This window comes from Cajanus cajan, chromosome 4, assembly GCF_000230855.2.
Source record: "Cajanus cajan strain Asha chromosome 4, NIPB_CcT2T_4, whole genome shotgun sequence".
Taxonomy (NCBI): domain Eukaryota; kingdom Viridiplantae; phylum Streptophyta; class Magnoliopsida; order Fabales; family Fabaceae; genus Cajanus; species Cajanus cajan.
Window position 1 is genome coordinate 15,796,909 of NC_138520.1, and position 72,089 is coordinate 15,868,997.

Genomic DNA, 72,089 nt, shown 5'->3' on the forward strand with positions numbered 1-72,089 from the left:
GTATCGTGACCTTGGTTAACATGTCAAGGGTGAGCACGGCCCTGGAATAGGGATAACGTGACCTTGGCACAGTGTTATATCAGGGGTGAGCACGACTCTGGATTGTTACGTGGGTATCGTGACCTTGGTTAACAAGTCAAGGGTGAGCACGGCCCTGGGATAGGGATAACGTGACCTTGGCACAGTGTTATATCAGGGGTGAGCACGGCCTGAGATTGTTAAATGGGTAGCGTGACCTTGGCATAGTGTGAAGTGCAAGATTTGTGATGATTGGTGTGATTGAGAATTATGACGTGATGACGATGTATGATTGATTGAAATACGATATTTTGAAATATTTATGAATATTTAGTTAAAATGAGATAATATGTTGTGTTTTCTTATGTGCTATATATATAGATGTTTTCTTTTCTCACCGTGCAATTTGTGGATATTTTAGGTGAGGAAGATCCGGCTACGAGTGACATCTAGAATGCTAACGGTTGAGTTGTGGTTATGCTTTGATATTGTGACATCGGGGCAGAGGATTTTCTTTAGGACATAGATTGTTATATGAAATTAGAAAATATTATTTTTGAAAATCATTTGTAAACTCTCACGTTTCATTTTTATCGTTGTGGTTATTGAAGAACAATTTTGAAGATTCTCATGTGAACCCTTTTACCGAAATTGAAAATTGTTTTTGTTAAGTTTTCATTATTACAATATATGTGTTGGGGTAGTAAGGGTGTCACACACACCCCTAATAGAAAGTATTCTCTCAAACCCTAATCATCACGGAAGATAGAGAGAGTAAAAAAAGAGTCAAAAGAAGTGAAATATTGGTTCTCTTCTCAAGAAAATCAAAGTACTCTAAGGATCAAAAGAGATTTCCATTTTGGAGAAAGGCACATACTATTTCTTATTATTACGTGAGTATCATGAATTTCAAAGATCCTTTTAATTTTCTATAATTGATGTATTAGAAAATCATAAAAATATGTAGTATCAGAGCAAGGTTTTTCTAATTGTATGATTCTCCACGAATGATATGTGTTGTGAAATTGTATAATTTTCATGAATATTATATATATATATATATATATATATATATATATATATATATATGTGTGTGTGTGTGTGTGTGTGTGTGTGTGTGTGTAATGATTTTGCAATGATCTAGAAGATATTGTCAAATGAAGAAATTTTAAGCATATTTTTCTCACGAAAGTGGGAAAATAATATGAAAAGTGAAAAAGGAAAAGGATAGATAAAGAAACAAATATACTATAAATATTATCTTTGATCCTTTGATTAAATAAGAGTACCACCAGAAGTGGAATAATTTTATCAAGGTCATTACTGCATTATTAAATAATATTTGGGACAATTATATATATGTATATATATATAGAGAGAGAGAGAGGAGGGATCCTTTTACTCCAGGAGTAAGTCTACCTAGACTTACTCCGTTCAATAACTCAAGTTCTACATCAAATTTCAACGATCCAACCGTTCAATTTAAAGTTTTTAATGCATAGATCAAATCTGCAAATTTTTAGAAAATTTGAAAATCATTTAATACTTCGTTTCATTAATTCAAATTGACGAATAATCATAAAATCATTTTATACATTGATTCGAATTAATGAAATGAAGTATCAAATGATTTTCAAATTTTCTAAAAATTTGCAGATTTGATCTATGCATTAAGAACTTTAAATTGAACGGTTGGATCTTTGAAATTTGATGTAGAACATGAGTTATTGAACGGAGTAAGTCTAGATAGACTTACTCCGGGAGTAAAAGGATCCCTCTTCATATATATATATATATATATATATATATATATATATATATATATATATATATATATATATATATATATATATATATATAAATCGGCTAAAATCCTATTTTGGTCCCTTATATTAATTGTTTGTTTCAATTTAGTCCTAATTTTATTTTTGGTTTCAATTTGGCCCCAAACTAATTAATTGGTTTCAATTTAGTCCCAAATTAATTAATTGGTTTCAATGTGGGACTTCCGTCCAAATTATTTAAACGGAGTTAACTTTTGGCCACGTGGATGCCACGTAGATGCATACGTGAATGCCACGTGGATGACAATTTTTCTGAAAATACCTGGATCCAGAACGGCCCGTTCTGAAACCGGAATGGACCGTTCTAGTTGCACTTTTGGCGCGTTAATTTTGCATCCGGAATGTCCCGTTCCAGGTGCAAAATTAACACACCAAAAGTGCAACTAGAACGGCCCGTTCCGGTTTCAGAACGGGCCGTTCCGGTTTCATCCTTCTTTTTATATATAAAATATTAATAATTTTATAAAATATATATTATTAATTATATTTTAATTATGTTGTTATATCTAATAAAATAAATATATTAATATTCTTTTATATTTTATTTTATTATGTTTATCTTATTAATTTTTATCATTTTATTCCTCTAATTTTAAATATGTTGTAAAAAATTATAAAGTGATACTTAAATATTTCTTCAAACAGAAAGAGAAAAAGAAAAAATTATTACTCTATTTATAAGGCAATTGTATTTTATAAAAATAAGTAATTTTAAAATTTTTACCATAAAAAAATATTTTTCAAAATTATTATATTTTTTAATAAAATTAATAAAGAATATTGGTTTGATTGCATTTTTATCCCTCAAGTATTACGATTGTGCAGTTTTGATCATAATAGTACGATTTTAGTTTCTCCCATTAAAAATTAATAATTTTAATATATATATATATATATATATACAATATTTTAAAATTAAACAATTATTTATCTATTCAAATTAACGTATATTATAATTTTCAATATTATATCAATAATATTATTAATATATTTATAGATAAACTAATAATTTGATAAATATAACTTGTTATATATTAATATACTTTTACAAAAATATAAGTATATTAATTAGAAATATATATCTGATCTTATATATTTACATTTTTGTAAAAGTATATTAATATATATTAAGTTATCTTTATCAAATTATTAGTTTATTTATAAATATAGTAAAAATATTATTGATATTAATTTATCAGTAATATTAAAATACTAATAATATATAAATTTATTTATTTAGTAATAATAAATATATATCATTTGATACATTAAAAAAAATTATAATATACGTTAATTTAAATAAGCAAACAATTATATAGTTTTAAAACATAATATATATATATATTAAAATTTTAAAATTTTAAAATTTTTAATGAGAAAGACTAAAATTGCACAATTATGATATTTGAGAGATTAAAATTGTTCAATTAAAAATTGTGAGACTAAAATTACACAACTGTAATCTTTCAAAGACTGAAATTACTCAATTAAAATCTTAGGGATCAAAATTGCATAATTATAATACTTGAGCGATCAAAAACACAATTAAATCAAGAATATTATATTCTCAGTTTTGGAACGGGCCGTTCTGAATCCAGAACGGCCTGTTCTGAAACCAGAACGGCCCGTTCTGGTTTCAGAACTGCCCGTTCTGCTGCACTGGTGGTGTGTTAATTTTTGCATCTGGAACGGCCCGTTTCAGTTGCAAAATTAACACACTAAAAGTGAAACCAGAACGGTCCGTTCTGGTTTCAGAACGGGCTGTTCTAGGTCCAGGTGTTTTCAAAAAAATTGTCATCCACGTGGCATCCACGTGGCCAAAAGTTAACTCCGTTTAAATAATTTGGACGGAAGTCCCACATTGAAACCAATTAATTAATTTGGGACTAAATTGAAACCAATTAATTAGTTTGGGACCAAATTGAAACCAAAAATAAAAGTAGGACTAAATTGAAACAAACAATTAATATAAGGGAGCAAAATAGGGTTTTTGCCTATATAAATCCCAATTCATATGAACCCTAATTTTATAAATTAGGAATTATGATTTAATATTTCGCTGCATGTTATTTGTCTGGATCATGAATGAAATTCTTAATTTTGAATTATGATCAATATATTAAACCCCACATTATCAAAATGCTAGTGGCATTCGCGTAAGAATTATTTTCTTAAAATTGAGTGCTTGTAAGAAATTTTTTTTTTTTAAATGCCTAAATTTATATTTCAAATTGGAAAGAATTGATTTTTTCCTTTTAATAAAATTTTTGAATTTGTGACTGTGCATTTTACCCTTGTGTATTTCAATGTGGAAGTTTGTATTTCAAATTGGAAAAAAATTGATATTTTTCCTTTTAATTAAATTTTGAAATTTGTGATTATGCACTCTACCTTCATGTATTTCAATGTAGAATTTCAATGTTCTCAATTTCTAAAGCATTAAATTTTATTTTATTTTCTTTTATGAAGTTCATGAATGACTTTAAATTGGTACTAGTAAAGGTTTTTATTTACTTGAAATTAATTGTATGATAAATTTGTTAGTCATCAAAGTGGCCAAATTTTATATTTATTTAATTCCAAATTAATAGTATTTAATTTAGTTACTCATAGAATAATGAGGGCTAAAAAAATAATTGTTTATTTATAGGTATATTGAAATTCATTATTGTAAGACATTTATGTATCGTCCAGAGGTTGATTAATTATTCTCATAATTAATGAATATAATTTTGTGTGACTTATGTGTGCTATTAGATTATTTATATACCCACAAGTATTAGATAATTTTAATTGGTGCATGTTTACTTGCAAAATAATGATTAAATTTGTTAGTCAAGTAGCCTCGTGTAACTTAAGAGGGGGGTGAATTAAGTTATCTAATTTTTCTTCTCTTTATTAGTTTTTCTAACTTTTTTTTTATAAAATCAATATCTTAAAAAATTTGTACGTAATGATGCAAAAACTTCACAACAAAATTAAAAGTATAGGGATAGAGAATTGCAAACTTGATTTTATACTGGTTCGGCCAACCTTGCCTACATCCAGTCCTCAAGTCACCCACTTGAGATTTTTCACTATGCTTGTAACCTTTACAAGACTCAAATTCTCCAACACCTAGGAAATCTCTTTCCTCGTGTTGAGAATCACAGACCACCAAGGAGAACAACAATTTCCCCTTTACAGATCAATAGAAAAGATGAATGAAGTATAACAACTCTCTTTGAAGAGTGTATTTTACACTTGTTGATCTTAGTAGAACTCTTTAGATAATTTGAAAATGATTTTTGGCCAAGTGATTGTAAATATAGTTTTTCACAATTGAGTTCGTAACCTTTGTCTGAAAAATTATTAGTATTTATAGATGATTGTTTCATAGGTCATAACTTTTCATGAAGAGTTGTGACTTTCTAAAATTTTCCAGAAAAATAGGCTCTGGTAATCGATTACAAGACTTGGTAATCGATTACAACGGTTTAGTTTCAAAATGATTGGAACGTTGTAAAGTTTAAATTCAAATTTTGAAATTTTCATCTTCTGGTAATCGATTACATGGAATGGGTAATCGATTACCAGAGCACGTTTTAAAGAGTGACTTTGAACATATGAGATTCATCCTTTGGTAATCGATTACATGTAATGGTAATCGATTACCAGACTCTTAAAAACAATAATTGCCTTATTAAAACTTAAAATATTGAAAACCTTTATTTTCAAAACCTTATTAATATAAATCATATTTGGGTTTTCTTTGAAATACTTTATTTTAAATGGTCAAGAACTTTATGCAATATTTCTAAAGATTTCTTTTTACATATTAAGCTAGGTTGACAAGACTTATCTAAAATATTTTGAGATTTTTGTTTCTTGGTCACCTTGCTTTAACTTGACCTCTTGTTTTCTTTAACTTCTTTGGCATCATCAAAATCCTTTAGATACGTTCTTCCACATTCTCCCCCTTTTTGATGATGACAACATACTGTAGATGGAAAGAAACATAAAATAGTGTATATCGATCACTCCCCCTTAGTCTCCCCCTTAATAAATCATTGTTTGATGTTAATTTTTATATTGTAAAAATTTGACTTTAAATAGACAGTTGTAATGATCAGATTAAATTGTTCAATTCAAAATATCTAATATTTGATCAGGACCCTTCTTTCCTTTTCTCTCCCCCTTTGGCAACATCAAAAGGAATGAGACAATATATAAAAAAAAATTGAATAAGATAAACAAACACCATTTAGAAACAAAAGTAAAATATGTCCTATGAGCAAAATAGTCAGAGTCAAGCGAGCAGAATTAACCTAAAACATACTAATCAAAGATCCAGAAATTGACTAAAAAATAGTCCAAAACATAAGATAAACTAAAATAGCAAATAACAGAATCAGAGTCAACAAGCTACTCGGAAGGGCGTCTAAGAGATTTTACTTCCTTCTCAAGACGAGTCATGCGAGTGTCAAGAGAATTAAAACGTTCACCAACATAGAATTGGAGATCTCTAATTTCATTGAGAACATCCGAGAGAAGTGCTGATGAAGGATCTTGAGGAGGTGGTGACGGAGTTCGATCGTCAGTGTCTACTGCTTGAAAATCCCACTTCTTGACCCAGGTGTTGTCCAGTGTTTTCTTGTACCCAAAGGAAGCAATTACATTTGCCCCAATCTCAAAGACCCTCTTAACTGGAACCCAGGTTTCATCTACCAGAGGAACTTTAAAATGTTCCAAAATAGTAGTTACAAAATGTGGGTATGGAAGAGAAGCATTAACCCGCAAGGCCTTCTTCATTCGACTCCTAATTAGATGAGCCCAGCTAAATTCCCGGCCAGTGATTAGAGCCCATATCAAAATTAAGTCCTCCTCTGAAGCCTGGGCAAGGTTAGTCGTGGGGGAAGCAGTACCCGAACAATTATGTAATGCATGATTCTATAATCAAATTTCATTGAGCCAGCCAATAATCTTCCAGTCATGTCAGCGTTATCTACACAAATCATACTTCGGGCATTGGGATGGGAATATTCTGGTTTCCATGTATCCGAAATGGTTCCCTCAAACAGAGTACCCTGATCTTTTAATTTTGATAAATCTCCAAACAGAGACTGATTTATAACTATTGGAATTTTTTTTAACCTCAGTGTAAAGAACTCCATTCCTGATTTCCAAATTGCTGTAAAAGACCCTGACTAATTCTGGATAAACAGGGTTCTTCATAGACATAAAATCCACCAACCCAGAATTTTTAAAAATAGTATAACACTCAAATGATTCTTCCTCAAAAAAATCAACACTAATATACTTGGGATCAACAATATTTCGCTCAGAAAATAACTGGTAGTACCTATCTCGTTGTTCGTCTGAGGAGAACAGAGCGAGAGCACGTCCAGTATATGGAATTTGATTCGTAGGAGCGTTGTCGGAGGGAGGCTGTTGATGGCGGCCGGCGGTGGTTGAACGTGAAGAACCCTTACGACGTTTTGATGATTCCGCCATTTGAGTGATTATTTTGTAAAATCGAATCGATAGAATTGAAGAGAATTGAAAATGAAGAAGAATGGAACAAACGGGGTTCGATTTGGTTAAGAATTGAGGAAGATATGGGGATTTGAAGAGGTTAGGGCGCGGAGGCTATGGAGGTTATTTCGTGAGGAAGAAGATGAACTGCACTCCTTTAAGTGCAGAGGAGTCGTGTAATCGATTACAAGAATATGGTAATCGATTACACCTTTTTGAGATTCTGTGCATTTTGGCACTGGTAATCGATTACATTCCATGGTAATCGATTACACTTTTACCCAGATAAGTGAAGTTCGCACTGGTAATCGATTACATTACTCTGTAATCGATTACATATACCAGAACAAGCAGACACGCACTGGTAATCGATTACATGACCATGGTAATCGATTACACTGATTAAAAATTTAATCATTTCCTCTGGTAATCGATTACTTAAACCTGTAATCGATTACAAAAATGAAAAATGTGCCTTTTTTGCTATAGAATCAAAAAATAATGTGAGAAAAGTCTAGAATCCCCAATTCTTGTCTAATTGAAAAAAAGTTTTCTTTTGGTAAGGGCTTTGTGAATATATCAACTAATTGATTCTTTGTTTCAACAAATTCTAGAACATAATCTCCTTTTTGAACATGATCCCTAAGAAAATGATGGCGTATCTCAATATGCTTTGTTCTAGAATGAAGAACTGGATTTTTAGAGAGATTGATAGCACTAGTATTATCACACTTAATTGGAATATGATCTAATGATAAACCATAATCAGATAGTTGTTGTTTCATCCATAGTATTTGTGCACAACAACTTCCAGCAGCAATATATTCTGCTTCAACAGTAGATAAAGCAACACTATTTTGCTTTTTACTATGCCATGATACTAAAGCTGATCCAATAAAATGGCATGTTCCACTAGTACTCTTTCTATCAGTTTTACACCCAGCAAAATCAGAATCGGAGTAACTTACTAGATTGAAAGGCATGTTTTTAGGATACCATAGACCTAGATTTTGGGTTCCTAATAGATATCTCATAATTCTTTTAACATCACTCAAATGAGATTCTTTAGGGTTAGATTGGTATCTAGCACATAAACAAACACTGAACATAATATCAGGTTTACTTGCAGATAAGTATAAGAGAGATCCAATCATACCTCTATATTTCTTGACATCTATGGATTTTCCCACTTCATCTTTGTCAAGGCAGCAAGTAGTGCTCATTGGTGTTGCCATTGATTTAGCATTCTCCATTCCAAACCTTTTGAGCAATTCTTTACAATATTTGCTTTGATTAATAAAAATTCCATTTTTGGTTTGCCTTATTTGAAGTCCAAGGAAAAAATTTAGTTCTCCCATCATGGACATTTCAAATTCACTTTGCATATCATTTGAAAATTCCTTGCACAAATAGTCATTAGTAGCTCCAAAAATAATATCATCAACGTAGATTTGCACTAAAAGGATGTCATTAGTTTTTCTTTTGATAAAGAGTGTAGTATCAACTTTTCCCCTTGTAAATTTTTTTTCTAAAAGAAATTTACTAAGTCTTTCATACCATGCTCTAGGAGCTTGTTTTAATCCATAAAGAGCCTTTTTCAATTTAAAGACATGGTTTGGAAATTCTGAGTTCTCAAAACCGGGGGGTTGTTCTACATAAACTTCTTCTTGAATAAAACCATTTAGAAAAGCACTTTTAACATCCATTTGGTATAATTTGAAGTCCATTATTGATGCATAGGCAAGTAACATCCTAATGGCTTCTAGTCTTGCTACTGGTGCATATGTTTCTTCATAATCTATTCCTTCTTCTTGATTATAACCTTTAGCAACTAATTTAGCTTTATTTCTTATGACTAGACCATGTCCATCAAGTTTGTTTCTAAAAATCCATTTTGTTCCTATAATGGGATGATTAGTGGGTCTATTTACCAAATCCCATACTTGATTTCTCTCAAATTGATTTAATTCTTCTTGCATAGCATTAATCCAATGTTCATCATTTAAAGCTTCATCAATATTTTTCACTTCTATTTCAGAAACAAAAGACATATTGTTGCATGCTTCTTTTAGAGAGTTTCTAGTAATTACCCCTTTTGTTATATCTCCAATGATATTTTCAAGAAGATGATTTCTTGAGATTCTCCACTCTCTTTCAGAATTGATGTTTGTTTGACCTTCTTGGATTGTTGAATCCTCTTTTTCTTTATCTTTGTCATTCTTGTGAGTTTGCTCATTAAGATGAGTATCTTCAAAGCTTTCTACAATTTCATCAAAAACATCTCTTCTTGGACAGACAAGGTTAGTTTCATCAAATACAACATGTACTGATTCCTCAATAGTCATAGTTCTTTTGTTGTATATTCTAAATGATTTACTATTTAGAGAGTATCCAAGAAATATCCCCTCATCAGATTTAGCATCAAATTTTCCTAAGTTATCTTTTCCATTATTAAGTACAAAACATTTGCATCCAAAAATGTGAAGATGTGAAATATTAGGTTTTCTTCCATTGAATAACTCATAAGGAGTTTTCTTAAGAATAGGTCTAATCAAGGCTCTATTCATAGTATAGCATGCAGTGTTGACAGTTTCTGCCCAAAAATATTTGGGGAGTTTTGAATCATTAAGCATTGTTCTTGCTAATTCTTCTAATGATCTATTCTTTCTTTCTACTACTCCATTTTGTTGTGGAGTTTTAGGTGCAGAAAAGTTATGTTCAATTCCATTTTCTTCACAAAATAAATCAAAATCTTTATTTTCAAACTCTTTTCCATGATCACTTCTAATGGAAACAATCTTAAGGTTTTTCTTATTTTGAATTAGTTTAGCATATTTTCTAAAGACACCAAATGTATCACTTTTATTAGCAAGAAACAAGGTCCAAGTGTACCTAGAGAAATCATCTACTAAGACTAGACCATAGTAACTTCCTCCAAAGCTCATAGTTCTAGAAGGTCCAAACAAGTCCATATGCAAGAGTTCTAAGGGTCTTGTGGTTGTAACTATATTCTTTGGTTTGAAAGATACTTTCACTTGTTTTCCTTTTTGGCATGCATCACATAATTTATTTTTCTCAAATTTAATTTTTGGTAATCCTATTACTAAATCTTTAGAGATTAATTTATTTAAGTGTTCCATATTTATGTGAGCAATTCTTTTATGCCATAACCAAGATTCATCATTTTTACTCATGAGGCATTGAGAATGTTTAGGATTATTTTCTATTTTAATTTTATATACATTGTTAATTCTAAATCCCACTATCTTGACTTGTTTATCATTTTTGTGTTCTATTAGACATTTTTGTGAATCAAAGGATACTGAAAAATCTTTATCACAAAGTTGGCTAACACTTAATAGACTATGTTTAAGACCATCTACAAGTAAAACATTTTCTATGGAGGTTGAGAAATTTGTACCAATTTTTCCAATGCCAAGTATTTTTCCTCTGTTGTTGTCTCCATAGGTTACATGTCCACTTCTCTTAGGAGTGAAGTCAATAAATTTTGAAGCATCTCCTGTCATGTGCTTGGAACATCCACTATCAATGTACCAAGTTTGGTTGCTAGAATCCTTCAAGACAAAGAAGGAGTTGATTTAGGTACCCAAGTTTTCTTTGGGTCCTTAATGTTAGTATTAACAAAAGAACCTTTTGGAATCCACACCAAATTCTTGAGATTGTTAAAATTCTTTCTAATATAGCAATTTGAAGAATTATGACCTTGCTTCCCACAATAAAAACATGTTATTAAAGGAAAACTAGTAACTTGTGTGGGAACAAAGAAATTTTTGTTCTTCTTTTGTTGTTTTTGAGGATTATATCCTAATCCTGTCTTATCAAACATACATTTTTGCTTTCCTAATATTATATCTAAATTATTTCTTCCATTTGTAAATTTTGCAAGAGTGTTTCTTAAATTACTAATTTCTTCCTTAAATTTATTGCAAGTTAAACATGGACGATTTGCTTTATTAGTATCTAACTTAGTTTTAATTTCATGTTTTTCATTTTTAGAGTGAATCATCTTAATTTCAGTTTTGAGATTATCTAATTCATTATTTAATGTTGAAATCTCATTTTCTAATTTTGAAATTGTTTTCTTATAAGATGATACTAATTTAGCAAGTTTAAATGATTCTTTATGTAAATCATTGAATGCATCTTGAAGTTCATCAAATGAGATTGAGATTTCATTGTTAGAAGATGTTACCTCTTCTTCGCTTTCGTAGTCATTGGCCATAAGTCCCAAATTTACAACTTCATTTTCAGAGTCACTTGTAGAATCTGTGTCGTTTTCTTCCCAAGTGATATAGGCTTTCTTCCCCTTCTTTTCTTCGAAACTTTTCTTATTAGATTTCTCCATCCTTCTTTTATAGATTGGACATTCTAATATCAAATGTCCTGGTTGATTACATTCATAGCATTTTGGGGTTGAAGAAGAGTCTTCTCCTTTTCTTTTATTGTTGAAGTTGATTCTTTTTCGGTTTCCTTTGTTTCTAAGGAATTTGTTGAATCTCTTTATAAAGAGACTGAAATCCTCATCATCCTCTAAACCATCTTCCACAATATTTTCTTCTTTCTCATCTTCTTGTTGAATGGATGATGATGTTTTGAGTGCTATCCCTTTCTTTCTTTTATCACTTTCCTCATTTTGATTCAGTCTCATTAATTCCATTTCATGTTCTTGGAGTTTTCCGAACAATGAGGCAAGAGGCATGGTTGTCAGATCTTTTGATTCAGCAATTGCAATCACTTTCGGTTGTCATTCCCTACTCAAACATCTCAAAACTTTGTTAACAAGATCTTCATTAGGAAACACTTTTCCTAGAGATGCAAGATGATTAATTATATGCGTAAATCTCTTTTGCATGTCTTGTATGATTTCATTTTGATTCATTCTAAATAATTCATATTCATGAGTGAGAGTGTTTATCCTAGATCTTTTCACATCATTAGTGCCTTTATGTGTTACTTCAAGTGTATCCCACATTTCTTTAGCACTCTTACAATTTGAAATTCTAAAATATTCATCAATTCCTAAAGCAGAAGTGATTATATTTTTGGCTTTTAAGTTATATTGAACCTTTCTTCTATCATCTTCACTCCATTGATCTTTGGGCAAATTTTTTATTTCATGACCAACTACAATAGTGGGATTGAAAGGACCAATTTCAATAGCATCCCATATGTTTAAGTCTATGGCTTCTATAAAAATTTGCATCCTAGATTTCCAATAATGATACCCTACCCCATTGAATATAGGAGGTCTATTAATAGAGTTTCCTTCGGGAAATAAAAAATTTGATGAGGCCATTTCAAATCTTGAAGCTTTTAAGCCTTATACAAGAAACCTGCTCTGATACCACTTGTTAGTCAAGTAGCCTCGTGTAACTTAAGAGGGGGGGGTGAATTAAGTTATCTAATTTTTCTTCTCTTTATTAGTTTTTCTAACTTTTTTTTTATAAAATCAATATCTTAAACAATTTGTACGTAATGATGCAAAAACTTCACAACAAAATTAAAAGTATAGGGATAGAGAATTGCAAACTTGATTTTATACTGGTTCGGCCAACCTTGCCTACATCCAGTCCTCAAGTCACCCACTTGAGATTTTTCACTATGCTTGTAACCTTTACAAGACTCAAATTCTCCAACACCTAGGAATTCTCTTTCCTCGTGTTGAGAATCACAGACCACCAAGGAGAACAACAATTTCCCCTTTACAGATCAATAGAAAAGATGAATGAAGTATAACAACTCTCTTTGAAGAGCGGATTTTACACTTGTTGATCTTAGTATAACTCTTTAGATAATTTGCAAATGATTTTTGGCCAAGTGATTGTAAAGATAGTTTTTCACAATTGAGTTCGTAACCTTTGTCTGAAAAATTATTAGTATTTATAGATGATTGTTTCATAGGTCATAACTTTTCATGAAGAGTTGTGACTTTCTAAAATTTTCCAGAAAAATAGGCTCTGGTAATCGATTACAAGACTTGGTAATCGATTACAACGGTTTAGTTTCAAAATGATTGGAACGTTGTAAAGTTTAAATTCAAATTTTGAAATTTTCATCTTCTGGTAATCGATTACATGGAATGGGTAATCGATTACCAGAGCACGTTTTAAAGAGTGACTTTGAACATATGAGATTCATCCTTTGGTAATCGATTACATGTAATGGTAATCGATTACCAGACTCTTAAAAACAATAATTGCCTTATTAAAACTTAAAATATTGAAAACCTTTATTTTCAAAACCTTATTAATATAAATCATATTTGGGTTTTCTTTGAAATTCTTTATTTTAAATGGCCAAGAACTTTATGCAATATTTCTAAAGATTTCTTTTTACATATTAAGCTAGGTTGACAAGACTTATCTAAAATATTTTTGAGATTTTTTTTTCTTGGTCACCTTTCTTTAACTTGACCTCTTGTTTTCTTTAACTTCTTTGGCATCATCAAAATCCTTTAGATACGTTCTTCCACAAAATTTATTAGCATCATTATGTTTGTATGTTGTGTATTGATGTATCACCCAAAAGAAAGCATCAACATACTATTGATTGTTGTTTGAATATATTATATGTGTAACATGTACTTTATGTCTCAAAACACTCATGTGAAATTTTTATTAAAAAGTATATGTTCCCAATTCATTGAATTCTCTTGTAGCGTCTATTCTAATTTTTAATGGGCTTAACTTCTCTGATTGGAATGAGCAAGTCCAATTTCACCTCAGTGTATTGGATCTAGACCTTGCTATATTAGAAGAGAAACCTGCTACTATTATGATTCTAGTAGCGATGAAGAGAAAGCCTATAATAAAGCTTGGGAAAAGTATAACAGACTCTACCTAATGTTCATGAGAATGACTGTTGTTAACAATGATAAGACAACTCTTCTTAAAACTGAAAGTGCTAAAGAATTTATGGGTTTTATGGGAGAGCACTCTCAAACAGCTAATAAGTCTCTTGTTGAGACACTAATGAGTACACTGACCACCATGAAGTTTGATGGTTCACTTACTATGCATGAGCATGTCATTGAGATGAAAAATATTGTCGTAAGACTTAAGTCCTTGAGAATGGTTGTGAATGAGAACTTCCTTGGGAATGTTCTGCTTTCTTGTGGCATAAACATTTAGGTCACATTTCTAGAGAAAGAATGGAAAGATTAATGAAAGGTGAAATTCTTCCAAATCTAGATTTTACGGATCTAAATATTTGTGTGGATTGTATAAAAGAAAAAAAAACAAAATATACAAAGAAAAAAACTACAAGAAGTACTTAGCCTCTTGAAATTGTGCATTCCGATATATGTGGTCCTTTTGATGTCAATTCTTTCATAAAGAAAAAAAAATAATTCATTACCTTTATAAATGACTATTCACGTTATGGTTATGTCTATTTATTGCATGAGAAATCTCAAGAAGTAGATGCCTTGGAAGTTTACTTGAATGAAGTAGAAAGCCAATTAGACAAAAAGGTGAAAGTTGTAAGATCTGATAGAGGTAGTGAGTATTATGGAAGATATGATGAAATTAGGCAACACCTAGGTCCATTTGCTAAACTCCTTTAGAAACATTGTGCTTGTGCTCAATATATAATGCTAGGTACACCACAACAAAATGGTGTATCAGAAAGGCGTAACAGAACATTAACAGATATGATTAGGAGTATGTTAAGAAATTCAACTTTACCCATACATTTGTGGATGTATGACTTGAAAATTGTCATGTATTTGTTAAACAGGGTTCCTAGTAAGGTAGCTTCAAAGACACCTTTTGGACTGTGGATTGGTAGGACACCTAGTTTAAGGCACCTGCATGTTTGGGGTTGCCAAGCATAAATAAGTATTTATAATCCACACAACAAAAGAAATTGGATGCAAGAACAATCAGTGGATATTTCATTGGTTATCTAAAAAAATCAAAGGGGCATATGTTTTATTGTCCTAATCATAGTATGAGAATTGTTGAAACTGGAAATGCAAGGTTCATTGAAAATGGTGAAGTCAATGGGAGTAGAATTCCATAGGAAGTGGAAGTTAAAGAAGTTAAAGTGCAAGTTTCTTTGACTTATGCCTCTGACAATGAAGTAAGTGTTCCTCTAACTGTTGTGTCAAATAACAATAAAGAAGAGCAACACAATAATGAACTCATGATTCAAAATGAACCTATTGTAGAACAACCACAATAAATAGCATTAAGGAGGTCACAAAGAGAAAGGAGACCAATTATTTACAATGGCTATATAGTATATCTACATGAGTTAAAAATTGATTCAAGCATTAATGAAAATGATCCAATTTCATTTTCACAAGCTGTAAGTTGTGATAATTCTGAAAAGTGGTTAAATGCCATGAAAGAATAATTAAAATTCATGGAACAAAATGATGTTTGGAACCTTGTAGAATTGCCAGAAGGTTGCAAGAGAGTTGGTTGTAAGTGGGTCTTTAAGACTAAACGTGACTCTAATGGCAACCTTGAACTATACAAGGCTAGACTTGTTGCTAAGGGTTTTACTCAAAAGGATGACATTGATTACAAAGAGACTTTTCACTCGTCTTATGAAAGGATTCCTTTATAATTATCATGGCATTAGTAGCCTATTATGACTTGGAGCTACATCAAATGGATGTGAAAATTGCCTTTCTAAATGGAAATTTGGAGGAGAATGCTTACATGGACCAACCAATGGGGTTCTCAGTTGAAGGAAAGGAACACAGTGTGCAAATTAAAGAAATCAATATACGGACTTAAGCAAGCTTCCTACCAATGGTATTTAAAGTTTAATGATACCATTATTTCCTTTGGATTTAAATAAAACATTGTTGATCGATGCATATATTTGATAGTTAGTGGGAGTAAAGTTATATTTTTTAATTTTGTATGTTGATGATATCTTGCTTGCAACTAATGATCTTGGTCTTCTTCATGAGACTAAGAAGTTTCTCTCTAGTAACTTTGAAATGAAAGATATGAGTGAGGCAAGTTATGTGATAGGAATAGAAATATTCTGAGATAGATCACAAGAATTGTTAGGCTTGTCTTAGAAAGCATATATCAATAAAGTATCAGAGAGATTTAGGATGGAAAAATACTCAGCATCGCCCATTCCAATTCAAAAAGAAGATAAGTTTAGTTTCACTCAATGTCCTAAAAATGAATTGGAACCAAAACAATTGGAAGCAATTCTATATGCATCAGTTTTTGGGAGTATTATGTATGCTCAGATCTATACTCGACCAAATATAGGCTTTGTAGCTGGAATGTTAGGAAAATACCAAAGGAATTCGGGAATGGAACATTGGAAAGCTGCAAAGAAAATTTTGAGATACTATTAGGGAACAAAGTGTCACATGATTACATATAGGAGGTCTAATCACCTTGAGGTGATTGGATATTCAGACTCTGATTTTGTTGGATGTATGGATTCAAGAAAATCCACTCTTGGCTATGTATTTCTTTTAGCTAGAGGAGCAATATCTTGGAAAAGTGCAAAAATAAACAATTGTTGCTTCATCGACTATGGAAGTTGAATTTGTAGCATGTTTTGAGACAAGTAATCTAAGGGTGCTAAGCATATGGAATTAAAGTACTTTGTCATGAAGGAATAAATTCAAAAACAAAGAGTGTTAATAGAACATATTACCATAAGCCTTATGACAACTGACCCTTTAATAAAGGGATTACTACCCAAAACATTTATTGAGCATGTTAAAAATATGGACATTATTGTTACTAATATTTGTTGAATATCATGTTTATTTTATATTAAGTGATTGACATTTTGAACTCATTAATGATATGTTTCTTTATGCATATTTATGTTAGAGTATTGTAAACAAGTGTTATTTTGAATAAAGATATTATGTTGGACAAATTATGTGCTCCTTATTAATGATCATATTAAGAAGAAGACTTGTTTGTAGTACATGGAAGGGATTGTGTCGATTAAACTGATGTATAACCACTATGACTCAAACTAGTTCATATTTTTAATTATGAAATTATGATGAACCCAATGTACAAAATAATTTAGTCATTTTAATGCGTATTATATTAGTTTAATTTATTTATTTATTTGTCCGTTATTAGAAATGTCACATGAATCAAGTGAGAGAATGTAAGATAATTATGTCTCATGTGAGAAACATGTGATGTATAAAGAGACAAATAAATAAATAATTAGGGACTTAATCATAAATGAACTTAATGGAGTAGTTTTGAGAATAATTGTTATTTGATGGAAATAACGATCTTTAGGGATTATAAATATCCACTAATGTGAAACAAGATTTACAATCCTGATAGAAAGTATTCTCTCAAACCTCAGTCATCACGGAAGATAGAGAAAGTAAAAAAATGAATCAAAGGGAGTGAAATTTTGGTTCTCTTCTCAAGAAGATTAAAGTACTCTAAAGATCAAAGGAGATTTCCATTTTAGAGAAAGACACATACTATTTATTATTATTATTATTATTATTATTATTATTATTATTATTATTATTATTATTATGTGAGTATAATGAATTTCAAAAGATTCTTTTAATTTTTTATAATTAATGTATTAGAAAATCATAAAATTTACAAATAGAACTCATATGTCCCAACCTATTCTAACACAACCTTATTCATCTTACTCTTGTATAAAAAATACATTTGGCTATATATATAAAAGGATAGACTAAATAAATTCAAGATGAATTTTGGTAAAATTATTCCATTCAATAACTCATATAAGTGTTGAATTTTAACAATCTAATCGTTAATTAAAAATTCTTAATATATAATTAACAAAAATTTTAAAAAATTGAAAATAACATATATATAGGCTTACGCTTATAAAATTTGATTGCTATAATTTTTGTAATATTTTATAATATAGATATTAATTAATAGTGTAGTAAAGGAATACGTGCGACAACACAAAAAAAAAAAAAAAAAAAAAAAGGAATACGTGCGTTGCTAGTTTAATATAGATAAGTTACAGACTTACAGCTTGTTTTTTTTACAGTATTACAGACTTAACAGTTTTACTTCTTTTGTTGACAGTATTAGAGACTTACAGCTTATAGCTTCCTAAAAATGAAAAATCTCATTTTGTGATAACTTTGCTATAAATGATTGATCTTCATTATTATTTTGTGAGGCGAACCATTATTTAAGCTGGACTAAAGAAAAGCATTATTCAATTAAAATAAAGCGTTGCCAGTGTCCCACTCCTGCTCAGATGTAGACATCATTATTATTAGCCTTGGCAGCGGAGTCTTGTGGTGCGAGCAATAAGGTATGTGTTTTTATTCCGTACGTCAAATGTAAATCTTTCTTGTACTATCTCAGTTACTATATATAAAAATTTATCTATTTTATATTTCTACGGATATTCATTAATACGTATTTACGAATTTTATAAAAACTAACGGACATTTATAAACATTCATGAATATTTATAAATTTTTAAAAATTAAAAAAATTATTACAAGTAAATTTAAGTTTTTATTTTATTTTAATTTTATTATAATCGAAAATAAATAATTAATATTAATTTTTGAGTTTTTATTTAATATTAATTTTGTTAAAATATTAAAAATAATTTTAATAATATTAGGATAAACATATAAATATTTAGTGTGAATATGGATATTATCTGTTATATATATTGAGATATTTTAAAAGATTAATTTATTTAAAAAATTATTTTAAATTTAAAGTTATTATTTTATTAATTGCATATTTTAAAATTTAATTAATATTAATTTTAATAAAATATAATAACTTGATCGCGGTATTTATAATTATGAAATATTTTTAATTAATTATTTAATTATTTAATTATTATAATTAATTATATCCACAATATCCCTTCTATAAATGTCGAGGTGGATATCTTTTCTATAGATATCGAGTGAATGCTGGCTTCTCTTTCTTTTCCTATGTTCTTTCTTTTTTAATTAAGAATATACTAATTTTGCATCTGCAATTTATTGGGAAGATCTTATTTTGAAACTTGTCTAGATCTTGGGTAGATTCTATTCTTAAGAATTACATAAAATTCTTAAAAATTTATGTATAAATTTTTGTATAATACATTATACATTACACTTTGAGAGTTTAGATGAATTCATATTTTTAATGTTATTGTCGTCGATACGAAATACTATGATACCCACTCCTATTTTATTTGTACATATTTTGGATCCACAATTTAAGTGTTTGTTTGGTACTATATTTGTGATCTATGTTTTTTAATATTTTCACGTCATAACGCACTAAAAATAATTAATAGTTATTTTTTAAAATCACGTCCAAGTTGATAGAGAATGAAAGTAAACACACACTAAATCCTAAATTCGATCATGGCCTTTTAGTTAAGGTAAATGTAATATATTTCTCTAAAATCACTAGGATTCAAATAATTAGAAATATGAAAACTTAAATTTAATCTTTATTACGATTATTTTTATAATTTTTTATTTTTATAAAAAAATACATTCTCTTTCTTTCTTTTTTATTTTATTTTATTTTTTTTTAATTTTAATATTTAAACATTCTTTTAATTTATTTCTTTTTAAATACTTTTTTAAAAAAATTATCTTCTTCGTAATTATCTATTCCTTTCACCATTTTATCTTTTTCTAATTACTCTTTAGGCATTTTTTATTTTATTTCTTGATTTTTTTCATCGGTATTCAAGACATCTAGTGACTTATATTTATTATTTTTTGGACCTTATTTTTTTAATGTATTTTAATTTTTTTACTCTATCTTTAATATTGCATGCATTAAATACAAGTGATTGTAAATTTTAAGAAAGTTTTGTTTCCAAACATATGAGTAGTTGATTTTATGAATGAATTATTAATAAATAACAATATATATATATATATATATATATATATATATATATATATACTTTCAAAAAAATTACTTTTTGCAAGAGAAATTTTTTTTTTCTAAAAAAGTTTATCCATAAGTATATTTTTGAGTACTTTTCAAAAATATATTTTTTATCTTTTAAAAATATTTTCTAAAAAGTATATTTTTTTCTTATTGAAAAGTACTTTTTAAAATAATAATTTTTTTTCCAAAAACAGTACGTTTTAAAACTGTTATTTTTGTCTTTATTTTTTAAATGTAAATTTTTTAATATACTTTTGAAAACATATTTTTTAAAAGTAAAAAATATATTTTCAAAAAATACTTTCTTTAAGAGAAAAAATATACTTTTAAAATATTTTTTTATAGAAAAAATATTCTAGAAAAAAGAGGTATTTAGAGAATAAATAAAAGTAAAAAAGATATATTATTAATTAAAAGGGGTGCATCTAACAAATTTGCTTAGTTAATTGTTTGTTTTGTTTTCTTTTTTATTCTCCTTTCTCAATTTCTTCTCCTTTTCCCAGAGTACGAACGTGATCCTCTATTATTTGTATTATTTATGAGCGTTGTGTTTGGAGTGGTGCTAGTAGACAGGTCAGCATTAAATTGAGATTCGAACCGAATATAAAAAATTTGATAAAAAATATTATTTTTTAGGTAGATTTGAACGGATTTTACGGGTAAATTAAGTTAAAATTTTGATTTTATACGGGTTATATCGGGCGGATTCAGTTTTGAATTTTTAAACCTGCTAAAAACCGTACCCAACTGAAAATGAGATAAATTTAAATTTTTATTACTTTTGTATAACAAAACAACAATGGTTCAAACTTAAAAGTCTTTATTTCAAGTATAATATAGACATCAATTTGTAACTTATTTTTTTTTTCCTTTTTCTCATAACTTAGATATTTATTTTGTCTTCTCCTTTCTCATTCAACTTCTCAACACACTAATCCATTTTTAGAGTTTTCTATTTGCTTCTTTCTTTGTCTTTCTTTTCCATCTTCTTATCTTCATTTTGAGTATAACTTGTACGGCCGTGATTTCTTATGAGTTTTGTAATCTAACTTTAGATTTTTTATGCATGTAACAACTATGGATTTTTTTATCTTTTATTTTTGTTTCTTTAGTTTGTAAATATTTCAGATACGAATCTACTTTCACCATCTATTGTCACCCTCATTCTATTTTTGTACACTATTTTAAAAAAAAAAAAAATTATCATTTTAAGCTTCATCTTCGTTAAGATAACTTGGTCTACAAAAAAATTCAAACCTGATTGTACCTACCCGCTCAAATTCAAATCCGTTTCAACCCAAATCACCTCAAATCAAAAGCTCAATCGGTCGGATATGGGTCACATTTTTCCAAAGTCAATTTACAAAAGATTAGATATTTTTCACCCGAACCCGACCAAACTCACCCGTTACTCACTCCAATCCATAATTTCATATCCTCTAGGCAGGTGATGCCCATTATTAATTTTATTATTGTATCAAGTTGAGTTGGAAAAAGGGAAGCACAGAGAAAAAAAGAAAAAGAAAAAGAAATGATAAATAATGTGAAAGAAAAAGATAAAGATACATATCTGACTTATTAATTTTTTTAATTAAAAATTAAACAAATGTGTACCAAAGTAGTATAGTAAACTTTGCTCAATATTATTCAAACTAGCACGTTTCATTGTTTAGGTGAAAAATTCTCTCTTTTACTCCTGATTTTCCGTCAACCTTTTTATTGCAGCGTTCAGAAATCGGATTTGAGAATCCCAATTTCTCAAGGTGTTTATTTATTTATTTTTAATTCTGAGTTATAATTTGCAATAGTAGAATGTGTTGAATTATAATCATAACACTTTAATAATAAAATAATAATTTTAATAACTAATTATTTATCACAAATTATTTTTGAATTAATTAAATTTAAACATTTGTTTTACATATGAAAGAACATGAATAAATTCTCAATACTGCTGAGTAAGATGCTAATGACATGTTGAGACTATTAGCACAAATTCCCACCTAGAATATTACTGCAAAATTCATATCCAAAAAAAAGATTCACCCACAAATTTTTTTTATCAAATTGTAAACTCGAACACACACTTACAAAGAAAATGAAAGTTTGGTCTGAATCTTCAACCATTTATATCAATTCACATTAGAGTTATAATTTAAAAGTTAACCATACGTTTCTCATGCTTATTAAAACCAATAAGATATGAAAAAAATCATATTTTTTTAAGTGATTAGACATTATCTTTCAATTTTAAACTGTAATAAGAAAATTTTTTTCTTTATATTTTTATATATTTTAAAAATTCGTATGACATTAATTTTAATGTACATAAATTATGTATTGAAATAATATATATATATATATATAATTTTATTCTAATTAAATTTTGATATTAAATTATCAAATTAAAAGTATCAATTAATATAAAAGTGATAAGTTCACTATAATTTGATCTCTTTTCAATAAAAATTATATCTACTATTAATTTAAATTAAATTATTTCATAATTTATTGGGAAATATTCTTTTAAATTAATTAAAAATTAAACAATTAAATAATATATAAATATAAAATAACTATCACTTTACAAACTAGTTTTATAGGATTTTGTTCGACTCAAATCCACTATTCTAAAATAATTTTAATTAATTTTAGCTTAATGACTAATATATTTATCTTTCGTTGTTTTACATTTACCGTCGACAGCAGGGTTCGAACCTGCGCGGGCATATCCCAACAGATTTCAAGTCTGTCTCCTTAACCACTCGGACATATCGACCTGTATGATTTATTATATCTAGATTAGATGCTAACTTTTAGAATTATTATTATATTCAGATTAGGTCTTAACTTCATAGTTATAGTATGAGTTCAAACAACCTTCACAGAATTTGCATAAAAACACGGAAACAATTTTTTTTTTTTTTTTATCATGATATTATATATATATATATATCAATTTAATAAAAAAATTTCTTTTTCAAGAATATTAATTGTATTAAAATTATTTCTTCTAACACTTTTTTTATTTATTAAACTGCACAAAATCTGTACAAAGATGCGAAAGTTACTTGCTAACTAATAAAATAGTTAAATATATTTTCAGTTTTATATATTGATTTTTTACTCTTATAATTTTAAAAAAAAGTTTATTATAATTTTTATATTTAAATTTTGTTAAATAATTTATTAATTTGTCACATAAAATCTATCTAATAATATTCTAATTAATAAAAATATCATATTAAATTTGATTAATATTGTATAATTGATTCAATTTATTATTTTTAGAAAAATTATTAATAATTTAAAAATCAAAATAAAATTTTTAAAAATTATAAAATTAAAAAATAATTTCAAATTTAAGAAATTAAAAATAAATTTATTATAAATTTAAGCTATGTAATCTTTCATTTAAAAAAGATATTTTCATCGCAATGATTAGGACACTCTTGTTATAATTAAAATTTTTATGCATCAAAGCAGCAGCCCACGTGCAACTTTATATATTTTATAAATTTTACTATTAAAAAATTACAAAATCTAAAAAATTATAATTAAAATTAAAAAAAAATTAATTAATAATCAAAAGTTTTAATCAGTTTTGACCGTTATAAAAGTAAAATAAAATATATAAATTATAAATATAAAATTTTAAAAAAAATATTAATTTCCCAAGAAAATATATTAATAAAGACAAAGTTCAGTTTAAATTTTTTTTTTTTATCAATGAACATTTATCAAATAAATAAAAGTTAAAAATTGTAACATTACGGCCGCGTGTGATATAGAAAATAATAAATGAATATATTTTAAAAATTGATTTTATACATTATCCGAATATTAACAGGAAATTATTTTAGATATTACTTTTTAAAAAAAAATATTACAGATTCAACAATGTTATTACAAATGACAATTTAGTATAAAATGATAGTATAAAAACAATTATATTGTGAATATATTCTAATTAAATTTAAAATTATTATAATTAGTCTAATAATAAAGAATTTATGTAGTATGTATAAGATAAAATAAATTATTTTATGGTCACCTATGTGCACCAAAACAAAGTACTTTAATTACATTTATTCATCAATTAACAATATCCAATAAGATAGATACATAATCATGTTTTTTTATGTGATTAAGTGTTCTAGAAAATGTGATTTAGAGTTTAGTTTCCAAGTCCGTGTATGTGGAAGAGCATCTATTAGGAGAAACTTATCACTTAAACAAGTATTCATTTCTTTAAAGATTTTTTTTCCCTTTTAGTCTTATCTATGAATATATTTTTTTTATTGTATTATTAATGAGAAATATATACAATTTTAGTGACAACTAATCTATGTGAAAAGTTGACTTGTAATCTTTAGTAAAATATATTATGGAGGCTCATAATTAAAAAAAAAGTATTATTTTTGGTATATTTGATTTAAAAATTATATTTAGAATATTCTTAACTAATTGATATATTATAATTAAAAAAAATTATATTTAGAATTGTTTTTAATTATAATTTACGTAATAAAATATTAAATAATTTTTAAATTTTGTTAAATCTTGTAAACTTTTTCGATTCAATTAATAAGAACTCTTAATTTAGTAGTTTGTTGAAATTTAATATATATATATCATGGGTTGAGTAGAGTTACTGTAACATTGTATGTTTTATAGTCTTATTCCATGACGATGTGTTATGTTAATTTATGATGTTCTTTGTTGTTATGTTGAGTTTGTGTGTTGTTGTTTGAACTCTAAGTGTTAAGAAATCTTCGAGAATTAAGTTGTTTAAAATTGGTTAAGTTAAGGTCAAAGTTAACCAAGAAACAGGAGAAGATATACAAGATTTTCATAGAATATAGATTTATAAGTTCATTGTAACACTGTGATTTTCACTTTGTTGATTAATTATATGTATTATGTTTATTAATTGTTGATTTGTTGTGTTAATTATAACTGTTAAAGAATTCTAAGGGTCAATGAGTTCTTGAAAGTTAAGTTATTATTGAGATAGTTTTAGCTAAAGTCAAGTTGATCAAGTTAAGAGAAGGGTATATATGGATTTTCTTAAAAAGTGAATCTCATAAGTTTATATCTCCAAAAAGTCTAGAGAAGAGCTAGAAATAGGAATTCTATAGAGAGGAGCTCTAAAGCCATGAGGAATTCTTTCTTCTTTTTTTAATTCCTTATAGCCTCTGACCCTTCCTAGTAGATGAGCTGAGTTGAGAAGTCGAAGATTCAAAGTTTCTTGAGTCAAGAATTTGAGTTGAGAGAAAGTTGTACGGCAACCCCGAAAACTTTGAGTTTTCTTTCATCTTCCTTATTTCTAACCAACTTGAAGTAAGGGAAGTTTGTTGATTAAATATAATTGAATGATTATTGCTAATTCTAGGTGGATTCTTCATAATTGTAGTTGAATTTGGGAGGAATTCATGAGATGAAAATATGAGCTTGAGTATTGTTCATGAAAGTTTTTCTTTGAAGAAGAATGTGATCATCCATGGAATATAGTGATTGCATGTTGTATTTTGTGTTGGATCCTTAAGGTACTGTTGCATGTTGTATCAGTCATCTATCGTAACCGGGATCACGACGGGATGACGCAAAAATTTGTTTTTCAATGGAGCCGCCACCAATATTTTATTTAAGGGAAAAAACATTGGAAAACCCTTTAAAAATAATTTTTAAAATCAAAATTGGATTCAAAAGTCAATTACATGTAGGGAAGGTATTAACACCCTACAACGCCTGTAAAAATAGTATCTTTAATTAATTGCGCAAAATTATATAAATTCATAAATATTTATTTTACTCCTCAGGAATGTACATATATATATATATATATATATATATATATATATATATATATTTAAAATGTTAGAGATGCTTCTTTGGTATTTTTATTGCATGTTGTATTTTGTGTTGGATCCTTAATCCAACGTTGATCTTATACGTGAATAATTATATATTAAAGACACAATTATGCTAAATTAAAGTGATCTAATGACGTAAAAATTATTTTGGTAATTATGTATCTTAAAGGTTATGAAACCTTTAATGTGTAGTAACTAAAGGGTAATTATATTTTGTGATGGGTAAAAATAAAAATAAAAAAAGGCGATATGATTGTCTATAAATAGGTTAGGTTCCTAGATCATACCTTTGGTTCTTTTCTTTAATTTCTGACATCCCATTATCAGAGAGAGACAGAGAGATAATATATTAAAGAATTCTCTCTTGAGAGTACGTGTTGATCTAGCTCTCTTATCATCATGAATTCAGGTACGCTTCCACTTATTATTTCTAGTGATTAACATGATAGAATTTTGTGATTTATATAGATGATAGTTTTCATCAAAGGCTTAAATTTGATTTTAACAATTGGTATCAGTGTTATTTATCATCTTTGATCATTAGGAATATTTTCTATTATAGTATTATATAAATTTACCATGCATTTATAGTTGAAAGAAAATCCAATATATGTATCTTCTGACTATTATAGTAACAAGAAAAGGATTTTAATTGTTGGATGAATTGGTTTTTTGAAATTCTTTTATATAATTTGGAACATGTGTTTCATCTTGCAATATCATGATTTATTTTTCTAGTATTTTAATTCCATTTGTTTGTTGATAACATGCATTTCATATACATAGTAGTGAATCATATTAAATTCAATTACTCGAATAATTTATTATGTAATTAATTGATGATTCTGGCATATTCTTGGTATATTGCAATTTTATTTCAGTTATAATAATTGATTAGATACATTATTATGAAAATATTATAAGGTTGTTCATTTTTTGAGATTTTTTTTTATAATAATTGATTTTAATTTTAATTACGAATTTAATTCATTTTTAAATTGATATTTTTCATATTATAATTGATTTTGGTTTCAGTTATGAATTTAATTCATTTTTAAATTGATATATTGCATATTGTAATTAATTTCAATTTCAATTACGAATTTATTTCATTTTTCAAATTGATATATTGCATATTAAGTAGAACTTTTGATATATGTTTATATTATTGTGATCATAATTATTTTTAAAGTGATATATTACTCATTTTTAATAATTATGTGTTATTATAAAATAAAATAAAAACGTTTAGCTTGCATATCGATTTTAACGTGTGTGTTAATTGTACCAATTTGTATGTGAAGGTTTGGCATAATCAATTTTTTTAATTGTTTAAGGAATGCATTCAATTTTTATACATATAACTTATATTTTTTTTTTATAACAATTGCATTCATTTTTAAATTTTAAATTTAAATATAAATAAATCTCATTTCAAGATATCGGTAATACATTAACATTTTATCTTTGAATAAAATCGTAACTATTCAATAATACCTTATTATGATAATTAATTAGATACATTATTATGAAAATACTATAAGGTTGTTTATTTTTTGAGAATTTTTTTTAATGATAATTGATTGTGATTTCAATTACAAATTTAATTTATTTTTAAATTGATATGTTTCATATCGTAATTGATTTTGGTTTTAGTTACGAATTTAATTCGTTTTTAAATTAATATATTGTTAATTAATTTCGATTTCAGTTACGAATTTATTTTATTTTTTAAATTGATATATTGCATATTAAGTAGAATGTTTGATATATATTTACATTATTGTGATCATAATTATTTTTTAAGTGATATATTACTTATTTTTAATAATTATGTGTTATTATAAAATTAAAAAAAAATTCAGCTTGTATACCAATTTTAACATCAATTTGTGTGTGAAAGTTTGGCATAATTATTATTTTTTAATTGTTTAAGGAATGCAATCAATTTTTATACATATAGCTTATATTTATTGTATAACAATTGCATTCATTTTTAAATTTTAAATTCAAATACTGAAAAATATTTATATATATTTTAGGATTAATTAATTGAAACAACATGTCACCGAAGATCTCTCTTGTGAAAATTAATTTATTTTAAAACATAAAAGGTTGTGACCTTGTAAATTATGTGTACTAGTCAACCCAAAGGAAGGTTAGTATTTTACATAATTACAAGTGTACTTTTGGTGATAAATGCATAATAATTCTTTAGATTTTGTGTGTAAATATTAAATAAGCACAAAGGAATGTTTATTATTTAACATGTTCTTATTATTAGCATTTTATTACCTTATCAAGGTATCATTGAATAGTTAAAATTTTGTCCAAAGATAAAATATTAATGTATTACCGGTACCTTGAAATGGGATTTATTTGTATTTGAATTTAATTTTTATTTTTGAGACTTATATGAGTGTATTTTGTTTGTTGTTCTCAATTTAGTTATGAATGATCCTGCCAATATTACTAATAATGTCAACTTTATTCCTGTACTAAATGGCTCAAACTTCAAGTCCAAGAAAGACAATGTCTTGATAGTTCTTAGAGTAATGGATCTTGACCTTGCGTTAAAGATATCTCATCCTTACCTCTTACAGTTATGAGTACCGTTGAAAATAAAAGGGAAATGGAAATGTGGGAGAAGTCAAACCGTATGAGTATAATGATCATGAAGAAGGCCATTCTAGAAGCATTTCGAAGCACAATATCTGTAAATATAAATACAGCTAAGGAGTTCCTTGCAAAAATTGAAAAAAGGTTTGTTAAGAACGAAAAGTCTGAGATATGTACACTTTTGGCAAACCTAATTTCAAAAACATATATGGGTAAGGGCAACATTAGGGAGTACATCATGGAAATGTCTCATATTGCTTCAAAACTAAAAGAACTTAAGCTAGAACTCTCTGAGGACTTATTGGTGTATTTAGTTCTGATTTTTCTTCCAACACAATTTGGTCAGTTTAAGGTGAGCTATAATTGTCAAAAAAGAGACTTGGTCTCTTAATGAGCTCATCTCACATTGTGTTCAAGAAGAAGAAAAATTGAAGCTAGATAAGACAAAAGGTGCTCATGTGCCTCTACCTCAAAGTATAAGGGCAAGGGACTGAAAAGGAAAAAGGATAAGGAAGTTGCAGCTACAACACTTCAAAGGAAACAACAAAAGAAATCAAATGAATTTGAAGGCAATGGTTGTTTCCTTTGCAGAGTTGTAGGGAATGTGAAGAAGCATTGCACTAATTATCACACATGGAGTGCTAAGAAAGGTATGCTTCTCAACTTGGTTTGTTTTGAGGTTAACTTCTGTACCTAAACACACATAGTGGATAGATTTTGGTGCAACAACTCACATCAGTGTGTCTATGCAGGAAATTATCTATAATCATGAAAAAGCAAAGTCATTAGACCTAACCTATTTATAGACAATCATATCGCCTTTTTTTATTTTTATTTTTACCCATCACAAAATATAATTACCTTTTAGTTACTACACATTAAAGGTTTCATAACCTTTAAGATACATAATTACCAAAAATAATTTATACGTCATTAGATCACTTTAATTTGGCATAATTGTGTCTTTAATATATAATTATTCACGTATAAGATCAACGTTGGATTAAGGATCCAACACAAAATACAACATGCAATAAAAATACCAAAGAAGCATCTCTAACATTTTAAATATATATATATGTACATTCCTGAGGAGTAAAATAAATATTTATGAATTTATATAATTTTGCGCAATTAATTAAAGATACTATTTTTACAGGCGTTGTAGGGTGTTAATACCTTCCCTGCATGTAATTGACTTTTGAATCCAATTTTGATTTTAAAAATTATTTTTAAAGGGTTTTCCAATGTTTTTTCCCTTAAATAAAATATCGGTGGCGGCTCCATTGAAAAACAAATTTTTGCGTCATTCCGTCGTGATCCCGGTTACGATAGATGACTGATACAACATGCAACAGTACCTTAAGGATCCAACACAAAATACAACATGCAATCACTATACTCCATGGATGATCACATTCTTCTTCAAAGAAAAACTTTCATGAACAATACTCAAGCTCATATTTTCATCTCATGAATTCCTCCAAAATTCAACTACAATTATGAAGAATCCACCTAGAATTAGCAATAATCATTCAATTATATTTAATCAACAAACTTCCCTTACTTCAAGTTGGTTAGAAATAAGGAAGATGAAAGAAAACTCAAAGTTTTCGGGGTTGCCATACAACTTTCTCTCAACTCAAATTCTTGACTCAAGAAACTTTGAATCTTCGACTTCTCAACTCAGCTCATCTACTAGGAAGGGTCAGAGGCTATAAGGAATTAAAAAAAGAAGAAAGAATTCCTCATGGCTTTAGAGCTCCTCTCTATAGAATTCCTATTTCTAGCTCTTCTCTAGACTTTTTGGAGATATAAACTTATGAGATTCACTTTTTAAGAAAATCCATATATACCCTTCTCTTAACTTGATCAACTTGACTTTAGCTAAAACTATCTCAATAATAACTTAACTTTCAAGAACTCCTTGACCCTTAGAATTCTTTAACAGTTATAATTAACACAACAAATCAACAATTAATAAACATAATACATACAATTAATCAACAAAGTGAAAATCACAGTGTTACAATGAACTTATAAATCTATTATCTATGAAAATCTTGTATATCTTCTCCTGTTTCTTGGTTAACTTTGACCTTAACCTAACCAATTTTAAACAACTTAATTCTCGAAGATTTCTTAACACTTAGAGTTCAAACAACAACACACAAACTCAACATAACAACAAATAACATCATAAATTAACATAACACATCGTCATGGAATAAGACTATAAAACATATAATGTTACAGTAACTCTACTCAACCCATGATATATATATATATATATTAAATTTCAACAAACTACTAAATTAAGAGTTCTTATTAATTGAATCGAACAAGTTTACAAGATTTAACAAAATTTAAAAATTATTTAATACTTTATTACGTAAATTATAATTAAAAACAATTCTAAATATAATTTTTTTAATTATAATATATCAATTAGTTAAGAATATTCTAAATATAATTTTTAAATCAAATATACCAAAAATAATACATTTTTTTAATTATGAGCCTCCATAATATATTTTACTAAAGATTACAAGTCAACTTTTCACATAGATTAGTTGTCACTAAAATTGTATATATTTCACATTAATAATACAATAAAAAAAATATATTCATAGGTAAGACTAAAAGGGAAAAAAAAATCTTTAAAGAAATGAATACTTGTTTAAGTGATAAGTTTCTCCTAATAGATGCTCTTCCACATACATACACGGACTTGGAAACTAAACTCTAAATCACATTTTCTAGAACACTTAATCACATAAAAAAACATGATTATGTATCTATCTTATTGGATATTGTTAATTGATGAATAAATGTAATTAAAGTACTTTGTTTTGGTGCATATAGGTGACCATAAAATAATTTATTTTATCTTATACATACTACATAAATTCTTTATTATTAGACTAATTATAATAATTTTAAATTTAATTAGAATATATTCACAATATAATTGTTTTTATACTATCATTTTATACTAAATTGTCATTTGTAATAACATTGTTGAATCTGTAATATTTTTTTTAAAAAGTAATATCTAAAATAATTTCCTGTTAATATTCGGATAATGTATAAAATCAATTTTTAAAATATATTCATTTATTATTTTCTATATCACACGCGGCCGTAATGTTACAATTTTTAACTTTTATTTATTTGATAAATGTTCATTGATAAAAAAAATGTTAAACTGAACTTTGTCTTTATTAATATATTTTCTTGGGAAATTAATATTTTTTTACAATTTTATATTTATAATTTATATATTTTATTTTACTTTTATAACGGTCAAAACTGATTAAAACTTTTGATTATTAATTAAATTTTTTTTTAATTTTAATTATAATTTTTTTGATTTTGTAATTTTTTAATAGTAAAATTTATAAAATATATAAAGTTGCACGTGGACTGCTGCTTTGATGCATAAAAATTTTAATTATAACAAGAGTGTCTTAATCATTGCGATGAAAATTTGATATCTTTTTTAAATGAAAGATTACATAGCTTAAATTTATAATAAATTTATTTTTAATTTCTTAAATTTGAAATTATTTTTTAATTTTATAATTTTTAAAAATTTTATTTTGATTTTTTAAATTATTAATAATTTTTCTAAAAATAATAAATTGAATCAATTATACAATATTAATCAAATTTAATATGATATTTTTATTAATTAGAATATTATTAGATAGATTTTATGTGACAATTTGATAAATTATTTAACAAAATTTAAATATAAAAATTATAATAAACTTTTTTTTAAAATTATAAGAGTAAAAAATCAATATATAAAACTGAAAATATATTTAACTATTTTATTAGTTAGCAAGTAACTTTCGCATCTTTGTACAAATTTTGTGCAGTTTAATAAATAAAAAAAGTGTTAGAAGAAATAATTTTAATACAATTAATATTCTTGAAAAAGAAATTTTTTTATTAAATTGATATATATATATATAATATCATGATAAAAAAAAAAAAATTGTTTCCGTGTTTTTATGCAAATTCTGTGAAGGTTGTTTGAACTCATACTATAACTATGAAGTTAAGACCTAATCTGAATATAATAATAATTCTAAAAGTTAGCATCTAATCTAGATATAATAAATCATACAGGTCGATATGTCCGAGTGGTTAAGGAGACAGACTTGAAATCTGTTGGGATATGCCCGCGCAGGTTCGAACCCTGCTGTCGACGGTAAATGTTATTTTATAATTTGATCTCTTTATATCTACTATTAATTTAAATTAAATTATTTCATAATTTATTGGGAAATATTCTTTTAAATTAATTAAAAATTAGACAATTAAATAGTATATAAATATAAAATAACCATTACTTTGCAAAAGATTTTGTTGGACTCAAATCCACTATTCTAAAATAATTTTAACTAATTTTAGCTTAATGACAAATATATTTATCTTTCTTTGTTTTACACAAGAATTAAATCCTGGATCTAACCACACAAAGAAGCATCAGCTATCACAACTACATTACTGCACACAATTGAGTAGACAAGTCAATCAGATAAGGCATGATCCTGAGATGCACCTTGCATTGCAACCATTAATTTTCTTCTTGACTCAGTTCATGTGGCTTTTGTTAATTGCTATTCTTTTTAATTCCTCTCCTTTTCCACAGTTGGAACATGATTCTTAATTTTCGCTCATGTTTGTTGTGGTGCTGGGTGATGGTGATAGTGGGTCCATGTATGATCCTCATCCTCTAGGCTACCCAATAAGAAAATGCCTATTATTATACAATGTAATTCATATTTCATTTCAGTTGTCATTGTTCAATCAATTTTCATCACCCCACTCACTAATTGGTCGGTGAGGTATGCTTATAAACTACATATATTGTTGGCCAGCTTGTTTAAATTAAAAAAAAATATATTTTAAAAAAATTACTTTATTAAAAAACAATAAAATTTACTTAAAAAAAAAAAAGAGTAGATAACTGTCTAATTTAGAATAAACATTCTAAATAAACATACTACAAAATAGAAAATTACTTAATTTATTAAGAAAAGTGTTTTTTTTTTTTAAAAACAATTAAGCAAACAAGCCTATATAATTGATAAAAATGGATTTTGGTTTCCAGCGAGTTTGTTAGGTTGAAATACAATTAAATAAATTTATTGATACTTTAATTATCATTTAGTGCCTTAAAATTTTTTATCACTTTAATTTTATTACAATATATTTTTTATATCGATATACTTATTTTTTTTTTTTTTCAATTTTAGGTGAATCATCCTGTATAATCTGCTAATTTGTGGTGATTTGAGTTAGTAAGATCATGTCCTACCTTAAAAAAAAAAAAAAAAAAAAAAGTTAAGTTGACTTAAATTACTTTTTAGCCAATCTATAGTTGGTCAACTTCTGTGATTTAGGTTAGATTCACTTTGCCAATTGTGCATACATATCAATGTCCTAGTCAACCTGTTTTTCATTTGATATTTAAAGTAGAGTAAATAATAGCATATTCACTATTACTTTCAATTTAACCTGTAAAATTAGTATTAAAAAAATATTGTGTAAGAGAAAATTAGTTTCATTGTTTGGAAGTTAGTTTATTAACTATTTGTTAGAAATCAAATATTTCAGCAAGTACAAAAGATGAAGAAAAAATGACCCCTTTAATTGATGTTTGTATCTGTCCCTGCCTACACATGGCTCTCATATTGAATTATGTTTTAAAAAAACAATCGCGATTTCTGGATAATTGTTAACGTGTGTTGAAGTGATATACCGAAGGAACATCTAGATTGTTTTCCTTTAACACGTGTTATAAATTTGCTAATACTCAACCTGGGCAAGTAATCTGATTAATCTATTTCCTAATCATATGCAGCACATGGGGAATAATAAATTAATGAAAACATACAGAAATAACCAATCACTTTTTTAATCACTTTTTTTAAAAAGAAAAGAAATAATCAGAATATTTTGCACCCGTGATATGCTACATCAGTTGCAGAACATGGTCTATAGCACGAGTTAACAGTAGTAAAAGTAGACTACGATTCTAAGACAAACCAATTTCCAGAGTCAGATGTTGCTATATAAAAATCGTCACAATAAAAGACTTTATCTAATCATAATTGACACAAAATTAGTCTTTCAATGATACTTGTGGGATATCCAGTCAAAAATCAAAATAAAATGTACATTACATAATCTCAGAATCACCACTAATAAGAACAACTTTTTGTTTTCTTGGTAACAAAACAAGTCGAATATTTTGCAAGCTTTCTGATCGAACAATGGTAGAAACCGACTAGTGTGGATGTCAATCAAACTTTTACTAGCAAACGGAAAGAATATAACCCAAAAAAAATGGAAAAGAATACAGAAAGCTAAGTCATAGCAGCTATTTGACAAAACACTTTTTTCTTCTCCTTTGGTATGAGTGAAGTTATCCCTTCTTTGAATTTTCACACTAGAGACAGCTTCAGATGCATGGCTCAGATTCTTCAATCTTTCTTGAAATCAAATCAGCAAGAGTAATTTCTAAAGTATACGCACAACAAAATACAGGCCAATCCCTTTCATAATCGAAGCCTACTAGAAGATGTTTTTCCATATAGGTTGGCATAAACAATCCTTGTTCTTAACACAAGAACCATGCATAGGCCTGCTCCAACAACACACAGTCCTGCCATGATCATGGAAGTTAGGAAAAAGCATACGCTACCATAACACTTTAGAGAATCACTAACATCCATCAATGATCCCATATTATGAAGGGGATGTTGTTTCTCTGCTTCAGAATCGTAGATGGTGCTGGCAATGAGACTAGAGAAGACCAATGTTCCTGCAGGGTTTGCCAGAGTAATGAAATTGTACAATGCACCAAAGTTTCTCAAACCAAACAACTCAGAGGCAGTAGCTGGAACAATTGCCCAATGAGCCCCATAGCCAATTCCAACCAGTAAAGTTCCAACATACATTGACCCTGGCCATCCCATACCAATGAAAACATGCCCAACAGTCATTATCAGTTGAAATACAGCCAATGCAACTGGTCTTGGATATGCATGATCCCTGCTCAAGAAAAAAACATGGCTAGGATTGTAAAACCTAAATATTTATAACATGAGTGTCATGTATGGCAACACTGTTGGCTTTTGTAATAACTACAGACACATTTAAGGTGTATGACAGCTATTATTTCTTTAAGAGAAAAAAATATGTGCATCTACAGTGTAAACATCTAATCACAACTTTTCATGTATGGTAAGTTTGTTAACTTTTATGATAATTATCTTAAAAGTCAAATTAATAGTGATTTTTGATTGATTGATAATGTAAAAACTTTTATACTGATTATTAAAGGTTTTCATTGAAACATGCTGAATTAAAATCAACAATGTGTATAAACTGTTTTTACCTCACAACAAGCTCAGATATGTAACCTCCTCCAACACGGCCAAGAAAGTTCCAAATACTGATCATGGAGACAAAAATATGGGCATTGTCATATCCTAGAGACTGGCTTATCTGACCCAGATTGTCAATTACGGTCAACCCGGATCCAGAACCCATGATCATGGAAATGAAAAGAAGCCAAAAGTCTGCTTTGATCAATGCTTGTGTCAAGGTGAAATCTTCCCCTCTGTGTGGTCCTCTCCTCCTCTTAACCCTCACTGCTCCTTCTGCAGCTGCTTGGAGCAGTCTTTGTTGCAAATGTGCTATACGTCTCTGCCTCTCTGATGCAGGAAGCATGTCCACTTCCTTAGGCTTCTCATCTTCCAACTCACTCAGTATTATTTCATCAGAATCCAGTTGAGACTTCCCTGGCTCTTTATTCTGTGGTTCTGGAAGAAGTGCCTCTTCCTCTGGATGCTTTTGATCCGGGCCAAAAGTCAATGAAATGGGAATAAAAATTGGGACAACGATTATCAACAAGAGAATTGCTGTGAATATTTTGACTACAGTATCATTCACGTCAACTAGGTCTTGGACAACCATGATTCCCAACAAATAAGCAGCCAAAAGGAGGCACACACCATAGACAAATGTGAAGCACTTTCCATCTGATGGCCGAACTTGTTTGTGACCCCCAACAGGCCTAACAAAGAACATAAGACCTATTACTACCAATGCTGGACCAACAGCAACCATGAATATTAATGATGCATGATCAGGGGTATGGAACAATGCATATATTTGTGTCAAGATTGCACCACTCAACCCAGCAAAGCCCTTCAGAATTCCAACCACAGGACCCCGGCTTTTGGGGAAGTTTTGTACACAAGACACCAGAGAAACTGTGTTGAAGTAGGTTTCACCATTTGTTCCCACAAAGATAAGAACACACATCTGCATAACAATGACCATTAATCACTTAACTTGGGCAATAAATATCACTAAAAGACATCTCTTTGATGAAATAAACATTTTCAACACAACAAATTAACAGGAGTGATGGACATTTATTAAATTAATCTCCTTAGGAGACATCAAAATCAAGTTATAAGATGTCAATAACTAGGGATAAGGGCATCCACAACTTTATTCACATCCTCCCTTCTTAATTGGGATCACTGCTACAGTCCAAACTCTAAATTTGCACCTTTAACATTTCAAGTAGTAACTATGTTGCCATGTTTGATATATATCATAAAAATCCCTTACAAGAAATCTTCCGCAGTATATTACGTCAGGACTTACTAAACATTAATGCAAATGCATTTTCCCAAGACCGGTATATTACAGAACACTACAAAAGAAAAGGCAGTGTAGAATAAATACCAAAAGGGTTATCAGTTATGTTAATTGTCTCTTTGTACTAAATTGTTAGAAAATTTGACCAAGATTTGGCATCACGTCACACGTTCGTTCACATGGGAGACAGCTGACAGCCAAATTGAGTAGAGTGAAATTTCATTAATTGTTTAGTGTCGGCACACGATGCAGAATCTTGCAACAATGTTCTCGTGGCCAGTGGCCTCGTGCCACATATTTCACACTTCCGCTTCACAAATTTAAAAGCAGACAGTGACTCATGACGCTCGTGTAGTAACGCTCACCAACCAAATTGAAGTAAGCATGGCATTAGAGAAACAAAAAGAGAAAAAGAAAAAAATGAAGAACAGCGCATCAGAAACAGAATACTCCTATGAAAAAAATCAAAACAAAAAGATGAAAAAAGGAAAAAAAAAATCACATGCCAATATTGAGAAGGCAGAAACTGAATATTCATTTAAGAGAACAAAGCTATTCAAATCTCCCAACAGACACGTCTTCCCACTTTTCAGTGTCGAAAAAACAGCCCTTTATTCCAGACATTCTTTTACCAAAAAGGTTGAATTTTAACATATGGTTACCACAACCAGAATCAACCCATATGTTAAAAACCAACTTTTTTATTAAAAAAAAAATGCCCAGAAGAAAAGGATTCAAGCCAAATAACCTCGTGTGATCTATGCAGTCTACTTCATCAAGTAAATCAAGACTTAATTGTTCTCGATTCCCATTAACATCAAACCCAGGATCAACCAAATCAGACAGCAGAAGAACCAGTAGCTAGCATAAAAACCCACTCCATCGCGAACCCCATCAATTAAAAAGCCAAAAAAAGGAACCTTTTCAAGATGAAGCCTCATGGTAAATCAAACCTCGCACAAAACATATTGATCTGACCGAGGAAGAGGACCCAAACAAAACCAAGAGAGAGAAAGAAAGACAACATGTTATGTACTTATGTTATAATCGACAACAACAACATGAACCAAACAAGAGAGTCAAACTAAACCAGCACAGCGCATATCTGATCATCCCCAACATGATAACAATCCAAAGAAGGGAAAAAGACACTCACAGCCCACAAAGGCAGAACCGGAACACGAGCAGTGACAACCAACCAAACCAAACCATAGCCAACAAGGCTCAAAGCAGCACCAACAAGAAGAGAACCCCATATAGGCAAAAGCTCACACAACACCCCAGTAAGGAACCCCACGCTGTCTCCGAGGTCCTTGGCCACACCCAACACCGCAAGCTGCTTCTGGTTGTAGCTCAAGGAACTCTTGATGACCGGAGATATGCTCCCAAACAAGTAGCCAATACCCGCCCACGACTGCAACCACATTGCGGCCACGAACACCAGCCACCGGCTCTTGTACAAGGAAACCAGCTTCTCCGGTATCACACCCATCACTGATCATTCAACAAACGGAACCTCGCGTTGTGGCTCTCTCTCGATCGGTGGAAGAGGATCCTGGTATGGCGCAAGAGGAATAGATAAACCAGAGGCAGGGGAGAGAGAAACAGAGAAAGAGAGAGAGAGAGCGACAAATTCGGAGAGTGCGTGAGCTGGCACACTCCCTACTCCTCCTCTAAACCTTTATTATTACATTTGTCTACCCATGCAATAAATATTCTTCGTCAATTATTTTATATTTCTTGTTTCATCATTACACTATGCTACCATGAATTTTACCCATACTTTAGAGCTGTGATTAATCTCCGCCTCATAGGCTCATACCATTTCAGAACTTGATCAAAAAATGCTAAAGATTACCATACCATTTTAGAGTTGGAAATTTGCATTGGATGTTTTTGGTCAGTTTTTATTTTTTTTTCCTGTTTTGTGTTTATACAATGTTACCCATACCTTTCTTAGAGTTTAAATTTACGCACTGATTGTGTAATTTTTTGTCGTCACTTAATCACGAATCCCGTTAAGAATAATAATTTTAATGGTTTTTGACAGCAATAATTTTTAAGTTAATTTCGTAAAAAAATTACTACAATTATAATGCTAATTCTTTATTGATTAATAGTAAAATTATTTTATTCATCAACGAGCACGAAAATCATCTATGAAGAGGTTGTTTTAGTTTAATATTTATATTAATCATTATATTTTATTCGAATATAATTATTTTTGGTGGAGAGTAGTTTTGGTCTAGAAAAAAATATAATTATTTTATTTTATATTTTTGCTTTCTATGAGATGAGATAGGTGTGACACCCTCTATCTCATATATAATATAATAAGTGAAATAAAAAAAAATTAATTAAAAATTGAGTTCATGCATAAGTAATCAATAGAGAGGATATCATATAATAAACTTCTCATGTCAATAGCCTAACATCATGTTCTAAAGAATGAATTAATAACAAATCTTATCTACACCCTAATGACACATATTCTATTAGAGCACTACCATATAAGTATTAGGTCTCGTCACCAGCATCATCAACATCCTCATGAGTTTCACCTGTAAGAATACACATATATAATAACATAAAAAATAGTGAGTGAGAAACATCTCACTCTACCTTATAATGTAAAAATGTAATATTTCTTGTAGTGTTTGTAAATCTCTATAACTTTAAGTTATTGGGTTTGAATTTAGAAAAACTTATTTGAAGAAAAAAAATTGTTGTTTGAGTCTACAGAGACTTGCTTGTAAAAGAATACTTATTATTTGAGCTTGGAAAGACTTGTCTATAAAAGAATACTCGATGTTGAAACTTGGAGAGACTTTGTGTAAAAAGAATAATACTTGGGTAGATTGCTTGAAAAGACAATTCAAAGAATACTTAGGTTTGAGTCAAAAGTGACTTAGTAAAAAATACTTCTATATTTAATAAGATATCCACTTGATCTAGTTGGATAAAAAACTAGACGTAATCTCGGTAATTAAGACAAACTATTATAAATCTCTAAGTTCATTCTTTGTTTTGCTTACCTTCTCATATCTACTTCATTGCTTTGCAAAAAGTAAGAGTTTTTTAGTAACATTATTCAACTCCCTTCTAGTTTCTCTTTTGTTCACAAACCTTTAGAGTTTCATTTGCTTCTTTCAATGTTTCTCATCCTTTTTCTTTGCAGCTACAACATAACATTAAAAAAATTGTAAAATACCTAAAGACATGAATTATAAACTAGAGTTAACTTTCTATCAATTAAGATAAATTTGGATCAAATTAAGGAGTCAAGTCAAAAGAAAATAAGATAAGTGCTTCAAATTATATCACAAAATTAAATCAAAATGACGTTTATCAATAATACTTGTGGTCAATAAAAAAATTAATTAAATTATTTCTATAATTTATATTTTTTTAACCTATCAGAATGACAATGATGATATCAAGATTTAAACATAAGATCATATATATTGTACTCCAATTTTTCATCATTAAGTTAACTTTAATGATTCTTCTGTAATTTATATAATATTCAAATTTAAAAGTTTCATGTATTTTTTTTAGTAAAATGTTGAAAAGTTAGAAACTCATATCTTAAAATATTAAAATTTATTTAAGATACAATCTCAACAAATATTTTTTCAAACTGAGATAGAGATCGTGACACACCTACATTCCATTCATACATGATACAACTTAATTTGGAACAGAAAAACAAGCGTACTTAAAAGAAGATGAGAGACAGAGAAAAATACGAACAAGTTTTAAAATTAAAGAGGAAACCTTGCTGAATTTAATTATAAAATAAATAATAAAAATGAATGTGATAAGAACTAAAAAAGTTAAGTAATATTTTTAAAAGAAAACGTGTAGTAGCAAGAAATTATAGATAATAAAAAACGACAATAAAGGCTTTTGGTCCCATTAAATAATAATAATAATAATCATAATAATTTAAAAAATATATATATGACGAGAAATGAAATGAAATAGTTCACTTGGTGGTGCTTAACAAGTTTGCAGCTACTAATTTCAGTGCGCATGCAGAAAATTTTGTCCATGTCCTGTAATGGAGGACATGGAGGGAACACTTTCTATTCTTGTCCAAAAGCCTTTTAATTCATTAGAATATTATTACTTGTACCCACGATCCATGATACGAATCCACCTATTCTTCTTTCAATTTCACAATCTCCTGTTTTATTTTTTCTTAGAAACATAGTTGCTTGCTACATATATCATTCATTAATATTTTTAGTGGCTTCTTACTTTAAATGTTCAAAAAAAGGCTCTTCACTCCAATGTCCTTTTTTTTTAATAATTCTTTCTTGCTTCATTGATATATATTATTGAGTTTTACCAAAGATAGTAACGTATAAGAATATAATTGAAAAGGGTTTAGTTAATACTTCTTTCATTTTTCTATTTAATGTTTTTATTTCTTAAATAGTGCTTCTTTAAGAAAACTTGAAAAGAAAAAAAAAAAAAAAACACATACATTGAATATACAAAAACGAAATTGGAAGAAGAAAAAGTTAGTTGATAGCACTTTCTATAGGACATAAAGAAAGAATGACGGAGATATTTCATGATCAAAAGCGAAGTTACACTACAAGTCAAGAGGAAGTTGTTCACGTCTACCATATTAATTATTTGATATTTTGTTGTTGATATTGACGAGATTAATTATTTGAATGTGTGGTCTCGTTTTTTTTTTTTTTTTTTTTAATTAATCTTTATCAGAGATTATAATAAGTGTATACAAAATAAACACGTGCTATGATAATTGATTATTTTGTGACATTTATATATTATCATTAATACAAGAAATTGATCATAAATTATAATTTTAAAAATCAGTTACAAAACAATTAATTTTAAAAGTGATATAACGACAATTTTATAAATAATAGTTTTTTTACTTTTAAAATTTATTATCTTATTGATTTTAAAATTACATATGAAAATGATTTTCAAAATAACTGATTTCGTATAGCTCACATTTAAAATTGATTCATAATAATTGATTTTGTATGTAACATAATAGTTTCTTTTGTAATATATGTTTTATGTTATATATAAAATCAGTTCTTTTAGCTCAATTTTGACTTCCACAACTCAAATCCCTATTTTTACAACTTGATCTTAGCTTTAGGAAAAGATCTGAATTCTCTTGCCGAAGTTAGAAGAAGAGACAATCTTCCTTGGTTCTAAAGCTTATATATTTAAAACTTGTCTCTAGAATTCGGAGAAATGAATGTAATGACTCAGTAGATCACTACATTTACTATATAGCACATTAAGTATGCAACGGAAACATAAATCATCTACTACTCTAGGATTTTCATGCAACAGTAACCTACCTAGACATTCATGCAACAAATATATGTATATGTTGTAGAAAACTTAAAATAATTCATGATTATATGATTGAAAACATAAAGTCCCTTAAGGAATTACCTTGTACATATATACAATCTACATTAAAATATATGAGTATTGAATACATACCATTATCGTCGATCAATCGTCTATACACAACCGTACTACATCAGAGTAGTAAACTCAAAATAAGTCATTTCTAGCATGATCCTCCACCAAGAAAGCCATCCAGCCTAATCTTACTCTACTCTCATACCAAGTATGATCATTGTAGTCTAACTACAAGGAAAATAAAGGGTAAGCTTGCAAAAGATTGACATAGAAACAATAACATAAAATTGCAACTTATGTAACACAAACAACTTAACACAACATCAAGTTGGTTCATAGATAAACTTCAACTTATCATCATTACTTACAACTTCCAATCATCACATACAACTTACAACACAACTTAACAACTTTTCAACTTATCAACAACATAAGAACAACGTAGCAGCTTATAACACAAATAACATTCTCAACTTTAAACAACTAATGCATCGTCACACATATCAACTTATGAAGATTTCCTACAACAATGGTGAACAATCTAAGTGGTTTGAGCCTACCGAATCATTATGTCAGACCTATTGCAACTAGATCAGGTAAGTACAACTTTAGGCCTCTTAAAACACTTGGTAAACATCTTAAACTAATTTCTTAGGTTTCCCAACTTAAACTAGGAAAGTCTAGTACTATTATCAAGGTAGAACAACTTAAGTGTGAGTCTGTCATGACCTTAGCATGCATATTTAAGCCTCATTTGAAATTAACCTATCGACTACCCTCAAAATACTATGCATCATTCCAACAATCATTTAAAGATTTTATCCCTTGACTTCATACTTTGCTAAGTTTGGTCACTTTATGCACAAACTCAACCTTACCCCCATATGAATCAACATTTGGTCACTTGATAATTAGTATGGCTTGACCTAACCCCTATACTATTTTCTCATAAAATCTAAAAAAGACAACTTAAAAATAATTACCCATTTAAAAGTCAACTTACTTATTGAAGGGCTCATAACTTTGAGCTCTCAAAACACCACAACTTATATTCACACAATGAGATATTTTAATTTTCAAAACAACTTTACTCTCCTATAGTTTTTATGTATCTAAATTTAGACATGTATCTCATCATCACATGTTTACACAACTTGACATCTTAATCAACATCAAACAACTATCAACTTACAACTTAACAACTTAAAACATCACTATACATCATCCTAAATTAATAATGAACTAGATTTATACATCATCATGTAGTGTGTAATTCATACACATACTTCATATACTCTCAACACTTAGACAATTATACAACAAGTTTTTCATTTAGCAACCACGCCTAGTGCCGCTCTTCTCGCAGTTGACATCATTGAGGTAGAAAACTTCTGAGTCAATTAAACCTAGCATAGATAATCCTAAGTTCGACCTCATCTTGGCCAATAGCCTATACTTTACTCACATTCGATACCACTAAACTTGCATTAGACATTGTCCATGTAAAGGGCCACTAGGTTAATCACGCTCAATGCATCTCAGCCTACACTCGGTGCTATTAAGTTAAAGAACTCCTTAGACAATCACACTCGTCATATCACATTTTATGCCTAGCGTGAGTAAGTCAAAGGGCTCATCACTAATCCATACACGACATTACCAATCTCGTGCCTAGCATGATCAAGGTAGAGAGACCATAACTTGAGTCACATTCGGTGCCATGAAGGCACACTCAGCGTGATGAGAATTTTTGCACTTGGCAGAATTTCATTTTGGCTTACAACCTACAATCAACTTAACCAAAGTAGAATGCAATCAAAATTCCAATGCATAAGCAACATGTACAACTCAATTCTAGTAAAAAATGTTAAAACCAAATTTAAGCCTTTGATGAAAACTATCATCTATATAAAACACAAAATTCTATCATGTTAATCACTAAAAATAATAAGCGAAAGCGTACTTGAATTCTTGACGATAAGAGAGTTGTGTGGTTTGGCCTTCTAGATCAACATGTACTCTCTTGAGATAATCCTTTAATTATCTCTTTGTCTCTCTCTGATAACGGAATGTTAGAAAAGAAAAGAACTGAACGTATGATATGGGGACCTAACCTATTTATAGACAATCATATCGCCTTTTTTATTTCTATTTTTATCCATCACAAAATAAAATTACCCTTTAGTTACCACACATTAAAGGTCACATAACCTTTCAGATACATAACTGCCAAAATAATTTATACGTCATTAGATCACTTTAATTTGACATAACCTTATGTATCTTTAATATATAGTTATTCACATATAAGACCAACGTTGGATTAAGGATCCAATAATCTCCCACTTGGATTATATGTGTATCCTTATAATTATATAAATATAAAATGCATCTTTTACCGATTCAGTTCATCAATCATACCAACATAGGATCGAAGTAGTTTTTGTTATATTTGTCGTACCTAAACCCATCAATGGTCACATATATTGATACAAATGAATAACATGAATCATGATATGGATTTGTAGTATGGAATTTTCATGTAATGTGATCTTAACATGCCTAATTTCAATAGGTCCTCCTTAAACCTTAGTGAGATCAAACCGCAACAAAATCAAAGTTTCAATATACCAAAACTTTATTTCTGCAGAAAATATACTTGAACCATACATATATTGAAAAATATGTCTATGTCATAGAAACATTCATAAAATTATAAACTCCCACTAAAACTGAACATCACTTAAAGACATAACACCCATATGAGCAATGTACTTATGAAACATTTTGGGTGGCAATCTCTTAGTAAGCGAATCCGCAACCATGGAGTTTGTGTCAATATGTTCTATAAACAACTGTTTACTTTGAACTCTTTCTTTAACAATTAGGAACTTAATGTCTATGTATTTCTAGCTAGCATGTATATATAGACTAATGTAGATTTCATATTGTCTTGGCATCCAACAAAATCAGAGTCAGTATACCCAATGATCTCAAGTTGATCCAACCTCCGATATATGAGCATATAATCTTTTGTTCTCTTTAAGTACTGCATGACTCACTTAACTGCTTTCCAATGATCTAATCAAGGATTACTCAAATATCTACCAACATCCCTATAACGTATGAAGTATCTGGATGTGTACAAATTTGAGCATACATTAGACTTCCTACTGCTGATGCATAAGAAATTTTTTACATCTCCTTTTCTTCAAAGTCATTTTTAGGGCATTGAGCAAGACTAAAATTGTCTCCCTTAGCCACAGGGGTATTACCTAGTTTGCAATCTTGCATGTCATATCTCTTGAGAACATATTCAATATAACCTTTTTTAGAAAACCTAAGAGTACCTCGAGAACAATCTCGGTGTATCTGTATGCCCAATACAAAAGATGCATTACCAAGATCTTTCATCTCAAAGTTCTTAGCTAGAAATCTCTTAGTTTCATGCAATAAATATATATCGTTGCTGGCAAGCAAAATATCATCAACATACAAAACTAGAAAAAAAAAATATTTGCTCCCATAAAACTTATGGTATATACAATCATCAATTAAATTCACTTCAAAACCACACAAGGTGATCACATGATGAAACTTGAAATACCATTGTCGGGATGCTTGCTTGAGCCCATAGATGGATTTCTTAAGTTTACAAACTAAGTTCTTTGAATCTTTTGAAACAAGGTTTTCCAATTGCATCATATAAATTGTCTCATCAATGTTACCATTGAGAAATGTTGTCTTACATCCATTTGATGTAACTCAAGATCGAAATGCGCCACTAATACCATTATAGTCCTGAAAGAGTCTTCAAAAGAAACCAGAGAAAAAGTCTCTTTATAGTCAATACCTTTTTTTTTAGTAAATCCCTTTGCAACAAGATGAGCCTTAAACCTCTCCACATCACCTTTCGAATCCCTCTTAGTCTTAAATATCCATTTGCAACCAATGGGTTTCACACCTTCTGGTAATGGAACAAGATCCCAAACGTCCTTGTCTCTCATGGACTTAATCTCTTCATTTATGGCATCAATCCACTTTTGAGAATTAGAACTTTCCATGGCTTGATAAAAGTTAATTGGATCATCTTCCATCAACCCAATTCCAACCTCATGTTCTTGGAGAAATACAATATAGTCATTTGGTATTGCACTTCTTCTTTCTCTAGTAGATTTCCTTAATGGCATAGGTTCTTAAGGAGGAAAAGTTTGTTCTTCTGAATAATTTATTGCATAGGAGATTCGACATTGTCTTAATTTATTGTGTCTTGAACAAAGTCAGGAAGAGGATCCTGAACAATGCCAATAACACCTGTGGGAATATCAACATAAACCTCTTCAAAGACAAAGTCCTTAATTACATCTCTCCTTGCAAAATCAACATCCTCAAAGAACCGTGCATTTTCTGATTCAAAAATTGACTTAGTTAGGATCATAAGACTTATACCCCCTAGATCTTTTAGAGTATCCAACAAAATAACAACTTATAGTTCTTAAATCCAGTTTCTTTTCATTTGGCCTATAAGGCCTTGCTTCAGCTGGAAAACTCCAAACATGTAAGTGTTTTAAACTAGACTTTTTGCCTGTCCAAAGTTCATAAGGGTTTTTCCAGTTGCTTTTGTTGGAACTCTATTAAGGATATATGTTATAGTTTTAAGGGTTTGTCCCCAGAGTGACTTTGGTAAAGTAGAATGACTAATCATACTCCTTATCATATCTTTAAGCATTTTATTTCATCTTTTAGCAACACCATTCATAGTGGGCGAACCCGACATAGTGTATTGTGGGACGATACCACATTCCTCTAGGAATTTAACAAATGGTCCTATACGTTTTTCACCTAAACCATCATATCTACCATAATATTCACCACCACGGTCAAACCTGATGCATTTAATTCTTTTTGTTGAGTTGGTTCTCAACTTCAGCCTTATAATTTTTTAACACGTCTAATGACTTTGCTTTTTCATGAATGAGATAAATGTAGCCATATCTTGAAAAATTATCTATGAACGTTATAAAATATTGTTGACCATTCCATGTTATTGTAGGAAATGATCCACAAATATTTGTATGTATAAGTTCTAAGACATCCAAAGTCCTATTGGCCTCAAATCTCCTTTTGTTGATTTGTTTCCCTTTTATACAATTAATACAAATATCAAAATCTGTAAAATCTAAAGGGTTTAGAATTTTGTCTGACATAAGTCTTTTTATTCTCCATTTAGAGATGTGACCTAATTGTCTGTGCCATAACGTAGTTGAATTCTCATTGGTCCATTTTCTCTTTATGCCTCGAGTACTTAATTGTAAAGATTCATTAAATGAAGCAATTGTATCAATGAAATAAAGATTATCATAACCATATAAATAACCAGAATCAACTAATTTTGAATCATGAAACAAACTAAATTTTCCACTTCCAAATGAACAAGAATAACCAAATTTGTCCAATGCAGAAATAGAAATCAAGTTTCATCTAAAAGGCGGTACAATAAATGTTTCATCGAGATCCAAATAAAAACTAGTCTTTAATAATAATCTAAAATTTTCTATTGCTTCAAATTGAACTGTCTTGTCATCACCCATATAGATGTATCTTTTACAATCACCTGGCTTTCGAAAACTCATGTAACCCTGCATAGACACACTGATGTGAGTTGTTGCACCAAAATCTATCCACTATGTGTGTTTAGGTACAGAAGTTAACTTAACCTCAAAACAAACCAAGTTGAGAAGCATACCTTTCTTAGCACTCCATGTGTGATAATTAGTGCAATGCTTCTTCACATTCCCTACAACTCTGCAAAGGAAACAACCATTGCCTTCAAATTCATTTGATTTCTTTTGTTGTTTCCTTTGAAGTGTTGTAGCTGCAACTTCCTTATCCTTTTTCCTTTTCAGTCCCTTGCCCTTATACTTTGAGGTAGAGGCAAATGAGCACCTTTTGTCTTATCTAGCTTCAATTTTTCTTCTTCTTGAACACAATGTGAGATGAGCTCATTAAGAGACCAAGTCTCTTTTTTGACAATTATAGCTCACCTTAAACTGACCAAATTGTGTTGGAAGAAAAATCAGAACTAAATACACCATTAAGTCCTCAAAGAGTTCTAGCTTAAGTTCTTTTAGTTTTGAAGCAATATGAGACATTTCCATGATGTACTCCCTAATGTTTCCCTTACCCATATATGTTTTTGAAATTAGGTTTGCCAAAAGTGTACCTATCTCAGACTTTTCGTTCTTAACAAACCTTTTTTCAATTTTTGCAAGGAACTCCTTAGCTGTATTTATATTTACAGATATTGTGCTTCGAAATGCTTCTAGAATGGCCTTCTTCATGATCATTATACTCATACGGTTTGACTTCTCCCACATTTCCATTTCCCTTTTATTTTCAACGGTACTTATATCTGTAAGAGGTAAGGATGAAATATCTTCAACGCAAGGTCAAGATCCATTACTCTAAGAACTATCAAGACATTGTCTTTCTTGGACTTGAAGTTTGAGCCATTTAGTACAAGAATAAAGTTGACATTATTAGTAATATTGGCAGGATCATTCATAACTAAATTGAGAACAACAAACAAAATACACTCATATAACTCTCAAAAATAAAAATTAAATTCAAATACAAATAAATCCCATTTCAAGGTACCGGTAATACATTAATATTTTATCTTTGGACAAAATTTTAACTATTCAATGATACCTTGATAAGGTAATAAAATGCTAATAATAAGAACATGTCAAATAATAAACATTCCTTTGCGCTTATTTAATATTTACACACAAAATCTAAAGAATTATTATGCATTTATCACCATAAGTACACTTGTAATTATGTAAAATACTAACCTTCCTTTGGGTTGACTAGTACACATAATTTACAAGGTCACAACCTTTTATGTTTTAAAATAAATTAATTTTCACAAGAGAGATCACTCGGTGACATGTTGTTTCAATTAATTAATCCTAAAAAATATATAAATATTTTTCAGTATTTGAATTTAAAATTAAAAAATGAATGCAATTGTTATACAATAAATATAAGCTATATGTATAAAAATTGATTGCATTCCTTAAACAATTAAAAAATAATAATTATGCCAAACTTTCACACACAAATTGATGTTAAAATTGGTATACAAGCTGAATTTTTTTTAATTTTATAATAACACATAATTATTAAAAATAAGTAATATATCACTTAAAAAATAATTATAATCACAATAATGTAAATATATATCAAACATTCTACTTAATATGCAATATATCAATTTAAAAAATGAAATAAATTCGTAACTGAAATCGAAATTAATTAGCAATATATTAATTTAAAAACGAATTAAATTCGTAACTAAAACTAAAATCAATTACAATATGAAACATATCAATTTAAAAATAAATTAAATTTGTAATTGAAATCACAATCAATAATCATTAAAAAAAATTCTCAAAAAATAAACAACCTTATAGTATTTTCATAATAATGTATCTAATTAATTATCATAATAAGGTATTATTGAATAGTTACGATTTTATTCAAAGATAAAATGTTAATGTATTACCGATATCTTGAAATGAGATTTATTTATATTTAAATTTAAAATTTAAAAATGAATGCAATTATTATAAAAAAAATATAAGTTAATGTATAAAAATTGAATGCATTCCTTAAACAATTAAAAAAATTGATTATGCCAAACCTTCACATACAAATTGGTACAATTAACACACACGTTAAAATCGATATGCAAGCTAAAGGTTTTTATGTTATTTTATAATAACACATAATTATTAAAAATGAGTAATATATCACTTTAAAAATAATTATGATCACAATAATATAAACATATATCAAAAGTTCTACTTAATATGCAATATATCAATTTGAAAAATGAAATAAATTCGTAATTGAAATTGAAATTAATTACAATATGCAATATATCAATTTAAAAATGAATTAAATTCATAACTGAAACCAAAATCAATTATAATATGAAAAATATCAATTTAAAAATGAATTAAATTCGTAATTATTAAAATTAAAATCAATTATTATAAAAAAAATTCTCAAAAAATGAACAACCTTATAATATTTTCATAATAATGTATCTAATCAATTATTATAACTGAAATAAAATTGCAATATACCAAGAATATGCCAGAATCATCAATTAATTACATAAGAAATTATTCGAGTAATTGAATTTAATATGATTCACTACTATGTATATGAAATGCATGTTATCAACAAACAAATGGAATTAAAATACTAGAAAAATAAATCATGATATTGCAAGATGAAACACATGTTACAAATTATATAAAAGAATTTCAAAAAACCAATTCATCCAACAATTAAAATCCTTTTCTTGTTACTATAATAGTCAGAAGATACATATATTGGATTTTCTTTCAACTATAAATGCATGGTAAATTTATATAATACTATAATAGAAAATATTCCTAATGATCAAAGATGATACGCTTAAGCAAGGTCAGGGGTTCGAATCCTGCCTTGTGTATGCAGCCGCGTTAAATCTTGAGGCCAACTATCCCACCCTTTGAGGTGCCTCCAACGTAGCGAGGAGATTAGTCACTGCTGTCGGCGGTGGATAATCCAGGGACGAACAAAAAAAAAAAAAACACTGATACCAATTGTTAAAATCAAATTTAAGCCTTTGATGAAAACTATCATCTATATAAATCACAAAATTCTATCATGTTAATCACTAGATACAATAAGTGGAAGCGTACCTGAATTCATGATGATAAGAGAGCTAGATCAACACGTACTCTCAAGAGAGAATTCTTTAATATATTATCTCTCTGTCTCTCTCTGATAATGGGATGTCAGAAATTAAAGAAAAGAACCAAAGGTATGATCTAGGAACCTAACCTATTTATAGACAATCATATCGCCTTTTTTTATTTTTATTTTTACCTATCACAAAATATAATTACCCTTTAGTTACTACACATTAAAGGTTTCATAACCTTTAAGATACATAATTACCAAAATAATTTATACGTCATTAGATCACTTTTAATTTTGCGCAATTAATTAAAGATACTATTTTTACAGGCGTTGTAGGGTGTTAATACCTTCCCTACATGTAATTGACTTTTGAATCCAATTTTGATTTTAAAAATTATTTTTAAAGGGTTTTCCAATGTTTTTTCCCTTAAATAAAATATTGGTGGCGGCTCCATTGAAAAACAAATTTTTGCGTCATCCCGTCGTGATCCCGGTTACGATAGATGACTGGTACAACATGCAACAGTACCTTAAGGATCCAACACAAAATACAACATGCAATCACTATACTCCATGGATGATCACATTCTTCTTCAAAGAAAAGCTTTCATGAACAATACTCAAGCTCATATTTTCATCTCATGAATTCCTCCAAAATTCAACTACAATTATGAAGAATCCGCCTAGAATTAGCAATAATCATTCAATTATATTTAATCAACAAACTTCCCTTACTTCAAGTTGGTTAGAAATAAGGAAGATGAAAGAAAACTCAAAGTTTTCGGGGTTGCCGTACAACTTTCTCTCAACTCAAATTCTTGACTCAAGAAACTTTGAATCTTCGACTTCTCAACTCAACTCATCTACTAGGAAGGGTCAGAGGCTATAAGGAATTAAAAAAAGAAGAAAGAATTCCTCATGGCTTTAGAGCTCCTCTCTATAGAATTCCTATTTCTAGCTCTTCTCTATACTTTTTGGAGATATAAACTTATGAGATTCACTTCTTAAGAAAATCCATATATACCCTTCTCTTAACTTGATCAACTTGACTTTAGCTAAAACTATCTCAATAATAACTTAACTTTCAAGAACTCATTGACCCTTAGAATTCTTTAACAGTTATAATTAACACAACAAATCAACAATTAATAAACATAATACATATAATTAATCAACAAAGTGAAAATCACAGTGTTACAATGAACTTATAAATCTATATTCTATGAAAATCTTGTATATCTTCTCCTGTTTCTTGGTTAACTTTGACCTTAACCTAACCAATTTTAAACAACTTAATTCTCGAAGATTTCTTAACACTTAGAGTTCAAACAACAACACACAAACTCAACATAACAACAAATAACATCATAAATTAACATAACACATCGTCATGGAATAAAACTATAAAACATACAATGTTACAATAACTCTACTCAACCCATGATATATATATATATTAAATTCCAACAAACTACTAAATTAAGAGTTCTTATTAATTGAATCGAACAAGTTTACAAGATTTAACAAAATTTAAAAATTATTTAATACTTTATTACGTAAATTATAATTAAAAACAATTCTAAATATAATTTTTTTTAATTATAATATATCAATTAGTTAAGAATATTCTAAATATAATTTTTAAATCAAATATACCAAAAATAATACGTTTTTTTTTAATTATGAGCCTCCATAATATATTTTAATAAAGATTACAAGTCAACTTTTCACATAGATTAGTTGTCACTAAAATTGTATATATTTCACATTAATAATACAATAAAAAAAATATATTCATAGGTAAGACTAAAAGGGAAAAAAAATCTTTAAAGAAATGAATACTTGTTTAAGTGATAAGTTTCTCCTAATAGATGCTCTTCCACATACACGAACTTGGAAACTAAACTCTAAATCACATTTTCTAGAACACTTAATCACATAAAAAAACATGATTATGTATCTATCTTATTGGATATTGTTAATTGATGAATAAATGTAATTAAAGTACTTTGTTTTGGTGCACATAGGTGACCATAAAATAATTTATTTTATCTTATACATACTACATAAATTCTTTATTATTTGACTAATTATAATAATTTTAAATTTAATTAGAATATATTCACAATATAATTGTTTTTATACTATCATTTTATACTAAATTGTCATTTGTAATAACATTGTTGAATCTGTAATATTTTTTTTTAAAAAGTAATATCTAAAATAATTTCCTGTTAATATTCGGATAATGTATAAAATCAATTTTTAAAATATATTCATTTATTATTTTCTATATCACACGCGGCCGTAATGTTACAATTTTTAACTTTTATTTATTTGATAAATGTTCTTTGATAAAAAAAAAAATGTTAAACTGAACTTTGTCTTTATTAATGTATTTTCTTGGGAAATTAATATTTTTTTACAATTTTATATATTTTATAATTTATATATTTTATTTTACTTTTATAACAGTCAAAACTGATTAAAACTTTTGATTATTAATTAAATTTTTTTTTAATTTTAATTATAATTTTTTAGATTTTGTAATTTTTTAATAGTAAAATTTATAAAATATATAAAGTTGCACGTGGGCTGCTGCTTTGATGCATAAAATTTTTAATTATAACAAGAGTGTCTTAATCATTGCGATGAAAATTTGATATCTTTTTTAAATGAAAGATTACATCGCTTAAATTTATAATAAATTTATTTTTAATTTCTTAAATTTGAAATTATTTTTTAATTTTATAATTTTTAAAAATTTTATTTTGATTTTTTAAATTATTAATAATTTTTCTAAAAATAATAAATTGAATCAATTATACAATATTAATCAAATTTAATATGATATTTTTATTAATTAGAATATTATTAGATAGATTTTATGTGACAATTTGATAAATTATTTAACAAAATTTAAATATAAAAATTATAATAAACTTTTTTTTTAAAATTATAAGAGTAAAAAATCAATATATAAAACTGAAAATATATTTAACTATTTTATTAGTTAGCAAGTAACTTTCGCATCTTTGTACAAATTTTGTGCAGTTTAATAAATAAAAAAAGTGTTAGAAGAAATAATTTTAATACAATTAATATTCTTGAAAAAGAAATTTTTTTATTAAATTGATATATATATATATATATATATATATAATATCATGATAAAAAAAAAAAAATTGTTTCCGTGTTTTTATGCAAATTCTGTGAAGGTTGTTTGAACTCATACTATAACTATGAAGTTAAGACCTAATCTGAATATAATAATAATTCTAAAAGTTAGCATCTAATCTAGATATAATAAATCATACAGGTCGATATGTCCGAGTGGTTAAGGAGACAGACTTGAAATCTGTTGGGATATGCCCGCGCAGGTTCGAACCCTGCTGTCGACGGTAAATGTTATTTTTGTTTTTCATACAATTTGTAATGCAGAGATTGGTATTTTTAAATTTTAATCAAATTTATATAAAGATAAGAAAATACTATATATCTTATTAATCATAAAAAAATTGTTTTATTAGATACATTTATATCATATTTTATATATATATATATATTAATCTTTTCCTATTTGATTTTCACTTTTTTTTTATTTTTATATTTCTTTATTATATATTTAATATTTTTTTATGACTTAAATATGTTTTTAGTCTCTCAAATTTAAAACGGTTATTTTTATTCCTTATAATTTTTAAAAATATTATTTTAATCTTTATAATTTTTAAAAATATTATTTTAGTCTCTTAGATCACTAATAACATATTTAAAAGTGATAATTTAAGACGATTATACAATACCAATTAGATTTAATGTGATGTTTTCACCAATACAGATACTAATACATAAATTTTATGCAATAATATTCGATAAATTTCTTAACAAAATTTTAATATAAAAACTAAAATAAATTTTTTTTAAAAAAAATTATAAGAACTAGAAATAACAATTTTAAATTTAAGAGATCAAAAATAAATTTATTCTAAATTTAAAAAATTAAAAACATATTTATTCGTCAGCATATCTCTTAATCAATAATCTATACTATTATATAAAATAAATATTTTCTTTAATAATTACTTTTGAGTTTAGATCAATATTTCCTTAATATAATAATTAATTTTTGTATATATCATTTTGTCTTTTTCTCATTCAAAGTTATCCCGCTTCCCTTATTGTAAATGTCTAAGTAAATGTGCATGTTCTACTTAAGATCAATAGATTCTAATGATAAGTGATAACTATAGTTTTGCAAATAAAACTTCTTGTATTACAAATGCAAACTTCGGATGTAACCGAAAAAAAAAAACTTTTCATTTCTTACAAAATTACCCTCTCTTTTATTTAATTATTTTTAATATATTTTTTTTTTATATTTTTGGTAGTGAAGTAAGAAGTGTTTTCTTTCTCTAATATAAAAAGGAAAAAGCTGAAATTAAAAAGGAAAATAATCAAAAAAAATATTTTTTTCTTGATATAATCTGTCAAATTAAAAAAACAAAAAATTTAAATTTTGATTAATTAATATTTACTCTAATATTATGAATTAGAATACACAACTTATATTACTGAATATGTAAATACAATTGTGTGGTCTATATCCAAAAAGAATATAACTTTTAGTCTCTCTCTTGTTATAATCTTAATTAGACAATTTCAATATTAATTTTTCCTTCCAGATGTACATATCATGCACTATTACCGTAAAAAGAAAGAAAAAAAAATCATTGACTATATCAACGTATACACTCTTTTTGTCTTCCTTTAGTTTATTTGATTTTATAAATTATTACCTTCTATTTACCTCTTTTATCTTTAAACTTAAGTTGAATTTTATTTTTCAAAATAAATTAGTATTAATTAAAAATAATCTTATATCGTATATAAATTAGCATTTATAAAATAAAAAGATAATTTATATATTCATAATATTTTTTTATTATAAAATTTAATTATAATATAATTTATATTCATAATATATATTTATTATAAATTATAATTATTTTAAAATAAATATTTTTCTTAAAATACTATTCATAATAATACTAAAATTTTGTTTATCTAAAATTAAAGATGTTATTATTGTCGATAATGGTGTGTTAAAATCTCTTTTGAGTAAGGCTCAAGCTAAAAAGTTTTGGGTGAGGAAAGGAATTTACAAAATAAATAAAATAGTAATAAAATAAAAGGCTCAATTCTTTCCATCCCTTTACTTCCTACTTAACAATCGTGGCTTTTTGACCCGAATAAATAAAAATAAATAAAAAAATACACGAAATAAATTAAAAAAAAAAACAATTTATTAAAGTAGGTAATTTTGGACAGCGTGGCGCCACGTGGATGAGAAAACGTATGGAGAGTGAGCGTTTTTCAGAAAAAGCCTTTCCTAGGCGCCTTATGTGGCTGATGTAGCAGCTGATACACGTGGAGAAAAAAGAGCAAGAAGAGACGTTTTTCAGAAAGAACCTCCGCGCGCCTTCTATTTCACTTCCCATCTTTTAAGGCTGTGTTTGGATTGACTGCTCGTCGTTATTCAAATTTCAAAAACAATAAATCCAAATATAGAAAATTGAAAATCCTTTTTCTTTGGTAAGCTGTAGGTTTTGTTATCATTAGTAATAACAATTGAATTTGAATTGGTTGTCTTAATGGAACCAACCATCTGATTTTAGTTCTACATTAATAAATTATGGATTGTAGTGCCACACACTGTCCTGAATAAACGCTCAGAGAATCTTTTAATACATGTTTCAGTAATGAATCTTACTTTCACTACAGATTAAAAAACTAGTTAATTAATAGTTTAGTGTTACAAACTTTTAAATAAATATACAAACTAAAATAAGAAATATATAATAAAATTATTAAATATTTTTATTTAATAAAATAGAAATACATGAATAATATTAAATATTATAATACTTTTATTTTGTATTTATCATTTAGTATTTAATAAAATATAATAAAATTAAGTAGTAGCAGTAAATGTTTAATTTAATAAATATTTTAATAAAAACTTCATTATATTTTATCAATCAATGTCTTAAAAGTGTATAATGTGAGTATGAAAATGGGTTGAGATATGTATAAATCTTAAGCTTCAACTTTAATATTGTTATTAAAATACTTTTACTAATAAATAATTATAATTTATGAAGGATATTTGGAAAGTTTGGTGGAATATTCTGTGAACACTAGCTGTCAGAGACAGAGTTGTTTGAATTGTTCGTTCTTTTCATTTTATCATGGCTTCTTGCTGCTGAATTGCCATAAACGGAAAATAATGAAAATGAGAGGGAAGGAAGAGTGCATAATAATTGATAAATGGACACGTGTTTTATTATATTTATTTATATATTAATGCTGTCTAAAACCATTCGTTTATAAGTGATTAATTATTTTTTAAAATAAAACATTTTGTCATTTTTCATTGATAATTGAAAACTAATTATTTTTAACCGATAATAAAAATTTATTTTTTTAAGCCATAAAAAATATTAAAATATTTTTTCTATTTTAATAAATAATTAAATTTAAAAGGTCTACACATTTTTTATATTTTTTATTTGTACGTTACGTAACTTTCCCACTCTAATAATTATTAAAAAACTATGTATGATAATAAAATTTTAAATATTAATAAAAATTTCAATTTTACAATAGTAACAAGATTTATTATCTTTAATATAAATTTTATGTCTTTTAGTAAAACATCATTAATATATATTAGTTTAAAAATATTTAATGTCAAGTTTCTTGTAAGACCCCTTTCTCTTCTTCCTTTTCCCCCCTGATTCTCTTTTTTCACTCAAACCCTCCCTTTCACTCTCTTTTTCCCTCTCCATTCTCATTTGGCTGAATTCACTCTTGTTGCTTGGATTCAAGGTGCTGAGTAGGTGTTTAGGAGCTTGCGGACGCACATAATTCTTCTTCCTTCTTAATTCACCATCTCTTTCAAGTTTCTTCTTCCTTGTGCCTCCCGGAGCCCGGAAATTTTGAAACCGAGGTAAGGGAAGCTAGACTTTGGTGTACTTTGGGTTGCAATTGAGTCTTAGTACTCACTAGATGATTGTGAATGACTGATTCTTGGCTGAAATTCGAAGAAAGTTGTTTTCGGGGTTACTCGGGGATTTGAGGAAAAATTTGGGGATTTCTTGAGTTGTTGTTGCATGTTGAAAAAGATGATATTTTTGAGATGTTTGATGAAAATGTGATATCTGGAATGGATTGCATATGGAGTTTTCTGGTTATTTTGCATGTTTTTGAAGAGATTTCGAAAGTATGAGGTTTGCTGCTGAACTCGCGCTGAGCGCAGTTCTTCGCGTTCGGCACGTGGCCACTTGAGGGCAGCATATAGGCAAGCCCACCGGGCGCAAAGATGTGTGCGCCGGGCGTGCTTGAAGATGTTAGCCTCTGGATGGCCCACGTCGGGCGAGGATTGAACCGCGCTGGGCGTGATGTTGGTTGTGACTTGTTTTTGGGCTTCTGGCATGGCGCTGAGCGCGATCTTGGTCGCGCTGGGCGCGGGGACTCCTTGGAGTCTCTGCCATGGGGGCGCCGGGCGCAATTCGAATTGTGCTGGGCGCAAGACCAAGGGAGGTCTCTGCCTTCCCCATGTTGGGTGCGGGTTTGGGCACGCCGGGCGCATGGGACTCCTTGGAGTCTCTGCCTGGCATGCGCTGGGCGTAATTGGTTATTGCGCCAGGCGCGTGAGAGCCTTGGGCTCTCTGGTTGAGTCTCTGCCTGGCATGCGCTGGGCGTAATTGGCCTTGCGCCGGGCGCCGCCTGGTGCTCTCTGGTTGTACTGCGCTGCGCGCAACCACGAGTGCGCCGGGCGCAACCACGAGTGCGCCGGGCGCATAGATGATAAATCACTATAAGCTATGCAATGTTGTTTGGTGCTGAGATAAGTTGAAGTTAATGATTATGATGTGATGACTAGTAGATAAAGCTGTTTGATGATGTTGAGTTGTATCAGATGAATATTGTTGTAAGATGTCTTGATGTGCCGTAAGATGATATGTTGTGCTGTAAAGTTGTGATGTGTTGTATGATGATATGAGTTGTTGTAGGCCATAATGGTTGAGTTATTGTAGGCCATAATGGCTGAGTTGTTGTAGGCCATAATGGCTGAGTTGTTGTAGGCCATAATGGCTGAGTTGTTGTAGGCCATAAAGGCTGAGTTGTTGTAGGAGATCTCCGAGATGATATGCGTGACGACGCAATATTTTTCCAATTGCTGGTTTGTTGTACAATCGATGAGATGTAGGCTGACGATGTGTTGATAGTTGCATTTGTTCATATCACTTAAATCTTGCTATACGTTGTTCTTTTTATACTAGCTTACCCTTTGTTGTTTCCATGTGGTTTGGACTGCAATGATCATACTATGTATGGGAGCAGAGCAGGGATAAGTGGGTGGCTAGTGGTGAGTCTGCAGCTGGCAGGCGGAGCTGATCTTAGTTGATGTTTTGTTGTTCAGTTACTTGATGTAGTAGCTTGGTTGTATTGTTGTACATTTTGAATCTAGTCAGACTTGGACCATGTATATATGTATATTCTAGACACTATATGTATGCACTTATTCCTTTTCTGTCCGGTTTTCAGGTGTACTGTGTTGTGTGTAGTGACCAGCCGGGTCGTTACACTTTAGTGGTATCAGAGCAGTTCGAGTCTAGTGGACACTCTTTGGGGGTGGTCCCTTTAGGCTTTTGTTGTGCTGAACTCTGTGTTGTGCTATTTTGCTGTGTTGTTTGCTATGTTGATTGTTGTGTTGTTTTGTTGTGCTGTTGATTGTTGTTTGGTTTAGATATTATATACTAAAGATGTTGTTGCTTTTGTAGACAATGTATAGAGCCAACGAATAGATAGCCTGGGCCATGGAGATGATGGCCATGGCTATGCAGCAGCAAAATGCCTATTTTTCTCAGATGGATGCTGAGAGAGCTGCAGCTGGTGCAGCAAGGCCCACTGGGTCACAGGAGAGCCGGGACCTGGCTGAATTCCGGAAATGCCATCCTCCTCAATTCAAGGGAGATGGAGATCCAGAGGTGGATGACCCCTGGATTTGTGAGCTTGAGAAGATCTTCACCGTGCTGGGATGTTCTCAAGAGAGGAGGTTAGCATACGCGGTGTATATGCTGGTTGGGGAAGCGGAGCATTAGTGGAGGGGTACCCATCACATGCTGACCGCTAGAGGAGTGGTGGTTGACTGGGAATGCTTTCGGAGGATGTTCTTGGAGAAGTATTTCCCTGAGAGTGTGAGGCATGCCAAAGAAGCTGAGTTCATGCGATTACACCAAGGAGGGATGACATTTTCTGAGTATGCGATGAGATTCGAGCACTTGACTCGTTTTTATTCGCAAGGCATAGCTGAGGCATGGAAATGTCGGAAGTTTGCTGAGGGATTGAAGTATGAGTTGAAGAGGGTGGTGGTGCCTATGGCCATCACTGAATTTCCAGCCTTAGTGGAGAAGGCAAAGGTTGTTGAACGGTTGGAAGGTGGTAACCGTGGAGTGAAGATTTCTAAAGGACTAGCTGGGTCCAAGAAAGGAGGGAACCAAAGGAAGTTGTATGATAGGCCCCAACCCCAACAAGGGGGTCCTGTCATCAGGCAACCTTCTGGTGCTGCTGGTGGAGGAGGACAGGGTGGAAGTGCTACCCTTAGATGTTATAGGTGTGGTGGGCCCCATTTGATCAGGGATTGTCCCCACACAGAGAGCCGGTGTTTCAGGTGCCAGCAAATGGGCCATGTGTCTTTCAACTGCCCCACCAGGAACAGACCGGAGAGGAGTACTCAGAGGGGTGATGCGTAGAGAGGAGATGCCTAGAGGGGTGACAGACCCACCACAGCTGGTAGGGTTTTTGCTTTGACAGGTGCCGAGGCTTTAACTTCTTCTGATCTTGTGAAGGGGAAGGGCAGAGCTGCTGGTAAGGATGTAGTATTTTTGTTTGATTCTGGAGCTTCTCATTCCTTTATCTCTTATGCTTGTGTTGCTATGCTGGGTGTGCCTGTGTGTGATTTGGGGTTGAGACTGCTAGTGTCGACGCCCGCTTCTACTTCAATAGTTGCTTCAGAGTTGTGTGTTGGTTGCCCTATTGTTGTGAATTGGAAGAAGTATAAGGTAAACTTGATTTGTTTGCCTTTGGTTGATATTGACATAATCTTAGGAATGGATTGGTTATCTGCCAATCGTATCCTTATAGATTGTGCCAATAGGCGGTTGATCTTTCCTCAGGAGGAGGATGAGTTGTTGATTTCAGCTAGCCAAGCTGAATCATTGTTGAGGGATGGAGCAGAGTGTTGTCTTTTGCTTGCAGCTATGAATGTGGAGACTGAGAGAGTCATTGCTGAGATCGATGTGGTGCGGGACTTTGCTGAGGTGTTCCCGGATGAAGTGCCTGGGTTGCCTCCTACCAGGGAGATGGAGTTTAGCATTGACTTGGTTCCAGGTGTGGGGCCAGTGTCGGTGGCTCCCTATAGGATGGCTCCTGCTGAGTTGGTTGAGCTGAAGGGTCAGTTGGAGGACCTATTGGAGAAGCAGTTGGTGCGGCCGAGCGTTTCGCCGTGGGGTGCTCCTGTGTTGTTGGTGAAGAAGAAGGATGGAGGTAGTCGACTTTGTGTGGATTACCGGCAGTTGAACAAGTTGACCATTAAGAACAAATATCCACTGCCCCGGATAGATGACTTAATGGATCAGCTTAAGGGAGCATCCATTTTCTCGAAGATTGACTTGAGGTCAGGCTATCACCAGATTAGGGTGAAGGACGGTGACATACCGAAGATTGCTTTCAGGATTAGGTATGGTCACTATGAGTATGTCGTGATGTCGTTTGGTGTGACCAACGCCCCTGCAGTGTTCATGGATTACATGAACAGGATCTTCCGGTCGTTCTTGGATAAATTCGTGGTGGTATTCATTGATGATATCTTGATTTATTCAAGGACCCGGGAAGAGCATGGAGAGCACTTGAGGTTGGTGCTGGAGATTTTGAAGGCGAAGCAGCTGTATGCTAAGCTTTCAAAATGTGAATTCTGGTTGGATGAAGTGAAGTTCTTGGGCCACGTGATTTTAGCTGAGGGGATTGTTGTTGATCCAGCTAAGGTGGAGTCGGTGTTACAGTGGGAGCGTCCGAGGACTGTCATTGACATTCGGAGCTTTGTGGGTTTGGTGGGTTACTATCGACGGTTCATTGAGGGATTCTCCAAGATAGTAGCGCCTCTAACCCAACTGACGAGGAAGGAGCAGCCGTTCATTTGGACAGATGCCTGTGAGCGGAGTTTCGAGGAGTTGAAGAGGAGGTTGACTACTTCTCCTGTGTTGGTGTTGCCGGATTCTGGTGAACCCTTTGATGTGTATTGTGATGCCTCTCACCAGGGTCTTGGGTGTGTGTTGATGCAACATAGGAAAGTGGTAGCATATGCTTTAAGGCAACTGAAGAACCATGAGAGGAACTATCCCACTCATGACTTGGAGTTGGCAGCTGTTGTGTTTGCCTTGAAGATATGGCGACATTATTTGTATGGTGCTCAGTTCAGCGTCTTCAGTGATCACAAGAGTCTGAAGTATTTGTTCAATCAGAAGGAGCTGAACATGAGGCAGAGGCGGTGGATGGAGTTTCTGAAGGACTATGAATTCCAGTTGATGTATCATCCTGGTAAGGCCAATGTTGTGGCAGACGCGCTAAGCAGGAAATTCATCCAGATGTCTGGTATGATGGTGAAGGAGTTAGAGTTGGTAGAGGAGTTCAGGGATTTAAATCTCTGTGTGGAGTTAGCTCAGGGTCACCTTAGTTGTGGGGCAATTACCATAACTAGTGAGTTCTTGAGGCAGGTTGGACTCAAGCAGTTGCAAGATGTAGAGTTGGTGAAGCTTCTTGGTTTGCTGGGTACCGAGAAGGCTGTGGGTTTTGAGCTGGGCGGAGATTGAATCTTGAGGTTCAAGGGCAGAATTTTCCTACCTCAAGATGTTGAGCTGAAGAGAGCTGTGTTGGAGGAAGGCCACAAGAGTAGACTTAGTATACATCCAGGTATGACTAAGATGTACCAGGACCTCAAGAAGACTTTCTGGTGGTCTGGTATGAAGAGGGAGATAGTTGAATATGTGGCGGCCTGTCTGACCTGTCAGAAGGCGAAGGTGGAACATCAGAAGCCGAGTGGGTTGATGCAACAGATTGAGATTCCAGAGTGGAAGTGGGATAACATTACTATGGATTTCATTGTGGGGTTGCCTAGGTCTACTAGGAATAGTGATGCTATCTGGGTGGTTGTTGATCGGTTGACCAAGTGTGCCCACTTCTTGCCTGTCAACATCAAGTGGTCCTTGGAGAAGTTGATGCAGTTGTATGTGAGGGAAATAGTACGGTTGCACGGGGTGCCTTCCAGTATTATTTCAGATAGAGATCTGAGGTTCACTTCCAGATTTTGGCAGAGTCTACACGAAGCCTTAGGCACGAAGCTGAAGTTGAGTTCTGCCTATCATCCGCAAACGAATGGTCAGTCAAAAAGGACAATCCAGTCCTTGGAGGATTTGCTGAGGTCTTGTGTGTTGGACCACTTGGGTAGTTGGGAGGAGGTCCTACCGCTAGTGGAGTTTACGTACAATAATAGCTTTCATGCTAGTATTGGGATGGCGCCGTTTGAAGCCTTGTATGGCAGGAGATGTAGGACTCCTCTATGCTGGTATCAGGATGGTGAGTTAGTGGTTGTGGGACCAGAGCTAATCCTACAGACTACTGAGAAAGTGAAGATGATTCAGGAGAGAATGAAGACTACTCAGAGTAGGCAGAAGTCGTATGCTGACAAGAGGCAGAAGCCTTTGGAGTTTGCTGAAGGGGAGCATGTGTTTCTGAAGGTGACTCAGACTTCTGGTGTGGGTAGAGTGCTGAGAGAAAGAAAGTTGACACCGAGGTTTGTGGGTCCCCATCAAATCATACAGCGTGTGGGTCCGGTTGCATATCGGTTGGCTTTGCCACCGTCTCTTTCAAACCTACACGATGTATTTCATGTATCCTAGCTGAGGAAGTATATTCATGACCCAAGCCATGTGGTGGAGCTAGATGATGTGCAAGTGAAGGAGAACCTGACGTTTGAGAAGTTGCCCGTAGCTGTGGTTGATCATAAGTTGAAGGAGTTGAGGGGCAAGTCTATTGCTCTGGTGAAGATTTTGTGGGATGCAGCTACTGGCAAGGCTACTTAGGAGGTAGAGCAGCAGTGTACGGAGCAGTATCCGTTTCTTTTCCCAAGTAAGTCTGTTTTCGGGGACAAAAACTTTTGTTGTTGGGGAGGTTGTGAGACCCCTTTCTCTTCTTCCTTTTCCCCCCTGACTCTCTTTTCTCACTCAAACCCTCCCTTTCCCTCTCTTTTTCCCTCTCCATTCTCATTTGGCTGAATTCACTCTTGTTGCTTGGATTCAAGGTACTGAGTAGCTGTTTAGGAGCTTGCAGACGCACAGAATTCTTCTTCCTTCTTCATTCACCATCTCTTTCAAGCTTCTTCTTCCTTGTGCCTCTCGGAGCCCGAAAATTTTGAAACCGAGGTAAGGGAAGCTAGACTTTGGTGTACTTTGGGTTGCAATTGAGTCTTAGTACTCACTAGATGATTGTGAATGACTGATTCTTGGCTGAAATTCGAAGAAAGTTGTTTTCAGGGTTACTCGGGGATTTGAGGAAAAATTTGGGGATTTCTTGAGTTGTTGTTGCATGTTGAAAAAGATTGTATTTTTGAGATGTTTGATGAAAATGTGATATATGGAATGGATTGCATGTGGAGTTTTCTGGTTATTTTGCAGGTTTTTGAAGACATTTCAAAAGTATGAGGTTTGCTGCTGAACTTGCGCTGAGCGCAGTTCTTCGTGCCGGGCGCGTGGCCACCTAAGGGCAGCATTTAGGCAAGCCCTCCGAGCGCAAATGTGTGCACCAGGCGTACTTGAAGATGTTAGCCTCTGGATGGCCCACGTCGGGCGAGGATTGAACCGTGCTGGGCGTGATGTCGGTTGTGACTTGTTTTTGGGCTTCTGGCATGGCACTGAGTGCGATCTTGGTCATGCTGGGCGCAGGGACTCCTTGGAGTCTCTGCCATGGGGGCGTCGGGTGCAATTTGAATTGCGCTGGGCGCGAGACCAAGGGAGGTCTCTGCCTTCCCCACGCTAGGCGCCGGTTTGGGCACGCCGGGTGCATGGGACTTCTTGGAGTCTCTGCCTGGCATGCGCTGAGCACAATTGGTTATTGCGCCAGGCGCGTGAGAGACTTGGGCTCTCTGGTTGAGTCTCGCCGGGCGTGGGCATGCTTGCGCCGGGCGTGCTGGCCCCCTGGTGCTCTCTGGTTGTACTGTGCTGGGCGCAACCACGAGTGCGCCGGGCGCATAAATGATAATTCACTATAAGCTATACAATGTTGTTTGGTGTTAAGATAAGTTGAAGTTGATGATTATGATGTGATGACTAGTAGATAAAGCTGTTTGATGATGTTGAGTTGTATCAGATGAATATTGTTGTAAGATGTCTTGATATGCCGTAAGATGATATGTTGTGTTGTAAAGTTGTGATGTGTTGTATGATGATATAAGTTGTTATAGGCCATAATGGCTGAGTTGTTGTAGGCCATAATGGCTGAGTTGTTGTAGGCCATAATGGCTGAGTTGTTGTAGGCCATAAAGGCTGAGTTGTTGTAGGAGATCTCCGAGATGATATGCGTGACGACGCAATATTTTGCCAATTGCTGGTTTGTTGTACAATCGATGAGATGTAGGCTGACGATGTGTTGATAGTTGCATTTGTTCATATTACTTAAATCTTGCTATACGTTGTTCTTTTTATACTAGCTTACCCTTTGTTGTTTCCATGTGGTTTGGACTGCAATGATCATACTATGTATGGGAGCAGAGCAGAGATAAGTGGGTGGCTAGTGGTGAGTCTACAACTGGCAGACGGAGCTGATCTTAGTTGATGTTTTGTTGTTCAGTTACTTGATGTAGTAGCTTGGTTGTATTGTTGTACATTTTGAATCTAGTCAGACTTGGACAATGTATATATGTATATTCTAGACACTATATGTATGCACTTGTTCCTTTTCTGTCCGGTTTTCAGGTGTACTGTGTTGTGTGTAGTGACCAGCCGGGTCGTTACATTTCTTTTTATAATTACATACTGTAATATGTTAGGGTGAAATTTTAAATTTATATATTTTAATAAAATAAAAAAATACTTATACTTAAATATTAAAAAATAATTAAGCTATGCAATCATCATACTGAATTATTGAACTATCAATAATTAAAAAATTACTTTTTTGGTGTAAAAAAAATCACTTTAAAGTATGAAGAAATAAATAGATTATAAAATAAAATTATATTTATATGTTCAAATAAAAAACTATATATAATATTAGATTGATTTAATAGAGAAAATTTAGAATGGATGCACTATAACTTAAGTTTAATATTTATTATGTTATTGTAATTTTTTTGCATGATAAAAAATAGAGGTCACATATGAATATTACATTGTAAAATATTATGTGACATTATAAGAAAAATTAATTTAAACTACACGTATAATTTTAAATATCACCAATAAAAAAATTAATTATAGCGCCTGGGGCTGGGGCGTACAATGCGCTTGGGGGAGAGGCACATTGGAATGTGTTAGCACGTAAACAGATGGCGCCTCCTCCCCTGCTCTTTCTTTTCCAACCTGCCACGTGTCATTATGTAAACAGAAGGCACCTGGGGGAGGCTCTTTCTGAAAAACGCCTCCCCTCGCTCTTTCTTCTCCACGTGTGTCAGCTGCCACATCTGCCACATAAAGCGCCTGGGAGGAGGCTTTTTCTGAAAAACGCCCACCCCCATGCGTTTTCTCATCCACGTGGCGCTACCCTGTCCAAAACCACCTACTTTAGTAAATTGTTTTCTTTTTTTTTTATTTCGTGTATTTATTTATTTATTTTTATTTATTGGGGTCAAAAAACCTAACAATAGCTTGTATAGATGTTGAATTTCCTGACTATGTGCATCCTTTGCCAAGATCAGGATGCCCCCTAATCAATATGAGACTTGTACATCCTTTTTTTAGTTTTATTAAAAATTTTTATATTTCTTTTAATAGTTTTTAATCTTACTTATTTGCAAAATAAACTATGCAACAATATAATGTTTGCACTAGTATTGTTTCAATGGTGCTATTAGCAGGAATATATCATTACTCTAGTGGTCTATGACAATTTTGTGTTCAAGGTTGAAATAGGAAAAAAAGCTAAACTCATTAGCATGATGGAAATGATCTAAAAATCAAGTTGACCTCCAGTGAAAAAAGAAAAATTAATAGATGGTCTTGGATCATATAATTTCTAATTAGTCTTTATATTGTAATAAAATGTAATTAATTTTTTTCTTGTTAATTAAAAAACTTAAATTAATGTTACATAGTGATTAGTTAAGACTATAGACACTAAATGGTTTTAAATTACCTAATAATTTATTGTTAATAAGAGGATACTCATGTGGTCCCATTGTTTGAAATGTAATGACCTTTTATGTGCAGAAAAAGGTGAATTTTTTTTTTTTTTGCATTCACTTTTGAGTCATTGAATGAATAATTAATTTCTTGTAAGAGAAGTTTTCTCTAATTCTTATGTTGGAACTCAATTCTTATCAAAAATTTATTATGATTGTGGTGTCAATTAATCTCTTTTCTAAATTGTTTTTTTTTTTTTTTTTTAATTTTTAGTTGCAAATTAGATTTTTCATCTTTACATCCATGTGTTAATTTGATGAGCTATTTACTATAAATGATTGAAAAATTTTATATAAAATTAAGATCCGTTAACATCATGATATCAAATTAGTGAAATGATGACACCTTCAATAATTTTTTCATGGAATGTAAATTTGATTGATGATATTATACTTATGATCATGCATATCAAATTTCAATTGATTTGAATTCTTTTAAATATGTTATTTAACAATATATACGTGTATGTGTTTTGAATATCATTTTATATCTTAAAATAATGTGATATGATGATCTGTTAAATAATTTTAGAATTGTATGCAGTTTTGTATACTTATTTTGTGAATTTGTATTCTATAAAATACTATTGAAGATGTTATTTTATTAATTTGACATCACAATGTTAAAAGATCTTGACTAAAGCTGTGAAATGGGTCGGGTTTGCCTAACTCAGCCTAACCTACATGAGTTAAATGTTATTTTAGGTTAGGTTAAATTGACTTATATTCTTTTTGGGCCTTCAATTTGTAACACCTCATGTTTTCTAAAATTATTAAAAAAAATATTTTTTAATTAATTAAATGAGTTTTAAAAATTATTTTAGAGGCTTTTGATAATCATTAATATTTTTAATAAATGTTTGCAAAATAGTTTTGTATAATATTTATTAGAGAAATATATATTTTTATAATATTTTGTTATACTAAGTATTTGGAGAAAAATATATGTTTTTGTTTTAATTGTTTTATGTATTTTATTTTAATTATAATTTTTATTGGGAAAAATATATTTTATTTAATATATTGGTTATAAGTTTTAATATTTAAGGGAAGGGGCATGACCATGGTTAAAGTGTTTTACTAAAGATAAAATGTGGGTTGAAAAGTTTTTAAATGAGAAGTTTTTAAAAGTGAAGTTTTAAGAGTGAGGAGCCCTTTTACGTTTTATGTTTCTCAATTCCTCTTTACGCTTCATTCTTTGAAGAATGAGGAGCAGAACCAGAGATCATTGGAGATCACCCTAGAGATCCACATCCTTCATCTAGCCTTCATCGAGGTAAAGGGGATTGAGTAATCTCACTCTAGGTGTGGGGTAATTGTTACATAGTGAGATTGATCCCAATCTCTTTTTTGTTGTATGACAGGAACCCAATTTGTATTTGTTTCTTAATTTTTTTCTTCTATATGATGCTTCATTGCACTAATTGATAATATTGAGTGGTATGTATATTTAATTCTCTGTGGGAACTTAAGGGAATGCATATTTGGTAATTGTATGAGAAATTGATATGAGTATGTAATTATTATATGTGTTGTATGTGACGTGTTTGAATTATATATATAATTAATTTCATGTAATTTGGATTGTTTAAGAATCTACGAGTGTTTGTAGATCTTGTTTGAAACCTTTGTTTATAGAGCAAATTGAAGATTGATGTTAATTGCATGAATATGTGAAATTGAGCTTGTATATGAGTAATTAATAGTATAATAAAGTAATATTAGACTTTAATATATGTTTTTACCAATTGAGTTGGAAGAAGAGAGTTTGGTTGTGAGTTATGCATTATTTTGAAAATTCTAGTATGAATATATCTTTATATTTATGTGATTTCTCTATGTGTGATTAATGAAATTGAGTTCTAATTGTTGGGTTATAAAGTAGACATTTAGGGATATAGTTTAGACTCAAGAATCACATAAAAATATTAACGAATGACCAAGTTATATAAGTTAAAAGATGAACCTTATATTTTGTGTGCGAAATGTGACATGCATACATTATAAGAATTTTGAGTAGACTTAAATGGCAGGACTAGGTTATGTAATATTCATTATAGATGCAGCCTTGGATATTAAATTTCAAATTCCATTGGAATTACCTTAAAATAGGTCTAAAACTCAAGTTATGATTGAATCAATGAACAAAAATTAAGTTGTCAAATTTAAGCTGAAACGTCACAATTTTGTATTTTTAAAAATAATAGATGAAAAATTTAACTCTTGGGGTCAATATAGAATTTGTATATAATTGTCATAGCTTCATGATAAAATTAAGATCAACTTGATAGTATATAAAGCTCTAGATAAGGTGTTTGAACTACACAATGTCTTTGAATATTAAGTTTTGGAAATGTAGTTTGTCAATGGTGATGATAAATAACATTACCCGTTAAGTGTTGGATCTTAAAAACGGTTTGAGGTACCTATATTAATTTGGAGGAAGGAGAAATCATGATAGAAAATGATGGAGGACCATCCATGGGAAGTTCACACTTGAAGACCAATGGACCTTTAACCAGGTCCATGTTTAGGAGGCTTCTATAAAGGATGATGGAAGAGCATGGACCAAGGGTCCAACCACTAGAGCCTTGGCAAGGAGACTACTAGAAGATTTGACTGCTTTAGAGCTTAGTGGGCCCAATGGGCTTGTTGGGCCCAGGGTACTCTTCACTTAGGCTTTGCATGAATGACCACCTTTTATTGCATCTTGAGTAGTGTAGGATATCATATTGTTTGGTCTTGTATTATGGACCTCTAGTATAGGAATTTTAGGCCTTATGCTTATTAGGCCTTACGCTTATTGGACCTAGTTTTGGGCTTCATGGGCCTTTGGGCTTTTGGTACCCAATATTGGGCTCATTTTAATTCTTGTAATTTTTCCTATTGATTGTATTTGGTTGGCCATTGTATTTAGGCCATTAGAATAAGGTTTTAAGGGGACTACATATTAGGCGTGTACATTAAGAAGTTAACTACATTTAAGAGTAATTAGAGTTGCATTTGAGTCACATGTTTTGTGCCAAGGGTGGCTGCATTTGTGACTAATCAAATGAACTCTAAATTAAGCTTAGATGCAATTAAACATCTAGAAGGGGACGACCACATGGGGTGACATGATTTGGACGTGCAATTTGAATTCAAATTTCAAAATTTGAATTCAAAATTGGCACCAACATGTGCACCAATGTGTGGTGCCAATTCCCTTGGATCCATGGCCTATATATGCATATTCCCACTCATTTGTACACACTTTGATCATTATGGAGAATTTTCTAAAAATTTCTTCTGCTTTTCTCTCCCTTCAAAGTCCCTTGGCTGAATAGTTCTTAGGCTTCTTCTAGGAATTAGGTCAACTTTTGTGAGTAATCTCTTACTCACTTTGCATTGGTGCTTCCTTCTCCTTCATCATTCATCTTCATCCTTCTTCTCCTTGGCTGGATTCACGTCTAGCTTCCTCAAAGAAGTGATCAAGTGGCCGTGCAACTCAAGGAGTGAAGAACATCAATCATCTTCACTTGGAGTTTCCATCATTTTTGGTATCAGTGCATTGATTCTCCTTTGATTTTATGTGCACACTTTCACCGATTCTTTTGAGTGTTTTAAGTTCTTGATTGTCTCATATTGGTCTTTCTGTTTGGATCTAATTCTTTTGCTCAAAACTTGATAGATCCAATTAAGTGATTGTAATTTGTGTTCAGTCCGCAATCACTAAGTGTCTAGGCTCCTACTTGTGCAGTTTTCTTTTAATTGAGTCTTGTTCATTGATTTGATTCTGTCATCCTTTGAGTCATTGCATGTGTTTTTAATTTTGAATCTTATAATTGTCTAGAAGTTATGTGTAGTCATTTAATTGTCAATTGATTCAAGATGTGCTTAGTCTAATCTTTTTGTTTGATTCATTTTC

At 30.2% G+C, this 72,089-nt stretch overlaps 1 protein-coding gene and 3 non-coding genes across 4 annotated transcripts; 2 read left to right on the top strand and 2 right to left on the bottom strand.

The window, feature by feature from the left end:
• Positions 1-22,984: 22,984 nt before the first annotated feature.
• On the bottom strand, positions 22,985-23,066 carry TRNAS-UGA (transfer RNA serine (anticodon UGA)). The gene has a single exon. It is a non-coding gene; the product is annotated as a tRNA-Ser (tRNA).
• A 9,853-nt stretch (positions 23,067-32,919) lies between these two features.
• Positions 32,920-33,001, top strand: TRNAS-UGA (transfer RNA serine (anticodon UGA)). Its single transcript has one exon. It is a non-coding gene; the product is annotated as a tRNA-Ser (tRNA).
• Positions 33,002-34,921: 1,920 nt separating this feature from the next.
• On the bottom strand, positions 34,922-39,172 carry LOC109815588 (Major facilitator superfamily protein). The gene is made up of 3 exons (XM_020380344.3): positions 38,633-39,172; positions 36,200-37,131; positions 34,922-35,853 (listed from the first exon to the last, which is right to left on the bottom strand). The coding sequence occupies exons 1-3, from the start codon at positions 38,966-38,968 to the stop codon at positions 35,358-35,360; spliced, it is 1,764 nt and encodes a 587-aa protein (XP_020235933.1). The 5' UTR covers positions 38,969-39,172; the 3' UTR covers positions 34,922-35,357.
• A 15,813-nt stretch (positions 39,173-54,985) lies between these two features.
• Positions 54,986-55,067, top strand: TRNAS-UGA (transfer RNA serine (anticodon UGA)). Its single transcript has one exon. It is a non-coding gene; the product is annotated as a tRNA-Ser (tRNA).
• Positions 55,068-72,089: the final 17,022 nt, after the last annotated feature.

Excerpts from the sequence above, each read along its gene's own strand:
- LOC109815588 (XM_020380344.3), bottom strand. The coding sequence starts at position 38,968 with ATGGGTGTGATACCGGAGAAGCTGGTTTCCTTGTACAAGAGCCGGTGG. Across the intron at positions 37,132-38,632 it reads CGGTTCTGCCTTTGTGGGCT|ATGTGTGTTCTTATCTTTGT; the intron begins GTGAGTGTCTTT and ends ATTGTTATGCAG. Across the intron at positions 35,854-36,199 it reads ATATCTGAGCTTGTTGTGAG|GGATCATGCATATCCAAGAC; the intron begins GTAAAAACAGTT and ends TTTCTTGAGCAG.